General features: G+C 39.7%; 1 protein-coding gene across 9 annotated transcripts; it reads right to left on the bottom strand.

The window, feature by feature from the left end:
• Window positions 1-4418: 4418 nt before the first annotated feature.
• Window positions 4419-55104, bottom strand: R3HDM1 (R3H domain containing 1). Of its 9 annotated transcripts, XM_069021253.1 has the most exons (27): window positions 55017-55104; window positions 53951-54161; window positions 47024-47065; window positions 46489-46578; window positions 41042-41156; window positions 38881-38959; window positions 37296-37355; window positions 37074-37214; window positions 34459-34567; window positions 34276-34371; window positions 32916-32953; window positions 32783-32833; window positions 32410-32636; window positions 29587-29844; window positions 26817-26971; window positions 25331-25432; window positions 21780-22040; window positions 21174-21294; window positions 16375-16529; window positions 15635-15783; window positions 13414-13517; window positions 12632-12799; window positions 9523-9692; window positions 9163-9313; window positions 7806-7885; window positions 6921-7005; window positions 4419-5891 (listed from the first exon to the last, which is right to left on the bottom strand). In XM_069021253.1, the coding sequence occupies exons 2-27, from the start codon at window positions 54119-54121 to the stop codon at window positions 5533-5535; spliced, it is 3537 nt and encodes a 1178-aa protein (XP_068877354.1). In that variant the 5' UTR covers window positions 54122-54161; window positions 55017-55104; the 3' UTR covers window positions 4419-5532. The 9 variants fall into 9 exon arrangements, with proteins under 9 accessions (XP_068877354.1, XP_068877345.1, XP_068877350.1 ...); XM_069021244.1 differs by lacking the exon at window positions 47024-47065; XM_069021249.1 differs by lacking the exons at window positions 12632-12799; window positions 47024-47065.
• Window positions 55105-60250: the final 5146 nt, after the last annotated feature.

Genomic DNA, 60250 nt, shown 5'->3' with positions numbered 1-60250 from the left:
AAATCAGTGGTTCATTAACAAATCAAAGTTATCAATTTAAGCCAAGTAAAAAGTCAACAAATCTGAGCAACTGTGGAATCAAAGTCTGGTGTATTTCCCAGTTGTACAAATCAGTGTGATAGACTATCAGAGCACACTTAGTAATGGTGTTTCTTAGAGTAACTCTTTGGAAAACCAAAGAAGGGCAAAGCTAATTAACCCTACAACTAGGGCAAAAGTTAGGATATTAGAAAAAAGCAGAATGCCTGTGTCTCCCTCAAGTTCAAACTGAGGCCTCTGTAATTCAAGTATGATGTACAATATTGCTTGTAAATATTCTTTTTCAACTGTCAAGTAATTTTGGGAGATCAAATGTAACAGATCCCTTGGTGTTGAAGTCAGTCCATACCCCAGCCAGTGTTGAGCGTGCGTTCCACCTCTGCTCAGCTGTGTCTGAAACATTCCACTGCTGTCAGCACCGTGGATCGTCATCAATCCCCGGGCTAAGTCAGAGTCCCAGTTAACTGGGGCACAGGAACTGAATTAAGAATACACCTCACTGTTAAGCATTATTCACAGCAACACAGTTTATTTTTATAACTTATTCCAGTTTTAAAAGCATATAACTGCCAGCAACACACAAGTTGTCCTCTACAGCTCTTTGGTTTACAGCACCAGGGTTATCTGACATTCAGGTTTCTCTTCCCAAGTGCAGGCACAGTCCATTACAGTTGCATGCATCCCATATAGCGACTCAGCTCATGAGCTTCACCAGTGAGACTGGAAAATGAAAAAATAGCAGCAAACACTGAAGTGTTTGTGTCCTGGACCAAATTTTAATGCTTAATCATTTCTTCAGCAAGATCCACTTTCAACCCAACAAATTTTGACAAACGTCGCAAAACGTCAAGTAGTTGCAAGCAGGATAAAAAATCTGGCAGCGAGGGGCTGCTGAAGTGAGTCAGGGCCAAACTCCAGCCCTGTGAGTCTGAGGACACAAGGCAGATGCTGAAGTAAGAGGAGGCTCATACACGTGGTAAGAACTTAATTGCACACATTTTAAACTACTCAAGTAATTTACACTGAAGGTTTCAGATGTGAATGGTGACTTTGGTCTTAGGTTCCAGAATAAGATAACTTACAGGGACTTAATTTTCAGAATGTTCAAGCCCTTTTAAGGGTTCTGGTCTACACGCAAGAGAGGAAGCTTCCAGAATGAAGTCACATTAACATTGTGCACTTTTAAGTTTATACTTACTGACATCAATAGCCAAAACTACCCAAAACATTTTAACTGTGAATAGGGGTAGGACATTGAGAAGAGGCAGTGCAGCAACCTTCATGAAAACCAAGCTGTAGAAACATTGACGGGATTGAAATAATTCCTTTCATAGTTAGAAATATATAAAAATTCCAGCTACAATAATTTTTCATGACCAGTAATTTAAAAGTGTTTTGGTCAGTTTTCTCCAAAGCTTCATCTAAACATTCTTTGCTTCAGGGCTAAATACAGGAACTTAAAGCCTGCACCAGTTTTCTGTGGAAAAAATATATTACAGAGCTAAAAAGTATTTATAGAAGTCAGTTGTAATTTTGACTCCCTTTCAAGCATCCAAACAAGTTAGTACAAGGTTAACCCAAAACAACAAACAAGTCAAATGTGACATTTTAAGGCACAAATGAGTGTCATAGGATGAGAATATAACTATTCATTCCACTTTGAGAGGGAACTGGATTGCAGTAAGATAGGAAATGGATATAGAGCTGTCGAATAATGCAAAGAAGAAAGTTCTTCCTGTGAAAGGTGTGTTGTGTACCCAAGTACTTCATTGGATTCATCGAGCTACACAGTTCTTCTGGTGCTTTGATAAAACCCCATCTGCAAACAGCTGCCCTCTACCACCCACATCTTGAAATCTCATGTGTCCTACAAAAGGGTTAGGGGTCGTTGCAGGTGGAGACACACAAACACTACAGTTCCTGTACACCACAGCACAGGGTTTCTTTCTTCACAGATGCTCTGCTCCTTTTCATGTCATTTTTCTAAGCGTATGTGTGAGTGAAAGAAAAATATTTCATATTAGAACAGGTCACATTTGCTCAGGGAGGAATCTCAGGGAAGATGCAAGGTGCTTGTTCACGACCAGTCCTGCCTTAGCAAAACACTCCAGCCACAGCCTGGCAGGCATGTGTGGGCTGCAAGGACGTTCTAGGGTGTGCTAGAATGATCCATCCAGTTCCAGCATCAGGCCCATGTGGTTTGGGGAGTCCTCAAAGTATGGGGCTTAAATTTATTTTCTTAAGTTTTAATTATCTTTTTGACTGTGATATCACAAATGATACTAAATGTTCACTGTTCAGGGAGGAGTTTTACAATATAAGTGTGTTAATTAAAAATTAAAATAGTAGCTTTTGGTGGAGTAGGTAATGGCTGCATTTGTTCAGCTTTTCTGCTTATTCGTCCAGTGCTTTTCCGTAGTTCTAAAAGTTAAGAGGTTCTCAGTAAAACAAAAAACCATATTATATTGCTGCAATGTAAGTCCCTACTTCATTCATTTTGCCACTATTTGCTTTAAAAATGGCTTTAATGATAAATGAGAGGAAGCTCAAATACACTGGACTACTAGAAGATTTGTTGAGAACATGAGAATGTATTTTACATACATCTATTTCATGCATAAAGTGCTTATTTGCTTTGTAGACTATGATCCAAATCCATGGAACAAATGCAGTTCCAGGAGTTTTGCACAGTCCCTGGGCTTGTGTGGTTTAAGGAACCAAAAGGGACAGAAGGGTGAAGGCCAGGAAGGTATAAACTGTCTCAGTTAGATGAGTTTGTATCCTGTTTGCTTACTAGAGAAAGTATGAAATAGCACAAACCCAGGAATAAACATGACTGTGAAGTGGAAATATTTTAATACTTTGCCCACTGTAGACAGCAGAAGCCTCTGACAGTGCCAAAGTCCTGTTAATTGTATCTGTGTGGCTCATATTGGCCCATCCAGATAAAAAAATGAACTTGACTGTCCCTGTTTAACACAGAATAAAACAGAAAGGATGGCCAGCCTGGAAATAATCAGATTCTGAATTAGAATACAACTGGCTTACTCTATGTTTTAATTTTTTCTTCTAGGGAAATTTGCGTTCAAGTTTACAACTTACTTGATAAAAATCAAATATTTTCTGGGCCTTGTTCCTAATCCCTGTATCCCTCCCTTCCCATTGTTTGGGCTGCATTCTCCATGCTTGCCTCACAATACCTTTCCTTCTCTGTTTATTATGAGGAAAGTTTATGAAATGCAGCAAGGCATGCAACAGCCTTGGAAAGGGTTCAACTTGATGCAAGATTTAGTGCTTGGGTCACCTGGAACAGATGGAAGCTCTCAGCTGCTGACTACCCTTCTACATCTGGGAAAAATCTTGTTATGGAATGAGTTAACTACCGGAGGCAGCTGCCTTGCTGGGCTGAGATACCTGTCCCTACAGCCTTTTAATCTCTTAGCTACTTTACCAGGATTAAACCATAATCTTCAACTAGCATGGAAATCAGCAAGAGGCAGTAACAGAATGCAGGCAGTAGTCACGTTACCTCTGTGCTGTTCAGAGGAGGAGGGGGAATTGATAAACTGGGGCTTTTACCAGCTTTGGGTTAGGGTGCAGTAAACTGCAGCAGTCCAGCCCAAGGAGGAGCAAGAAATACATCCTCAGTCAAGCACAACTTGCATGACAAGTACCATCCTTTTAGAAAAGCAGACTGGAATAGGTAGATTTGTCTTTTATCTGGGGACTTGAAGCTGAACATCCTCCCCTTTGTTTCAGGGGAGCATCTAAGTTTACCTTTAGTCATGTTCATACGGGTTGCTACAGGATTTCACAGAATCAAGTCCCATAACCCTTATTTATTAGGCTAAGTTATTCCCAGGCAGATCAGTTTCTGAAGTTTTTCACCAAGTACTTACTTCATCACTGTTTGGGTGTTCAGGGATAGAATAATTTGTATAAACAATGAAAATTAATGCTGGTTTAGGCACCTTAATTCTTCACCTTTACCCCCTGTAAAACATTTTCAAACACAACATTTACCTTGAGTTTCCTCTTTCAGAAGTTACAAATGCACAAAATGATAGCCTTATGAAGTGACCAAGTAGTTGCTTGTCTACACAGCAGATCAGTTCCTGAGCTAAAAATAAAAAATCAGGAGCAGTCCCTTACAGCATCTGATTAATTTCTCTTTTTTACTTATATAGGGAAACGTTTAAATATTATGAAGGACAGGATAACATAAATGCCAGTTGAGGAACAGCAGTTGGTTTTTTAAGAGGCTCTAATATTTGTGGGTTTAAGTTCTTTTCTCACATTTGAAAGGATCCCAGCTATTAATATGAGTTCATCCCCATTTCAGAAGACTCCTAGAAGCTTAAACAAGTGCACTGAAAAAGTTTGTGTTTGTAAACATTTATTCTTTTGAACTGAAAAAGGCTTGCATCAGCACACATTGTACAGACTTGCAAATTACACAAGTTGAAAAAAGTTTTGTTTCATTTATGTGCAATGAATCTTTAATGTCCAGTGAGCATCTGCAAATGATGAAAACTTAAACCATTAAAAAGGTTTCCAGCACTTATCAAACACAATTATCTTAGCGTGAAAAGGAAGAGAAAGAGACCCATACTGGTGGGAACACAATTAAAGTGCAAACATTTTGTCACTTGTATGAAGATACATGAAGTTTCTTCACACTTTTGCTAAAAAGAAATATTAAAATGTGATTCAGTGAACACTTAGCCTATTCATATTCCCCTTTTAGTAATTATTAAATTTGCTGGATCAGAAGCAAATTCTTCAAGGGTACAAACTTGTAATTTCTTTTGACATTGTTTGAATGTATTGCAAAAGAAAATGACCACCTAAGGAGTTAGCTACTAAAATGATATTCTTTAAAAAAAAACAGAAAAAGAAGAAAAGTAAGAGAAAGAAAGAAAAAAAGAAGAAAAAGGAAAAAAAAAGAAAAAAAAAGGAAAAAAAGAGAAAAAACCCATAAGGGACAAAGAACAGGTTAACTTGAAGATCTTGGGTAGTTTGCTAGAAAATGAATACAATTCCTTGAGAATGGTTCTCTTTTCCCCTCCACCAATCCTCAGGTTCCTGCCTTGGAATGGACAGCTGTGTGCTGGCTGTGAAAAGGGATTATAAAATACAAATCTGCATATGGATTTTTATGAACATCTGCTGTACAATAGAACTTTGGATCTGATACAAGATTTCAAAAATATAAAACAAAACTACTATAAAAGTAGGGGGCATTTCAGCAGCATTCCTTACAGAAAGCTGCTTGTCGCAAAGATGATTCCTTGCTATTGTCTGGAATTAACTCTGTAAATTTTTTTCTTCATCTTGCTGGATTCACTGGGCTATTTATTCTTCAATGGCAAATGTCATGTGACAAAACATCCCAGGAGTCTCTATGAAGAGAACAGAAACCCCATGACATCAAACCAATCAAGGAGGGAGGACATGGAAGTAGTAAAGGCCGAGTGTCCAGCGGTGTAACTGCTACTGCGAGCTGGCCCTCTCCAGGACGTGGAAGTCGTAGTGCTTCTTGCTGGTTCTCAGGCGGAACTTGCTCACTGAGGTACTGCTCTGTCTCTTGAGCGCGCTCTGCGCGGCCGCCATGGTGGGGAAGGTGGCCAGAACCGTGTAGGTGGACGCCAAGTCCCCGGCCCGGGGTGGCTCTGTGCCCCCACCGCCGTCCCCACCGCCGCAGAGCCGCCGCTGCTGCGTCTGCAGGCACTGGGAATCCCTCAGCCACCGGATCTTGGCACCCACTTTCAACAGTTCCCCAAAGAGTTTCTCTGCTTCCATACGAGTTATGCCTTCTGGCAGTTCAGTAATTTCTAGAACTTTTCCCACAACTGAAAGAAGAAAAACAGTGAATCAAAATTGGTCATTGCACTTAATGATACAACACCCACAGTGGAAAATGACTTATTTCATACTTGTATTTCCATTTGGCTGATACCAAATCTGCTTTGCCTTCCTCATATTCTGGAGAGCCTTTGGTCTCACAGTTAGCACTGCTTACAAATACAATTTGCTTATTTGTACAAGTGTGCAAATAAAAGCAGGAACTACAAAAAGGGTCCTCAGAACAAAGAGGGGAAAATAAGAAAATCATCAACAACTCATTTTACCGCAGTTTTGAGAACTCACTATAGCATCTCACTGGCCTTGCCTGGTAACGCTTCACACATCACCATGCCAAAAAAACTAGTCTGTCTTCTCTCCAAAAAAATCCTCTCCACTAAATCATTAGAAAAAATGGACTTATCTGTAACTTTCTTTGAAGAGCTGACAGTAGATAACACTTGCAGCAAAAATTCCTTCCAGTAAAGGTATGAAGATAGATGCCATCAGATTTTATTTGAATGACATCTTTACCAATTCCAAGGCGCTGATCTGTAGATCTCCTAGTATGTCCCCCAAATCCATGTGCTTATATATAATAGAAAGGGAAAAACTAAAAAAAAAAAAACCAACTCCAAAAAGCACAAACTAATTTGTGGTTTATGTCAAATTTCACTTGTTATGCCAGTAAAAGGAAGCAGGGGTGTGTATAATTAATATTTAATGTAACAATATCATAGAACTTAGGTCCAGTAAACTGACAAACTTGATCTTTCTTTTAGTACTCTCCAATCCTGAACTTCTCTGGTCTTCTCTCCAGCCTTCAAAGCTACACTTCTCCCACTTAACCTCCCTTTCCTCCTCTCTCCAGATCGTGTCTGCCTCTCCCTCCTTATATGTTTCCAGTGTTTGCCATGTCTGTTCCTGTGCAATTACTCTTCACTCTGGCCCTTCTCACCTGTGCTTTTCTTATACATTCCCAGCCCATCACCATAATTCATTTTTCTGGAAGACTGTGTCAGTCCGCAATTCCATACCTGGTTCTCCTGCACCGAGATCTGCTGAAGCAGCCTTCTTTGCTGTTTTTTTTCCCCTGTTCCCATGTCTGTTTCCAGGCTGACACTGGAAAGATTGACATAAAGGGTGTACTTAAATAACAATCCATCTTAAAATTTCTAGTCAGCTCAGTGAAAAGCAGTGCAGAGGAATGTCTGGAAAATAACCTGCACTACCACGGGACAGAGAAAGTTTTCCCATCCAGTTTTAGTTATTGAGTTTTATAATCCTACAGTCAGGCACATTCAATCCTTCACTACAGAAGAAAGAGAGGCAATGATGGGGGGAAAAAAAAAATCACCTTGAATCATCTTGGAAGAACACCCCCCTGCCCTAGTCATCACATCCTCTAGCTGGCATTGGGTAGAACTGAGCAAGGTAGAGGCAGAGGGGGTCTGCGTGTCTCAAAAATTATATGGACAGGAAGACTTTTCAACTTTGCTAACACCAATATTTTGGGTTTGTTTTTCTTACAAGGAACAAACCCACTCTTTGTTCAGAAATTACTGCATGTATTTTGTACTTTTTTAGAAATGGTTACTAGAATAAAAGAAAATCCTTTTAGCAAAGGGTCCCCTTTAGATTTTTGGAATTAGCTATAGTGAATTGCTTAAAATAAAAAAATCCATAATCTACCTTGTGCCTAAAAGCCAAAGTTCAGATAAATGTTTCTCACTTTTTTTTAATACAACAAACAAGAACAATGGGGAATATTGACACAGAATAAAACTTATTGCAAAGCAAGCACCTTCCACTCAATTACTCTGCAAGAGCAGTAACACATTCCCCTATTCAAGATGGTTGTAATGGTAGTCTTGAATTGTTTTTTTTTTCATTGTTGCCGTGAGATTGTTCTCTTTTAATACCTGTTGGCTTGTTACTTGTCCACGTAATAAAGATGGATTGTATTGCAGGGGTTGGCCAAGCAATGGGTATCTGGCATCTCCTTAAAGAGAAAGGTAATTAGAAGGGTTTTTCTTTTACAGGAAATCTTCCTCCAAGTCCCTCTCACACTGAGTATGTTACACAGAAGAGAAAGCAGAATTGCACAAAGCTGAGTGTCTGGCTGGGCTAACAAACTCAGAGCTGCCCTGATTCCATCAGTGTCAGTCAGCCACGTCCTGATCCCAAGGTGAAAAGGTACAAGCTTTTTGGTATTTAGGGATTACACTCAAAGTTTTTCTTCACTGCAGTCTTAGATAAGTCCTTTTGTTTCAAAATGAGCTTAATAAATCTAAAGCTCCTCTCAGCATGCTAATTTAGTCATTTTCGTGGTTATAGCCCTGATTAGAGCCAGGTCCCTCTTCACACTCCTAATATGTTACAAGGATCCACAAAGACAATGCACTAGACAATGCACTTTCAGTGATCACAGCAGACTGAGGGAGCTAAGAGGTGTGCTTCAAACAGGCCACCTGGAATTTTTACATCATCAGAATACAAAGCAATGACAAAGATTATGCAACAGGTAAGACAAAGACAAGAAAGTAAGGTTCTCTTTATCAATAAGAGAGACATACAGAATTTTCTGTAAGTTTAGATTTAAAGTAAATCTTTCTGTAAAACAGACTTGTTAATTCTGAGTTTGGTAATTTTACCAGGATGCTTTTACTCACTGACAAAGGGGGTTTATATAATTTTTTTTAAACATTATCTACTATCCCATCTCAGTGAAAACTCCCCATTTTCTGTCTTTCTGTTGACATGGCAGCAGAGGATTGAAATTCTTCTACAAGGAATTTTTGTGACTTTGGCTGGGTCCTATCTGAAATACTAACTGAGCTACAGTCCTGGCTAGAGGGCTCTATCCCATCATGCTTGTTGTTCTACAGAGGAATGAAGAATACATGCTTAGGCAGTGGTTTGATTCAGTGCATTATCAACTAATGATTTATGGTTAAGACTTGAAGCTAAATTCTAGCAAACATTTTATTAATATTTTCAATGCTGAAATGGGAAACTTAACACTATGAGAAAGTCAATGTGTTATGGAAACTCACACTAATGAGGAGATGAAAAGCCTTTGAAGATATGGGGGACAGTATCAGTGCAGAGTGATAAGGTGAAATTTAAAATGATGCTTGACTAAATAATTTTGGTGATTCTGCTTCAATAGCAATACTACTAAAGTGAGCCACGCTCATCAGAAAGTCCTCATGCAGCTTCTATTATAAAACATTCACATAGAAACCACACACACATTTTAGTTAACTAGAAACATACCTTGTCCAGGGACAAAAGGTCTAGAAAACTGGGACACAATAGAAAGAGGTGTCAGTGTGGGACGGATGTTCTTCATGTTTGACAGCTGGGCTGGTGCTGGTGATTGGGCCGGTGAGGTGACAGGGCTGCCCAGTTGAGGACTATGCTGCAACTGGAATAAATGACATGTTAGGGTTTAAAAAGTACTACTTGAACAGGCTGAACAGCACCCACAGCCTTCAAAGACTTAAATGAAGTTAAAATAGCTCTATTAAGTATCATCAGAGCAAGATTTTTATTCCCCAAAAAGAACTTTTGAAAAAAATACAGAATTTATGCATATTTTAAGTCATCCTGGAGAAGCAAACCAGCACCTCCTACCTGTGCCGCACCGTCTAAAGTGCTGAGTTCCGTGGCCTTGTGCCCGCGGGGGTGATCACAGTAGTACTTGCCGGGTTTCCTCTGCGGAGGTGACGGGTTCCGCGGCGCGGCACTGCCGGGCACGTTGAGCTGCATCATTACCACCCCCCCGGCGGGCGGCGGCGCTGCGGCTGCAACACAGGGAGCCACAGGGCACAGTCAGCACACAGGAAAAGGGGAAGTAACATAAGGATTTTGCTAAAGAAGCTGCTGATTCTAGAAAACTGGAGCAGTATCTTCTGTACAATTACATTTCCACTATCAGCTACATCTGCAATAGTTAACTTGGAGAGGGCTTCCCAGAACAAGAGATAGTGGAACCACTGAAACTCATTGCTGAGAGTATTTCTGAAAGAAATCACTACTTCTTAGTAGGTGACAGTATTCAGCATTCAGTGCAGCTTCTGTCAGAGCCATGTGTTGCAGAATGTGATATTAAGCGAAAATATTTAAAACCAGAAGTTTCCTAGTTAGTTTTACACGATGTACAGCAATGCACTCAAAATATTTCCTCTGATAGGATGACATGTGTCAGAAAGGTCTGGGATCAACCTTTAGTCTAGGCACGCCTACCCTCACTTACAAGTTCTCTCTAGGAATGCTTTTCTGGGCAGATACTGCAAACTGATCCCAACACCCTGTCCCACTTGGGTACTGCAGTAGCCACAGAAACACCAGAGGCAGGGGAGAACACCTGAACGTCCAGGAATGTTCCGCAAGGTTTCATGTCAGGAACTGTGAGGAGAGGCTGCCCAAGAGATAAACCATCTCCCCCCTCTGCCCCAGGTAATTTATATAATGTCCTTTTTATTTGTAAATGGTTGTTTGCAATTTTTTTCTCTGCTCTACCCACTGTTTACAGCATTTCTCAGAAACCACAATTAAAACACACGGTTTAAACATCATTTAATCATCCATCTTTAAAGCAGTATTCTGCAACTTTCTCAATTTACTGCCACATCATAGCATCAGTGAGGAGCAGTCAGATACAGATTATAAAACGCGTTCATCTGGTGTTTTTCATAATGGACTATTGTTGTCACTACCCCTGGGCTCCACAAAAAGAGACTTCTTCAAAAATCAAACCAAACAGTGTAGAATAAGGAACGCACAACATTAAAACTACATTAGCTTTTGTAAAGTGTATTTGGAAATATTTATGATATGGGTAACTGAATTATCAATGTTTTCACATCTATACTTTCTTTTTAATGGCAAGAAGTTTTACCCGTGTGTTACAGATTGACCTGAAGCATAAGATATCTGGCCAGCTTTAGCAGAGGATATAAGTTAAGGAGTCCCTGCAAGAGCCACACTGTGAATATTTCTGTTTTATTGCACAGCAGAATAAAATACAAGTCTGTTTATGACTTCTACATAATCAGAATAATATACAACACAACAGTTTTCCACTGGTAAAGCCATAAACTTATCTAGTCCCTATGTGTAAACCTGAGATATACCAAACACCTATATACCCACTACATTTAACATACAAAAATGGGTTTCATTTTACTATTCTATGCATATATTTATATGCATTATAAATTATAATCATTTACATCTTAGTGGTTTATATACAGTATTTCATTCTGCAACACTCTAGCATACTCTTTTTGACCTAGCTCTGTTCTGTGAGAACGGAACACCCAACAATAAACATATTTGTCTTTTGAAACATTTACAGCACCATCTCTAAAAGAGTGTCAATCTGAAGTGCAATTTAAACTGCAAAAGAAAACTTTATACATTCAGAAAACCTTGTTTTTTCTTTTGCTTCTAGTACCCCAGCATTTCAGTAAATGAAAATAAATGGAGTTATTTTCCTAAACAAGCATCCTGACAAAATGAAGTGTCATACAGTGCATAAGTCAGTTTGCAGACACTTTATGACCTGACAAATCCCGTGAGAGGGGACATGCAGAAATCCTTCAAAGCCTCCCCAGATTTACAGTCTGGTCCCCCGTAACACAATTCTGCTACTTGTCTGTGCACCTGCTCATTGGCCCTACCTCAGAGGCCTTGATTCAGCATCTCAATGCCTTTACTTATTGAAAGCACAGGTTTTGATTTGTTCTCTCAGAATTTGCTCCCCTTCCTCATAGTGGGCTTTCTCCTTCCTGAAATTTCCTTAAACCACAGTTTACAGGTCTGAACCAGGCCATGAAAACTGCACAAAACCAGCACTTTCAGCATAGACTGGGAAGGCAGAAAAACAAACTAGTGTGAGGCCCACTTTATACATTCTGAAATTACAATCTTCCAGAATTAAAGACAAACTTGAAGCAAAATGGAAACAAAACCAAACCTGCCCACAAACTGCTAATCCAGCTATCTTGCCACTTAACTGCATGCTATCTATTTACTAATAAACAGGTTCTAAAAATGCTTTAGAGATAAATGTTTGTAAGAACACCACATATGTAGCAGAATGTAGGTCACTGACCTAGGGTTGTTTAATCTAGTGCTTGCTTGCAAAATACTGAGATAGCAGAGTTTGAGATTATCCCTTTTTTACCAACCAAGCCTCTAATGTATCAAATTCCCTACTGGTAAAATAAAGACAGTGCCACTGTGGTCACAGGATTGTTCTGTAATCTCTCGTTTGGAGGCTAACTCTAGTGCTCTTATTTTCCTGACCAGTCCATCAATTTTATGGTAAGACCTTCAGAGTTTTAAGTGTTTGGATATAAACATTTATAAAGGTTTCATGGATTGACAAGCTCTATGTCAACACTGCTTTCAAACACATTGAAGCTTCTATTTACACACCTTTTAAAAATTACACAAGTATTTTGTAGATCAAAACATTCTGAACCTAAGTGTTTCTGCTGAGTAACATTTACCTGCTGAAGGTGGCCTCCAGGCCACCCCCATGCAGCCATTGTTTCAAATAAGTTCCACATTATCATTTTAAAAGATACAATAATAGCAATGCAGATGAAGAATTTAAAAATCAGAGATGGCACTCAAGTTGCAGTTGTTCTAGCAGTTAGCCATGAAACCAATCTGAAAATTTACAGTAAGTTCTAGACAGAATGGCTTAGATGAAAATCCCAATAAAATATACCTTTTTTTGGCTGCATGATGGAAAGACCAGTGGGTGAACTTTTACATGATGAGGGTGGAGACACTATGCTGTAGTGCACAATGGAAGCAGCCTGCTGTGGCTTTGACTTGGATGAAGGTGGCAATAATGTAGGAGGTGATGGCTTCTGACTTGAATGGTTGCTATAAACTATGAAAGTAAAAGCAGTAAATAAGGCTGCCATAAAAACAAAAACACCTCACACAGCTTTGAAGTACTTTCGACTTACCAGCAGGTCAAAAAGCTACCCCAGAACGCTGAGTTTCCAAACTCCCCTCAAGACTTCTTAAGAAAATCACTGCTCCTACTCTGTTAACTGATATCTAGACCAGTTCTTGAGTAGAAGAGCCAAGTAGGCTGCTTCCAATATGTACCTCACTCCTTCTGTCAAATAGAAACCCAAATTTCAAAGTTTTCAGACCTATCTGGCTATTCAGGAAAGGATAGAAGTGATTCTGCTGCCAACAGCCAACGTATGGTTCCCATGTCTGTCTCAACTCACCAGTAGACATGCAAGGCATTATGATGTATGTTATTGGATTTTAAGAAAGTAACTTGAGATATTTCAAAGATAAAAATACTTGACATTTCAAATTAAACTGCCTCAGGGTTAAAAACGGAAAATAAATTCACAAATGGAACAAAAGAGGAAATAGAATACAGCAGTTAATTCTAAATCAAACCCTTAATAGCAAATATCCAATCACCCAGCATAATAATTGGTACACATTTTTTAAGCTTATCAATAGAAGCTTTATTCCAACCTGCACACTGCTGTCCTTGAAGCTGCTGAGAGTTGCATGGCGATGATGTTCTAGGAAACTGTATCTGCTCTGATCCAGGAGGCTGCAGATATCCTACAGATGAACTGTAATAACAAAAAAAGAACATGACTAACAGGCATTTATGCTACACTCATTTAATCACGACTTCTGCATTTGCTGTCTACATGTACTGCAAATCACTGAGCTTTTGTTAATTTTAAATCAGTAATATTCCCACCTACCCCTGAATTCACTCATTCTTCGGAAGACTGAAGTTTCACACCTCTTCCTTAGCAAAAACACATGCCCTGCCTACACTGAGAAGCTGTACTAATTCACCTCTTTTGATATACTATTTTTGTGTCCATAGCTCTATATCAGCATAAAGATATGCAGAATAATAATAATAAAAAGACAATTTGTTGTCTTGCTCACTTAAGCAGGATTGGATCTCAGCTAAGTGATCCCCACAGCCCCTGCCATGAGATTTGGGATGCAGACCCTCAGCTGGGGGCTGGTCCTGGGCAGCTGGTTCAGCACAGCAAAGCACACAGCTCTGCTCCAGGGTCCACTGACACAGCCCAGAGAGGAGAGGGCTTTTCCAGCGGGGGGTGGGAAAAGGAACATGACTCCAGGGGACAAACAACCATTCAGTTGTTTGCAAACTGTAGGAAAAGGATGACTTTAGAAGTTTATTTATGCCAGGTAGTTTTTCAGGGTAATCGGGGGAAAAACAGGTAACACACATAGATTCTATTATACCACTAATGCTCAGCCAGAACATCAGGTTGGTGGACCATAATCAGAACAGTGCTTATAGAATCCTGTACTAACAGATAAACAATCTGAGAAAAAATCAATTCCTTCAAATAGTGGAAAAAAAAGTAGGTTTAATCCTCTTGGACCTACTATTTTTACCTATGTTGTCAAAACTTTGTTCCATCCTTTGTCCCATAGTTCACTTATATAATTTTAAGATTCCCTTCCATTAAAGCAGACAAAATCAAGTGAAAACTAACACAAATGCTCTCACACAGCTTCTGATCTGCCTACTGATTCTAGTTTTCAGCAGTGACCTGTAGGTTTGACACTTTCAGCTCCTGCAGAACAGCATTCTGCTTTCCTTGTTCAAGTGCTGCAGCATAACTATTCTGATGAAAGCAAGATGCTGTCATTAGTTGCTAGTTTGATCTGAATTCATAATAAATGAGAGGGACATTCTAAATTACACAAAAGATCAAGCAATCAAACATAATTCAAAAGAAGTCTGGGATTATGCCTACCTGTGACTTCACTGAATCTCAAATATAATAACTACAGAAAAGGATTAAAAAACCAGCAGATACAAAGAACAAGAATTCAGATTTAAGCAAGTGAAGCCATGTGGCGATGACAAATACTACTGAAGTCTCTGCACTCTCAAAAGGATGAACAAGCTTCATACTGTTGCTGCTTGTTTAAAAGCTTCCAGGTATTTTTAAATGCTGCTCATTTCTAAGTTCAAAAAACTAGGGAAAGAATAATTTGTAGCAAGCATTAATCCTAATGAATTCTCCTAGGTACTTGCCTATCTGTTCTCAAATAGACTGCTTTGGGGACACAGATGTATATTCAGGGAGGGCTGTACATGCAGACCAATTTGCTGCTACCAAGGTAGGTGAAAAAAAAGAAAAGAAAAAAGGTTATTTATCAAACAAAAACCAAGTTTCTATACTTGTTTCATAGCCAGCTTGGTGCCAGCAGGCCTCATCTACAACACAAAGCAAGCTAAGCTTTTTCCATACAAAGTTCCAAAAAAGAAGTCACTCTTTTTCTGGGATTCAAATTATTTTTCCTCTACACATTATTAATGTAATATCTTTGACAAAACCAGTGAATATAGATAGTCATCTTAAATATTACTGCAGAAAGACTGAGTTGCTGAACACACTGGTGTTTCATGGGTAAGAAAAGGAATGCAGAAAATTTAAGAGGTGGAACTGCGGTAAAGTATTGCTGAAAGTGCTGTGGAGACAACGTTTTCCAGTCCAACAAGTATGTCCCAGTTAAAGCAGTACGGGTTGTTTCACTTAATTGCATATGAGCAAAAATAAAGAGAGTGCCTGTAAGTCTGCCTTTAAAACAATAGCTTTAATATCTGCATTACTAAAAGCAGATCCTGTCAGTTCTTACAAAGCTACTAAGCCCAGCTGCTAAGAAATCAAGTATCACTTAAACTCACCTTAGATTATTCTGTTGACCTGATGGAATGACACTGTAGTAGACTGGCATTCCTGTGGTGGGCAGTCCTTGACTGGACTGACTGGGAATTATGACAGGCTGCTGATATGTCTGCTGGGGCACTGCTTGGGAACCTTGAGGCACCGAAACCTGCAATGGGCAGCACAGTAAGATTTTCTCCTGCAGACAATATTTCTTTCTGACTCTTGACCATCACCCAGTTGATACAGGACTTAAAAAAAAACCAGCAGGAACTGAAAGATCCCTTGGAGTTCTCAAAATCCAGAAGAATAGTGGTAACAGTGGTTAAAATAACAATATTAAAAAAATTATTTAAATCTTCTTCCCCCAAAATGGAGATGTTGGCTCCAAGGGACTCCATGAATCAACAAGATATTTTCTCTACAATAGAAAGTGGGGTGGTGGGAAGGAAATGTTCTGAGCTTTTCTTCCCCACCCTCTGAATTGGGGACGGAAACCTTACGAACTTTTCTTCCCCGCCCTCTGAAACGCAACTGACCCAGCACTTGGCTTTCAACAGGACTAGAACTTGTGCACTTGTGACAGACTTTCTTCTCACTTCAGTTGTGGGTTTGTATTGTTTAATTTCTATCCCCAAAGTGACTTTGACACCTGCTTGCAGCTTTCTACCATTTCTACCACAAAGCAATGGACTTCAAGAAAACCCCAACACTCAAACCCACAGAAGAGTCATTGGAAAGTTTTGAATACATTACCCACCTGATAAGATGGCACTGAGGGATATGGAACAATCACACCTTGAATTTGATTCCCAATGTTGTTGTGTTGGCCACTGACTAGATTTTGATTCTGAGACTGCTGAACTCCAACTAAACCCTGGTAGTTTTGCTGCTGGTTGGGCAAAATCTGGTAACCTGAAATTATACATTTAAATCTTACTTTGAAATAATGAACACATTTTAAGCATAGTTGCCTATGTGAAAATATGTATGTAGCATTTTCCAATAGCTTGTTTAATCTGGCAACTTCACAACAGTTGAACTTATCATGCATATTAAAAGAAGCCAACATTAAAATTAATAGATTTATTCATCTAGATTCAGCATGAAATACTATCCATACTGTTTGCAATGCTTCTCTCACATGCACTATTCATTTACACTCTGGGTTACATGCATTAACACCTTGATTTGACAGGTGAAAGCTGAAAGCACTTGAACAAAGCATGCTAGACAGGATCAAACCCAATTCATTGTCTGGTATTGTGAACAAGGCCATTCCAGGTACTTTAGTTTGGAAAATCTACATATGCAAAATTCAGCTTGTACCTGAGGTGCCCCAGGGGTCAGAGCATCATGACTGCAATTCAAAACTAAATCGGACTTCAGGAAAATTTGCATAAGGCATGTGTGCAAATCTTCCAAAGGGGCAATTTCTACTGAAATCTGTAATGCTAAAACCAACTGGGGACTGAGAAAAATCTTCCAAGTTCAAGCCATGTTGGTACATAGTGGAAGACATTTTATAGTCAAAATTATCTTAAGGATACAAAGAAAGATTTTCACGTTCACCCCTCTACAGTGTGTCTAAAACAATTTGTTATTGCTTAAACTGGTATCCTCTCCTATCTTTCAAAAATGGCCTAAAAAACCCCACGCCACCCCAAAACCCCAACCAAACCATCCAAAGCATGAGTGCCAAACAGGAAATCTGTGCATTTATAAAGTCCAACCTAAACCCCCCTTTTCCTCGTTTTTCAAAAAGCATATAGCAGGTAACTGCTATCATGATCCAAACACATGCAGAACACAAGTTCTTTTTGTCATGTTCTGTCATACAAGTGTGCACTACTTACCATGTCAGCAAAACCCCATCACAGTCAGTGTTTCTGAGACAAAGCCAGTTATCCCTCCAGAATAACAAAACTGGGCTTGTCAAGATGCACTGACGGCAAGAAGAGTCTGTGTTTGAGTTGGACACATTCACAGCCCACTGACCTTGACATTCCCCATGCTCCCTACCTTGGCATGGAACTATAATAGAGCAAATTTAGCTGCAAAACTCACTTGGGTTTTCTTTAAACTCTGCTAAAAAAAGGCTTGGTCTATTCTGAAAGTAATTCAGTTAACATAAAACACCTTTTTGTGAGCAGCACCCACCGATGTTCATTGATTTCATCCATGCGGGGTACAATGAACATTGTGCACTAACAGCCTCAGCAGGCTCTCTATAGAAATTGCAACAATGAACACTAAAAGAAGACTGTTAATATAATCAAATATTGCTTCAGAAAATTAAAGGGAAGAAGGTTCAGTTTGTTAAAACCAAGACAGCTATTCATTAGAAACACACAACACTATAAATATTTTCAGAGGACTAGACAAAACTTCAGAACAATACATGGTTGAAGTAGGATTAGTACTTAGAATTTTTAATAACTTAAGTTTGAACTGTGCACAAAATGCCCTTCATATCTGTAATAAACAAAATGCTTCAACATACTTTGTTACAAAATGATCTGTGGCCCCTAAAAAGCAGCAGAATGAGAAGTTGTGGTGTTGACAGACCCAATCAGTGCACTGCAGTCTGAACCCCTCATGTCCCAGAAATTGTAATAGACCTGTGAGTAGTTCTGCAGCCTTTTCTGGCACTTCCAAAGACAGACACAATCAATTCTGCAAGCAGAAGGAACTGGAACAATACAAATTGGCTGCCACGAAGGTTCCCCAGAGCGTTCCAAAGAATGCTCTATTTTTAGCTGCAATTTCACCTCTGCATGGAGTGGGCTGACAGAAATGCAACACTCAGCACAAACCCCACACCTGCCACAGCAGATTGTCCCATTACACAGAAATACTCAAACTGGAGGTAAAAAAAGGAGCAGGTTTCTTAATATTTCCATAATTCAAAAGAAATCACAGTTAATATAAGAAAGTTAACTTACAGAATATAGAAATATATTTTCTGAATAATGCATTAGGAGTGAGAAACTGTTTATTCAAGAACAGAAAAGCAAGCACAACCACTTGGTTAACAAGCTGGGAGTTGATGAGCTTGGTTATAACTATTAAACTACAGCTACTGTTATAACTGGAATAGTTTTATTCCCTGCTGTGAAGCAGAAGGCAGTTGATGTTCCTACAGGAACTGTAGTTCAGGTAAGATTTTTAAACAACCTGTAGTTAGGCCTCATGGTAACTGGGCTCACATTATCATGGCAATCAGAAATGCCTTTTTCTTAAGGAGAGTTTTCTTCTCCCAACATCTTTTGGGCAACGAAAGCATTTTTATTAAAAGTGAACCCCCCAAGTATTTCACCTGAAACCCCTTTAAAAAGGAAGCCAGGAAGCAGCTGAAAAAGAGACCGGTTCACTGTGAGAAATGTAAACCTCTCAGACAGTGTTACGGCCCCGAATCCAACAGCTCATCAATAGTCAGGCCACTCCTCAACATTAGACCAGAAGTGGCTCCAGTTGCCATGCTCTCAGAAGCTGTCATCTTTTATCTGAATTTGTGTTTGCAAAGTTATTTCATAGTTAGTAACCACTTTCTGAAATGAATAAACCCCACGGCTTTTATGTAATGCAAGATTTGTAACTCTCATTTTTGCCCAGGCACTTTGCTGTATGAGCCAAGTAACGTGGTGCCTTTGGCTCAAAACCACACGTTGCTAATAAGCATCAACCATTTCAGGTATAGCTTTGTGTCAAATTAATGCAAATATCAGTGGTTTAAAGTAAATTAAAAGAGAGAGAATTTTCAAATACACCATCTTATGAGGTGTTTCCAGAACAGATAACATGACATGGAACCATCTATTTCTAAAAGGCTGATTCAAATTTGCCTATAAAGCATTAAATGAGCCAGCAAGAGCCAGAGAGCAGTTTGGAGATTTTCAGTTAAACACTAATTATGCAGTTTCTGATAAGATCCTTCTTTCTCCATTAGTGCTGGTAAACACCAAGTAACCAAACACTGAATAGAATTATTGTCTGGACTATCCCCATACTACATAAACCTGATCCCTTGATGTCAGAGTGCAGGTACAAAACACGTGATCAAAGCAGTAAAGCAGCTTTCTGCACAGCTTGCTTATTTTATTTCTTTCAGGACAGAGAGGGAGTTTATCTGCTGACACTTTTCACCCACAGGCAGTGAAATTCAATTAAAATATAAAGAGCTAAAAACATACAAGAAAGGGACTTACCTTATAGCAACCAGTTCATCCCTTTGCATCTTATCACCCATGCTTTCCAATTCAGACTGGTTTGTTTGGGTACAAATGTACAGTGAGCTCTCTGAGTTAGGGAGTTTGTGTGCTATTCACACAGGGTGTCCCTGCAGTGGGAAGTAATCCCCCTTGAGCCTCAGACTTTTTGCTATTAAGTAGTCTAGGTATTAAAAATTCTGAGGAAGGAAAGCAGGTTGTGTAATACAGTTGGGTAACACATCTCTAACACCAGTGGATAACACAAGTTGCAAAACCAAGAAATTGCTTTTCCTTTGAAAAAAATCTTTGTGAACTGCACCCTGAATAACTCCAAGTGTTGCTACTACGGGAGCACTTCCTAGAAGTGCAGAAGAGGAGCTATCCCTCTGACATTCTACTTCATAGGACATAAATAAATCCAGTTAATATTTGTAAAAGCTAATCTTTCATCCTGTTTCTGTAGAGCAACACATATTTGGGGCAGGGGGAGGAATTAAAAAAGACCTTCCTGAAGGAAACTCAGAAGGATGTTATATATTCAACTAAGAGCTGGTATAAAAGCCTGGTCTTTAAGGATCTCTGCCTCCAAACATCACTAGTTACTTCTGAAAGTTTTGACCATGAGTCAAGACATTACTGAGAAGTAAATTTGTTTCAGGAATACAAATCTTATTGAAGAAGTCATAACAATATTTAGACAGATTGTCAGAATAATGGTAGCTACAGTTAAAATTTGTAAGGGAAAAAAGACAACAAGAAAGGAAGGAGATGGAAATGAAGCTTGCTAACATTCATAGAAGGGTAACTCAGACAGTTGAAAAGTCTTTACTAAAATAGTTAACCACGTAAGTCTCATTACATATTCCATCCAATACCCTGATCTCTTTAATCATAGGACAGAAAGACAGAGTAAAACAGTATCACCAATATCTTCTGCACAGCACTCTTTTCATGCCACAGCATCTAAGATTAGTATCTTCAGCTTAGAACTTTCAGTTCAGGTACATCTCTGCAATGTTACATCATTTAAAGGTACTAATTCATCTTACTTTGCAAGTTACTCAAGTTATTAGTTACTAAGTTACAATTTTTTAAAAATTATTAACTTTAAAATTTTAAAAATCCTGTAATTAAAGTTACAGCATGAGCTACTCAAAAGAATGGCTCGAATGCCAAGTTTCATGCACAAGTGACTCAAATTTTTCCACCTTAAGTTAGTCACACTTTGTATTCTACATCTGAACTTGTATTTGATTTGAAATTTTACAGCAAAGTAAGTTTAAAAGGAAAAACCAGGAGAAAAACCACATGAAGTGTTCTAATGAAATGCTGGAAGAGTTGAACAAACCTGTCTGCTGGCCAGGCTGTGGCAGGGCCTGGTTCTGCTGCGTGCTGTAATGGACAGAAACAGGGCGGTACTGTTGGCTGGAGTGCGGGTACTGGTTGGGGGTACAGTAACAAGGTGGCATCTGAAAAGGAACAATCAGAGGTTCACTACCTGCATGCAGCTCTAGAGAAGGCAGACATCTAAATGCAAAATGCATAAAACAAAGATCCAAAACTTGTTAAAAGGTGCAATGGATGTTAAATAGTTCAGCAATTCAAAAATCACTTATACTACATAAATACCCTCTTTAACAGCCACTTTCTCTACTTTCCTTGTAAAAGGAACACTCCAATTTCCACCAAGAGGCATTTGAGAGACAAGAAAACTATGCAGAACATGAGTTTTACCAGCTGCAAGTAAATAGGAAAACCTGTGTGATTGTTGCTCCTCAAGTAAACAGAAGTCATTCATTACAAAACACATACCCCAGAAAAACCCCAACCCCTCAACAAAAGCACAGAGCTGCAGTTCTGCAGGGAGCCCCAGACCATATGAAAAGGTGCCGAGTAGAAGAGCAGGGTCAGTTTCTCACTGCAGCTTTCGGGAGGCTGGAAGGAGCCGTGGTACCTGTGGCACGGGCTGCTGCACGTATCCCTGCTGCGGGAGCACGGGCTGCGCCACGGGGTGGCCGGGGCCCGAGTAGGCCGGGGCCGGCGCGGGCTGTGCCGAGGGCGCTGCGGCGGGCGCGGCCGTGAGGATGTAGCCGGGCTGCTGCGGCGCCGGCAGCACCACGCTGGGCTGGAACAGCGCCGGGGCAGGCTCGGCGCCTTCGGCCGGGGGCTGCCGCGCGAGGCTCAGGTGGCTGAACTGCGATCCCAGGCTGTCTTGCTGCAGTCGTGGGAAAAACAGGAAAAAAATACATTTGCAAATGCACATTCAAGGAAAAATAAATAAAATAGCCAAATACGTCAGTAAGTTTCAGACAGCATGTCTCGCATTACTGTGCATTAGCAACGGCAGCCAAAGAACAACGGCAAAGAAGATGGAACGGTAGCAAATTATCTTCAGGGCTGACAGCAGGGGAGAACATCCCATGTTCAGACTTCACTATTTTCACTGCAAATATTTTGCCTTTTGGATTACATCTGCTTTTGTCTACTTATTGTGAGAATTCATTTGTCAAAAAGAAAGTTCAGGATTTGTGTCACTAAAATTTTCTGATTGGACTCCAAAACTTGAGTGAAAACATCTAACCCCAGTTAAAATAGCAGGATGCATTAGTATTGCTGAAGTAAAGTTTTGGTTTTGAGAGCTTAACATAACAAGGTTCCAATCCTGAGTTACAAGGTACATTCCTCTAACTTAGCTATTATTCTACATGCAAAGATTAATTATCTTTTCATCTGAAATCAAGTAACAACAGAGAGAAATGTGTTCCAGTGGTTACCCTCTATCTGTGTTTTATTAACATCTAAAAGGATGCCACTGATTGCACTGAGCACTGCAGGAGTCCTGTGGAATCTGAAACTTCTGTTACTGTAACCCCAAGCTCCTTCTCTTTACAAGCAATTCAGCATCAAATTAGCAACATCCTGGAAATTAGAAGTGATCACTAACTAGTATTGCTTTTTTTTTTTTTTTTTGCTAAATAGGAAGATTTGGTTCATATTTCAAAAGTGGACTCTCCAAAAATGCAGGAACATTAAAATTATTTCAAGACCACTTGATTTTCTCTTAGATCATCCTGAAGATAGAAATTAATCAAGAAAAAGTAAGTGCAAGCTCCATCTTTTACTGATTAGCTACATTCACATTTTGATATATTTTTTTAGTTTCCAAGCTAAAGATATTATTAATTACTGCCGGAAATATGAATTTGCACCTAAAACTTTATTTAGAATAAATACCTTTAGTATGTATTTAGTACATCTTTAAAAGCCTTATTTTCATTAGACAATAATCTGACTTTGGTATTTCATTCCTTAATGGTGCCTATTAAACACAACTATAATGCTTTTCTACTTTGGATTTTACATTCAGCTTTTCCAAATCCTGAGTTTAGAGAGGAGATCCTGCATGTGAGTTTATCTTAGCTCTAAATGTGTCTGAAGGATAAACCCAAGCCATACCACACTGATTTCTGTTACATTACCAGCGTAAGTAAATTCTGATCTGGTCAGTTTGTCCTGCAGTGACATGTATGGTACAAGCAGGATTAAACCCTGGAACATGGCATTCCCAATAAATGGAGAAAGCACACTCTCCTGATGCCAACTACAGAGGTGTTACACTTGGATTGCAATCCAAGACCATCAATCCTTTTCATTATGTTACATAAGCTACCATCAGCAGGAATAAATTTTTGAAACTGCCAGGGCACTTAGTATTTGAACCCATTTCCTGAATGTAAAATGCTTTGAAATTACTACAAACCTGGAAGGAGTTTCCTTCTCTGCTTTAGCGCCTTCTCAAACTCTCAACTTCAGAAATGACATCCCTATTGACTTCAGCTAAAACCGTATTTATTATAAGACATTTCTGGTTAATGTTGAAAATTAGCTATTGAACACTGGTGAGTTAACCTTGGCTGGCTCCTAAGTGCCCACCAAGCCACTCCATCCCTCCTCTAATCCTTAGCAATACAGGGGGAAAAAATATGATGAAAGGCTTATGGGTCAAGAAAAGGTCAGGAAGATCATTCACCAATTACCATTACAGGCAAAACAGATGCAACTTGGGGAAGATTAAATTTATTTATACCAATTAATAACAGAGTAGGATAGTGAGAAATAAAAACAAAACTAAAACCAGCTTCCCTCAACCCCACTGCTTCTTCCCAGACTCAACTTCACTCCCAAATCTTCTACCTCCTCCTCCAAGTATCACAAGGGATGGAGAATGGGGCTTGTGATTGGTTCCTGGTCATGTCTCTACTGCTTCTTCCTCCTCACTCTTCTGCTCCAGCGTGCGGTCCCACCCACGGGATACCGTCCTTCACAAACCTCTTCAGTGTGGGTTCTACCCAGAGGCTGAAGTCCTTCAGGAGTGGAGTGCCCTAGTGTGGGTCCTACCAGAAAACCTGCTCCTGAAGGGCTCCTCTCCAGGAGCTACAGCTCCTGCCAGGAGCCCACTCCTAAAGGCTCCAGCTTCCTTCAGAGCACCTCTGCCTGCTCTGCTGTGGGATGCTCCAAGGGCTGCAGGGTGGATATCTACTCCACCATGGTCCTTCATGGGCTTCAAGGGGAGAATCTGCTTCACAAGAGTCTCCTCCCCAGGCTGCAGGCTCTGCTCCAGCTCCTGGAGCTCCTCCTTGCTTTCCTCCCTCTGGCCTCGATTTCTGCAGTTGTTTCTCCCTCCTGTCCCTCACACCCTTTTCCAAGCACACTCAGAGGTGCCACCAGTGTGAAGGACTGACTCAGCTTGGGCTATGCAGTGTCAGCCCTGGAGCTGCCTGAAGTTGTCTCCGTCCAATGTGGGGGCAGCTCCCAATCTCTTCTGCCAGGAGCCATCCCTGCAGCTCCCTGCTCCAAAATCTTGCCACATAAACTCAACACAAGCATGCACTCAGCAGAGTATCAGAGCAGACTTTGACCTGGACTCTAGTTCAGATTCTCCCTTGGATAACAATTCTCATTTACTAAGTTTCAGTTTCACTTTGTGTGGCTTTTCTTTTTTTTTTTTCCTGGTTTTTGATAGACTAAGATATTTCATTTCCAGCTTCTACTTATTAAACAATGGATACTAGAGAAATGAGAGTGTTGAAAGTTCTAGCAAAGAGGCTACAAAAAGGTAATCTCAGAAAATCAGAGCAGCCGATCCATCAGAATGTATTAAGGTTCAGCAGAAGAGCGAGCAGACAAGGAAACAATACGAAACAATGGAAAGAGGTTAATCCAGAGACACAAAGATACTGACTGGCTAACAAAACAGCACTGAAAAACTTCCTTTACAAAGGGAAATAATGTATCTCTAAATATAAAGATATATAGATACAGCCTTAATTGCATATATTCCTGCTGAACTTAAAATGTTCCTGTCTCGGGCACTTGGGTGATGTGTCACTGTGATTGAGAGCCAGCCACTACCCTGCTATCACACAGCACTTAAACAGCCAAGCAAAGGTCAGCAGGCACCAGACATGAGCCTATGCAGGGAGCAGAGAAGAGAAGGTGTAATACCACAGAGTATTGCTGTGCAGAGGAGGCTGGCAGGAGCGGGGGTGGGTACGACACTGCAGAGTACTGGACAGGCTGGGAGGAAGGCTGCAGAGCCCGCAGAGGCTGCAGAAATAACAGGGTTATGAACAAGGTTAACACCAGAGTAAGAGAAGTGAAAACAAGTCTTTTGTAACAGAAACAAGCAACTCCAGAAGAGCAACTCACTCCACTCTCAGAAACAGAATGGATACTTCTTTTTTCCTAAGCTTAAGACTGCATAGAATGAAAACAGAAGAACACTGAGTATCTCAGTCTCCCAAAAGACTTTGCTTTATTTGTAATACACTATATTAGCTATGTCACCAAATTGCTTCTATTTAACATTTACTGTTTCCTTTAGAGAGACTAAAAACTCCACATGCATTTTAAACACAAGCTCTTTCAAAGCATCTAAAGGCAGAATGAATTTACTACTAACCATAGATTCAAACATACTACTTTCATTTATTCAACAGTACTAAAATATTTTCTCTAGATAGCTATCATTGCTCATAATATTTCAGGCAGGTTTAATTCCAGCATCCATTGAGAAGGTAATCAGAGAATTAGTACAGAACTCGTGAAGAAAACTGCAAATATTACATACACACTTCTGTGAACTAGAAAGAGTACAAATGAGACCTTTTCCAAAACAGACCAGCTCTACTGTGGTATACCCAGCTATCTGAACAGGTTTAAACAGGGAAAACAAACAAAGGTAAAGGTTTAGGTGAAGTTCTATAAGTAACTTTTCGATAAAATTTAAGAACCATCTGAAAATACCACAGGAGACTACAGCCAGTACCTTGGTGCCTGAAGTAGCTGCTGTGGAGAGGGAGAACCCTCCCTTCTCCTGCCCATACATTTTGCTTTTCTTCTCCTTCTAGGGCTGGGGCAGTCTTTAATCTGGCCTATTTTACTAAACTCTTGTACAAGACAAGGATAAAACACATCCTGTACTCGTGTGTGTGGTTTTCTGAACAGAACAGGCCAAAGTGCTACTAATGAGATGTTCATGCTGTACCAGTCCTAAGCTACTCCTTCTGTGCCATGACTCCTGCTTGTGCTGTACAGCCCAGGAATTCATCTGGCTGAGAAACAACCCTAAGACAAGAAACTCAAGGTTCCAGTTGGATTAACTCTCTTCCCAGCTGCCGACTATATTGCCCTTAGTGCCCACGTAACTCCACAGTGCAATTAGGGATGAAAGCAGAACCTCTTGTTCTTGGAAACAGAATATTTTCATACTAAAATTCCTCAGTATTTTTAAGAAAAGGCTGCCTGCCATGCTCAGGTTTGAGCAGAGCTGATAGTTCTGAGGACTGGGAGGGAAAAAGCCCAGTTACCCTTATCTGTGTGACTGTTCTTCACATGCACTGCAGCAGAATAAATAACCCCGTGCCCCTGATCTCAGAGCTGAGTGAGAGCCCAGCCCCAGTGTCCCTGGGCATGTGTTTGACAAGTGCACCTGTGAGAGGACGGGGTTTGCTCCGGGCTGGTGCTGGGCTGGGCTGGGCAGGGCTGGCTGAGGTGCAGCTCCAGGCACTTGGGTCCTAACAGGCTGCTGAGGCAGGGGAGGATTGTACACAACCGGAGTGCCATCGGGATTGAGGAACGGCTGACCTGCCCAGGGGAAAGAGAACAAACACAACCAGTTGCACCATCTAAGCTGGGAGAAAACAGACAAATATATTTATAGCAGGCAAAATGAATAAAATAATAGAATAGAAAAATAAGTGGTCATACTATTTTATATGACAGATTCATGCCAAATGCTCACAACTACATTTATAACAGCAATGACTACATGCAGCAAAAACCCAAACCATTTAAGCTAAACAAAGATACCCCAATCTTTACTTAGTGAACACAGATAAATATTACTTATATCCTACTCATCTTGAAACTTGATTTTTAATCAAGTACATCTAATATGACAGGAGTAATAAAGGAAAACCCTACTAAAAATACTGTTTTAAGGATCTTTTAAAAATTAAATCTCCTTTAATCAATTTGAACACCAATCAGAACACAGGAGAGCTTAAAGGCAAATATTTTTTGAAAATTATATAAAGGAATAGCTGCCCTGGTATTCCCATGACTGCCAATGAGATTACTGATAAAGGACTCTCTTCCCCTATATTCTTAGATTAATTGGCTTTTAGCTTTCAAAATAAATAACATAGAATTATTCTCCTATTTAATAATTTGCAACCTCAATATTACAGCAATGGGCCAGTGAAAAAGAATTGAAAAATAAACTCCATAAAAGTAAACTATAAAAAACCAGTGATTTCTTTTTGTGCCTGGGTTGGAAAAAAACCCAGACAAATGGAAGGAACAGGAGCCCGGCTGGCAAGGACCTGGGCCTACCTGCTTAGTGACATGTGTCCTGCACTGGCTTATTCTGATGCTTAAAGGGCTCAATACTAATGTAAATTTTTCTCTCCTCTGATTTAAAGATATTCTTGTCCTTTCCAGAAAGGTATAAACTGAGCCTAAAGCCTTTGTACCCTGTCAAAGCAGACTAATGCTCCTCCAGACCTCTTGGTCCCATCATATTTAAATAAAACTGCCCAACATAAAGAGGGTAACAGTTACTGAAGAAAGGACCGAGAAATTCATGGCAGACACAGAGGGAGCATGAACAGACTTGCAAAAATAAGCTGCAGCAGCTGGACTGCAGCTCATCAGGTGGTACTCAACTGAGCTTAACAGATTTCTCTTTAACACTCAAGAATTGGGAATGTTCACATGAACAGGGAGTCAGATTTTCTTATTTCCTTCTACCACTTCCTGCTAATCACCAGAGCTTCACTTGTTTCTTGGAGTGTCTGGATAAGAACTGTCTCTTCCTAATTCCCATCTTCAGCCAGTGAGAAGAATGGCTCTGCTGCCCCAAGGGCACAGAATCCTCTGTCAGAAACTTTGAGGAACCAATCTCTGCTTTTGGAACTCTGGCTGGCATTGGAACAATAAAGCCAGAGGAACAATTACAGAATGCAATGATTTGAGTACATCGGGAATCGAAGTTTATCTGCACCTAAATGTTCCTTGTTTTCAGAGTGTTCTTCATTTTCTATTCGAAGCTTGTAAGACATTAACATAATTATAAAAGACTATTAATGAACTTAGCTCTAAGATGACAAATACATTCTCCTCCAAATCCAATGGCTATCTATGAAAATTAGGTCCTACAGCAACTCATTTGTAACCAAATTTTTAGCAATTGATTCATATTAAGGAAAAAGAGGAATTTATCTATTTCAATGTTACACCTTCAAGTTAAAGAAATTATTTACTACATGATCATTTTAACAACCCCAATGAGAAACAGTTTGCTTAAAACATCACGTGTAGTTATATTCAAACATAATCAAGTCCATCTACAGAATGATGGTAAATATATCCTGAAGTATTTTCTTTTCTACCATGAAAACAAATCATTATACTAAAATTAAAACATATAATTTCTTAAAATTATGATGTTTTACATAAAAGGTAAATTAAAATTTTCAGGATTTCTTAATTTCTACAAGATGCAGATTTGCCCAGAGAATGCTAACTCATTATTTAATCCAGACAGGCTATTACAGATCTCCTTGCATCTACATTATGAAGTATCAATTTCCTAACTACTTACTAAAAAATATCAGTATTGGCCAATTACACCAACACTGATTTAATCCTGTTTTAAAGTGGCAAGGAGAAGTTAAGAAACAGCATTTCATCCTGTGCTTCTTTCTTTCACTTGTGTTAACTCAGCCTTGAGCATAGAGATGAGAGTATGTTGCATCAAAAAAAATGAAGGATGATAAATTCTTTCAAGTCAATAGAAATCCTTTCTCAGGCTCTCTCCCCTCATTGAAACTGTTTTATAGTAGCACTGGAAAAGACTTTTTCCTCTCCTGAAAAAAGCTGAAACAACTAATTAAAGTTATTCTGTGTTCTGGATACTAAATCATATGATTTTCATATTTTGTGCAAGTCACTCATGAAAATTTTACATGTAAGTTAAAACTCTTCTAGAGAAAATCATGTGAGTTTACTCATTCCTTTGATCCTCCAGTCATGCTTCCTTGTTAAATTAAGTGCACTGAACAAACACAACCACATTAAAAAATAAAGAGAAAAATAAAGGACAAAGGACAATAGTGACACGAAGTCTTATGCAAACACTCGTGCATTTTTTTCCAAGCTCCCCAGTGTAACAGAGATACCCCCAAGCATGTACCAACCTGTTTGAGGGTTGACCAGCACACTGCCAGGCGGGATGCCCGCTGCTTCCAAGGGAAGCAGAAAGAAGCTACTGCTAGCAGCAGGTGCCACTTGCCCGCTCATGCCACCATCAAAGGAAAGAGAGTTAGTAGAGCTGACAGTTGGATACACGGCAGGCGTGCCAGGAGAGGGCTGGCTTAGAGCTGGCACTGGAAGAGGCTGCTGGCTGTGAGAGAGAGAACCCGTGGAGGACCCTACACTACTAGAAGACTCTGAACCTAGGAAAGGAGTAACGAGAAACTGGTTTTACCTGGAGACAGTAACATCATGCTCACTTTAAAATACACACCTGTAAGTGCTCACCCTGATAGCTCAGCATTAAGCCCACCATTCAACAGCAGCCTTGTCAATGGACTCCCCCTCCATCTCCCCTGGAATACCATTACAAGGTCCCTTCTGTGAACCAAGGGTCAATTCAGCACTGCTTTGCACTGCAAAGTGAGGCTTTCATATCTAGCTCTGGTTTTCTGGTCAGAAAATGAGTGTTTGTACCTCCAGAATGCATGGAGGTGATTGCTCACTACTCCAAAATGCTGGATTGGATGCACTGAGGCAGTGAACACCCAGCCCTAGTTCCTGCAGCTGTGCAGGTGAAGGCAGTGCAGGGAATGCACTGCAGGGCCCTGGTGTCCCTGTGGATTTGCCAGCTAAAGCCTCATGCTCTGCACACACAGCCTGCATGCAAGCAAGGACCAGTTTCTTTGCACTACTGGGGGTCAGATCTTCTCTGACTCACCTGTTGGACAATTTGCATTACACTACAACTTGCAACACTATTTCTTTCCTCCTCTGACAATTTGCAGGCTGAAATCGAGACTACAGCTAGAAAAACTGAGGGTAATATGGTAGCTTTAGCTCGGCTTTATGCAACAATTCAAATTTCAAAGGAGTATGGAATAGCCAATTGAAAGCAATAATCATTTTATAGATATGAATTACTATAAACATTGCAATGCAGTGGAGAACCAGACCCTGAGCTTCCTGAAAGCCAAGGCATGCAGCTAAAAGAAATATTCCAATATTCTCCAGTATGGAGAGGTCTGTGGAACTGCTGTTCCCAGGTCACTCTACATCTGGAGCTTTAGATATACAGTTTACCAAAGACTTAATAAGAAGTATATGATACTTGCAGTACTTGGAAACAGAATACAGTTGTTTAAATTTAAAAACTCCTCATTAGCAGCCTCAATACAATCTAGAAGAAAAAGCAAGATGCAAGAAGCACTCTGATGGAATTTATCTACTGCTTTGCAGTCCTCCATAAAAGTTGCTAATTGTAACCCTTGTGCTTATGAAGAGAGCACAGCTTGAGGCATTGGCCTTTTTTATTGAATGAAGTGAAATCAAAGCTATTAATTGTAAACTGGGTGAGACAGCACATCCCAGCTCTGTAAAACCATCATTGCCTGAGCAGAGTTACTTGGATTCGTTTCCAAGTGTATTCACTTCTAGATTATGCAGAGAAGTGAGGCTGAAGCCATTATAACCAGAGCCAATTGCATCCCTGAACAAAGTGAACAAACCCAAGCTCAACATGTGCCAAATCACCACAACCTGGAACTGCATGAAGCAACAACCATCAAGGTGGGCATTTCAAACCTGGAATGTTAACTCTCAGAATGCCAAAATAAGGTTTCCAGCAAAAATTTTAATAATCCATTTATGTTCTTGAAATTTAGCCAACAAAGACTTCTAAGAATGTATTTTATTGTCAGGTTGCAGTTTCTTTTCAAGCTGTGCCAAATAGCATCACTACACTGCTAAATGGAGTAACTCTGTATGATGGCACAATTTTACAGCAGAAGTACCTTGAAATGGTTTTGGTTTTTTTAGACAAGTATACAATGGACAGATAGAATTTGTTACTGTTTTTCTGCATTAAGATATAGCAGCGTGGCCATATATCTAAAAGGTAGTGGTGGTTTAAGGAAAAGCAAAAAATTAAAATAGATACTCATTAGAAACCAGTTTTATAAATAAGATCAAAGCCAATATTAATAAGGCAAGCAATTATATTCTGCTTTTTTACAGTTCTACTTCAAATTCTGCAGCAGCCTACTGGTAACCCACCCACGTATTACAAACGTCAAAATTCTCCACAGATTAGCAACTGGATCAAATAATGTTGGTGTTTAAATACAAATATTTACTAAATTTCATTTTTGACCCACAGAAGATTCATTCCCATATCTTCTGAGACTTTGTTTTCACATTAATTACAAATTAACACACCTTTGAAACCCAGACTCTTACAAGCTTTTTCCCCAGCATTTTTGAGTCTTAAACAGTACACTTCATTCCACTGACCTCATTTCTCAGCAATCTAAAAATTAAGCATTTTAGCCATATTCATTTAACAAAAGAATGAGAACACAATATAATAGACCAATTCATAGACTTTAGTGCTGTTTATCTGAGCTAGTAGGATAGCAGTGCACAGTTTCCTAAGACCATGCAATGCAGCTTTACCCCACTAGAACTGAAGAGCTGAACTCAAAGTATTTTATACAAAAATATTTCTGGTAAAAAACGTTTCAAACCCTTTGTATGAGATGAAATGCATTAAACTTCAAGCCAGCTACAACACACTTGAAAATTCTCCTTCTAAAGCCAGAAGTGCTCACCTCATTTATTACATTATGGATCTAGGGCTGGGTCCGTAGGTGTTCCATGTGTGCAGCCCCCGTATCCCGAAGGAATGGGATGCACGGAGCCTCCCCACCCAGAACACCTGCAGTGCACACCCAGCTCAGCCTCCAGTGCCTGCCCTGAGGCTGCTGTACCTGTCTTGGACAGCCTGCCCGTGCTCTTGCTGCTGCCAGAGCTGTCCCCGCGGGTCAGCACCGAGATGCCGCTGAAGCTGCTGGCCTTGGTGACCGCGGGCTTCAGGTTGCGCAGGGAGCTGTCGGAGTCGGTGCTGCTCCAGGGCCGCGGCTCGCAGTACCTCAGCTCCGTCTCAGTGCTGCTCTGGTGGCTGTTGGCCGATCTCCCCGATGCCTCCTTATTGATTCTGCAAGTTACAAACTGAACTTTTAGCACAAGCAGCACTTGCAAAATAAGGGAAAAGGAAAAAAAAGAAAACAAAAAACAGAAGGAAAGGGTAAATGCATGCAGAATACTTTGGGTTTTGTTTGTTTAAAAGAAAGCATCAAATACCTAAGTATCTGTCGTCTTTGTTGTGTACTATTAGTTTCTTCCTCCTGGATTCTGTTGACATTTTAATAAGATAGCTTAATATTTATTAAGAAAATAGGAAGACAAAACAGAGTTAAACAGCAAATTTTCTTACCTTTTATCAGTGAAATAATTCTCTTGGGAACACAGGGACTGAGGGGCAAAGAAGTGCAGAAATTAATATGAATGGTATCTAGAACCCGTACTACAAAACACATACCAATCTGGAGCCTTGTGCATTAGACACAGACTTTTACAGCACCCTCTTTATGTTACACTGCCTGAGAAACTTTTTTGGTCTTGGTGAACAATAACCATAAGGAAACAAGACTATATAAAAAGGCCCTTGTGCAGGAAATCAAAGTCAGCATCAGGATAGTTACAATGCTGGTCAGTTGGTTTCTATCAGACTTTTTCTGAAGTTACAATTCTTCCCTTGGGCCTTCTGTCACTTGCAGCTGGTGTGTGATTCCCAGAGCTGTCACAGCACCTGAGCTGCCTTGTCTTCTGCTGGGAAGGGTGGAGGGGAAGAGGCCACTGCTGCTGCAGTAACTGCTCACTGCTTTGGGTACCAGTCTGGGTATGCTACAGAGCACACAGAACAGAACCAAAAAGGCTGCTCCTGACTCAGATTATGTTGTCCTTGACTGTAATTACCAACAGCTGGCACAAAGCTTCTAAGGTACCATTTACATGGTAAATTAAGATGCAAAAGGAAAATGTAATTTTATATCCAAAAGTCCATTCTTCTTGTTTGTAACTAAGGTGAACAAAAAAATTAAATTAGCCTCTCAAGAGCTCATTACTCTCTTCAGAATGAGAATTTGGTTTTGGATGTGCAAGAGCTACAGATAAACGTCAGAAGTGGATTATTAAAGGTAACACATATTTTTTAAGAAATATTTGCTTTGTTTTACTCAATATAATCACTACTTGCAATTGAATTGTAGCCTACAATGTTGTTCTGCATGGTATCTCCAGTCAGGAGATTAGACCGTGAGATTCCTGACTGGAATTTCACATATGGGACCTCAAATCATTTTACTGTGACCACTCAGAAGATGTGCTTGCTATAGATACAAGTGAGAAAAGAGTTTTTTGTTTTTTTAATTTGCTTGGGTTTTTTCTCCTTTCAGTTGTTGCTCTGAGCAACAACTGAAATAATTGCAGTACCAAAACTCTGTAACTTAAATTGCAGTGGGGAGCAAAACAATGCAAAGGGGGGAAATGCATTGCACTAGATAATGCTAGAGAACACTCCTAAATAATTCTTGGGTTGTTTGAGTTTCACACAGCAGCAATTAGAGAAAACAGAAGATTTCTCAGTAACTGCAGCATCATTTAAAACTCACTCAGGCCACACTCTCTTATCTGCTTAGTGTCATTCAGAAGCAAAGTTTCCTGGAAAGCCACCTGTGCATGTATGTGTGTGAAGGATTCATAGAAAACAGTGACAGATTGCTTTTGATACATACATCTTGTGCAAATATCCTTTCTCTAGCTCTCTGATATTCTTCTTCACGTTCTTCTATGGATTTACTTCTTCTGTCATCTTTTAATCGTATTCTCATCTAAATTAAGTGGTACAGTGTCAATTTACACAGGAAAGCAGTAAGAATGCACAGTCAAATACAGCACTTGGAAAGAATAAGCTTTACCTGGTTGTCATCTTTGTCTAAACTAGAGTTATCTCTCTTAAGGATGTACCGCTTCTGGAAGTCATCGCTCTTCTCATCCTTTATATGCTCACAAAACTTTTGGTCAGGTCTGAGAAAAGTCATTACAAAGAAAACATTTATGGTTTTGCAAACATATGCTGTACACACAGTGGAACAAACTGAAGTATACTCAAGATTAATTTTAAATATACTTAATATTCTAACTGAAAGAATAATTTTGACTGTCCAGGCAATGGAAAAGATGAGGTGCACAGGGGTGCACCTCAGGACAAGTCCTGTCCTGAGGCATAACAAACCTGCTTGTAAAAACTTCTTCCTTCAAAGGAACTGAAGCTGCAACTTTTGCTGCAACTCCCAGTTAAGGTAGGGGCAAGCCACGTGCCCTTGGGGAATCAGAAGTGCTCTGGAATCCCAACTGGTGCCATGCAATGGATATTGGGCATGCATGGAAGTGAAGACAGGTGTTTGCTGCTAGAGCCGCAATACCTCAGAGTTCATTTCAAGGAAAAACAGAGGAAAGAAGATAGAGGAGAAAGCACTGAAACTTAGAAACTTCTAAAACGAAATTAAGTAGAAATAAGTAAGAGAAGAACAGTATAATGCAGGCAAGCGTTTCACACAGTCATAGGGAGAGAGTGAAGCAACAAATTACAAATATTGTAATTGTTACAAGTATTTTATCTACTTTCTGAAAGAAAAAGTGGTATTTTGCAAATCCTTGTTATTAAAGAGAGATACCAAGTATCTGAATAATAGAACTACTGCTATCATAAGCGAAAAGCTCAGACAATCAGGAAATATTTGTCTAATAGAGGACAGAATAAATGTATGCTCTTCTCTATTTCTGTTATTTATCATTATCCAGGACTCCTGGATGGAGTCAGGGGAGCTTTTCCTATGAAACAGCCAGCCCTGCCTATTGGGTACTGGATGCCCAAACATAATTAGCAGGCATTTCAGAGAACCTTTAGACTGTCTTACCTCTTTCTTTTAAAGGTCTCTGAATTTACTGCCCTGCAATCACCAACTCCCACTCCACTGAGATGTGCCAGTGTGCACTGGGTGGTTGATGTCAGTAACATCCCTGCTCGGCGAGGGAGCCGCGAACCTGCCTATGAGGAAAAGGTAAGTTTGGCTTTATTCCACATGGAGCAGATCTCCAAGGTTTTCTTTCTAAATTCTTATTTTATATCCAAGGCGATTTAAAATAAGAATATTGAAAACATCAAGAATCTTTATGTCTGCAGGTTAGATGAAATGCCTGCTAATTAGTAACTACACCTATAGGGGCTTCCAGAGGCCACAAGCTATTTAAATATGGTCTAAAAAGATTTTAAAAGCATAAATATTTAATCATCTTTTATTAGTTCTTATTCCACAGTAGAAGTGCTAGACTGAAGCTTCAGCCTAGAGATGCTGGTAGATGCAAAGGCAACAGATTTGAAATGTTTGGCTTTCTAGGTCAATTTAGACATAGATTGTACAGCCAAAGCAAAACCACATATATATAAAATGTCAGTATTCAACATATATTTCGGCTCTACATATTTTTCTAAAAACTTTTGAGGAGAAACTGTTTACTTAAGTGGAATTTCAGTGTGGCATATCATTTCAATTCTACTGACTCTAAAATAGGGTGGATAATTGGATTTTTTTTCTGCCAAAGCTCTAAAGACTGTACCTAGAGACTGAGATTAGGATGCAGGCACTGTAAACTCCTGCTTTCATGTTCAAAACCAACAAAAAACAGTGTCAGGCAAATGCTTTAAGTTAAAACTAGAAACTAGGTGGCATAAATACGTCAACACATTAGACCTTCGTCTTTTTGAGAGAGAATGAGGAGACAGAGCAAGTGCAGAGGACAGAGAGAACAGCTGGGTCCCTTGAATGAAAACCTCATTTCTGCACAGCTTTCAGAGTTGCTGTGGCCCCAGTGCTACCTCCTCTGCAATATGGATTTTCCTGGGGGTTTCTTCAAGAACTTCCCAGCCCTCACAGTAAAGCAGCACACCATGGCTTGTTAACCTGGTTGACATTTCCACTGATGTTTGTCTTCCCTGCTACCTTTATATGTAAGGCCATGAGAGATCTGTAAGCAACATTATTCCAACAGAAGAACTCCAACAGCTGAATTTTCCCAGTAGAATTTTACAATAAAAAAGCCAAAGTTGTGCAAGTCCCCTCCCTTTACCAAATCAGAAATGACCCTGTTCTAAGATAAGGGCTGGCTCTGCTTTCCAAAAGAAACAAAGAATGTACTTTGTACACTTTACTGGTGTAAATCTTTAAACAAATAAACAGTTGCTATAAATTTGTATTTCACAGAAACAAAGTTAGCAATGCATCTCTGCCAGAAAAGCAACAAAAATTCTTAACTTAGAGGTAACATCCTTTTTTCCCCAAAAGAATTCAAACATGAAACAGATCACATTATTACACAGCAGAACATGAACAGTAAAGAGCTCTCAACTACCTCTCCTTGATGCCTGTTCCCAGTGAGGAAACAGACCTCACCTGCTACAGCATCACTGCCTCACACATCCCAGGCATTAGAGCTATGCATCAAAAGGGGTTTTCAAGGCTTTGACACTTACATTCTTGTATTGCTAGTTTTATTTACTATGACTGACTTCCCACTCTGGTCCACGTTGTGCTCTAATCCAAAGTAAGCAGCTACCCTGTGCAACAGCATTCTATGGTAAGATGTCATTGGGGGAAACTTTTTTCTTGGTACTCTGGAAGAAAGGAATAGTAGCTTTATTAAATAAACAGGAACACTCTTGAATTCTTTTTTCCTATGAGAGTACAGTACTTACTCATTATTACCAATGAAATCTAAAATTTCCTGTTCTAATTTCAGCAGCATCATTCTGTCCCTGAAAATAAAAACACAGCAACTCACATATGAGACACTCCAATAACTGCGGTTGTATTCATCTTAAGAATACACAGATCAGAGCTGTGATCAAGGGATGATGGCAGACTGGAAATAGGACCACCAGGTGTCAAATGCAGTATTTTTAGGACAAAGTATTCTTTTTTTCCTATATTGTATTGAACCTTCCTAGTGAAGCATGCTGTTCTGCTCTCACATATCAGAGTACACAGATCCTCCATGAAGTCTCTGCCCAAGAGGCTCAGCAGGAAGTGCAGTCAAGGAGAAGACAGGTTCCAGGAGGAGAAGCAGTGCTGAGGTTGTTCCTTGTTGGTTGGTGTGGGTAGAGGGGATGTGCAGAGGCCTCAGCTGGCCCTTGGATTGTGAAGGACATCAGGGGATCACTGAGAAAGTGATGGGGCACATCACCAACAACCAAGGGCTTAAAGCTGGCACATGTGGCAACATGCTGACACATCAGAAATACCAAAAGCTAAAACTCAAGGTGGTAGAAAGGAACACTGCTCTTGAAACTACTTGCACTGGTTCTAATAAACTGTTAAGTTGCAATGAAATGCACTGATGCTCAGTTCATAATCTGTGCACATTGATTAACTAAGCTTCCCAGGCACTGTGCATGGAAACCCATGGAGATCTTCACCTACAATTCCTTACTTCCACTGCGATGCTTCATGACTTCAAATAGGAACCACCTAAGAGTCTCACAGAGGTCTGTGCTTTCTAATTTTACTCTATAGGACTATGGCTTTGGCCATATTGTGGCTCATTTCACGTTTTTTTCCCAATAAAATGGAATACAAATAAATTATCACATTGGAAGTCCTAACTAGGATATGAATGAATAACAAATAGCAGTGAAACAGCTTTTGTAGCAGAGCACAATTGCACCAAGTTAATTTCTTGCCTTGTACTACAGCCACAAACCCAGCACAGAACCCGTGAGGGCAAGAACAAACAAGGCAGACAGGGACACACTGCAAACCTCAGAGCAACAGAACCAGGTCAGCTCTGTTGCTAACCAGTGATGGACTTGGATTAGGTCAGATTTGGTTTCTGAGATGCAGAATGAAAATCTCTAGCTACAGTTCTATGGTACAGCTAAAAAAATGCCTTTATCTATAAATTCAGTGCAAAACAGATTAGAGTCAGAGAAGACAGTTTGGTCTGTAACAAGCAGGTGCTAAGACAGTACAAGGTTTAGAGACAATGTATTGGAGTCCCTTCAGGGAGAGACTGCACACAGACTGAACACATTATTTGCATATTAAACATTAAAAGCATTTAAATCATTTCAATGTCCTGAACCTCTGCTCAAAAAGCAAACCAATTACAGGGGTGTTTTAGACAGTCTGTGCAACAGAATCTCACCCTGAATAACTGAGATGGAGGGTTAGACATTTAAGAGGGGGAAAAAATAAAACCACAAACAAAAAAATAGGTAGTGTGACACCTCAGGCAACAAGAGAAAGAAAAACGTAAAGAAAGCTGACATTATTGATTCTTACCTGGGATTGTTTTTTAATGTATTTACTAAAAATTCATGAAGATCTATACCAGTGGAATCTGTATACTCCTGGCTGGAATCTACGGGTGAGGGAGAAGAGCGCAAAATTACATTCTGAAGAGGCTTTTTTCCAATTATTGCTAAACATACTCTATATAGATCAATACTATATAACAATTAAGTACATTATTGCCAAAATTGAATGCTTCCAGTTTCCAGGCAAAAGGCCCACAAGTCAAAACCACAGAAAACACCACCCGCTATCCCCTAATTCAAGAGTAATACAGAAGCAGAGGTTTCAGTAACACCACCAATCTATAACAACTGGCTGTATGTTGTGAAGCAGTTTATCACCTTGAGAGACCTGATTTCCATCAGCCTGCCACATTTTCTCACTATCATACACCGCAGTGTTGTGTACACATCTGTGGAGCAGCAGCCTATCTACTGAACTACTGCATGTTGCCCAAAGAAATTTTGTAATTCAGAATGTAACAGTTTAACCTTCACCAGGTGGTGCTTTGTATTACTAAAAATCCTTTTTCTGTTGGGCTTTGTTTTCACAGCATCATGTTTAGATGTTTTCAAAAAGAAGTCTCAACCTTCCCCCTCCTTTCCTGTTTCAGTGAAAGCATTCAGTTACATACTATCCTCTAAAATCTGTCCCTGAAAGAAATTATTTAACCCCAAATCTTCCCTTGCATGAGCACCTTCTAGTTCCAGGCACTAGAATTCAAACCAACAGATATTGGCACAGTATTTTTGGAATTGATTTCTTCCAAGAACTACTTATGTGTTAACCTAGTCTTAACTGAGTTAGGCACAACTCAAACTTATGCCCAGGTCCCAGCTCTTCCAGCTGCCTAGAGTGTAAATGAAACCAAGTAAGTCTGAGCATTTATGGTTTGGAATTCTTTTGATTCTGAGGAGGAAAAGGCAAAAAAAAGGCTATGCCTGGTAAAAACATCAAGATTCAATAATTATTTACTTCAATTTTTCTAATTTGCAAGTGAGCAATGATTTAGTTATAATTACTAGAACTGATGGTAAGATTCCATAATTTTCTATTTTGGCACATCCTATATTGGGAAGTAATTAACCTTTAGAGGAGACAGTGGTTGAATTCAGAACAGCCACCTCCACCACAGGCATTCTGTCACTTAGCTCTCAACTCCCCATCATTACCTGCTGGGTACTTGGGGGTGGTGTTTAAGGCATCATTTCAAAGACTGAGATTTATAAATGCAGGTAAAGCTCACCATCCCAGTGCTTTTTATTTCACAAATACCTGGCTGCCAGCTGGGACAAGCTGCACTGAAATTCCACATGAGGAATGCCTTATGGAATTGTGGGACATGAGATGGACAAGTGCCACTTGTCTCAAAAAGAGTTCCAGCTCTAAAGGTATTTCCTATACTCTGTCTCATCCAAGATATTTAGGTAAACATTCTGGATATTTAAAGCAAGAGCTGTCAAATGATTTGACAACTTAAATGCATAAAGTCTTCTACCTGTAGGACCATTATGCAGCATGGACAAAATTATGTCATTGATTTCAGATTAAAATCCAAATCTTTTCAGCACATAGACTGTAACTTCAATCCAGAATGCCAGAATATTTAAGTGAAAACATAATACTTGTCCTTTTTATTTATGTAGTTCTACCCTTACTCCAAAACTTTATAGAAAAAAATCTAGATAATATCAAAAGTAAAATAAACAAAGGAGAACATTGACTCCTGTTGAATGAGGATCAGAAAAAGTACAAAGGAAACTGTGCCACTCTCACTTCAGTTTCACAAGTCCTGTAACAACAAAGCCTAGGAATAGGATAGGAGCTTCCACTAACTTGTGAAGTCAACTTAAAGAACCCTTGGACACAACTGAGACAACACAGCTGTTTTTATGCTGCTCTGTACAGCCAGACAGGAGAGAAAGGAAAAGCATTTGCTGGAGTGTTTGATGCAGTCTCAAAAGCTGTCTTTCCTTTGGAACCAATTCCTTCTCCAGCTCAAAGGTGTCTCATCTATTTACTTCATTTGCAAAAAAAATTTTAAAAAATAAAGCAATGTTTATGCAACAAAGACCTGGAAGCAGAACTGTATTTTCATATGTTCTTCATCTATACAGTGTATTGAAAAGCACAGGGAGAGATAGCAAACCTCTTGATAACATTTTTCTGGACAGTTTATCACTGGATTTTTCCTTTTCTGATTCATCTTTTGCAGGTTTTTCTTCTTTTTCAAAAGACTGTGACAACTGGATCTGAATTTTCTCCTGTCAAAAAGCAAAAATTAGTCACCACACAAATTATTTCAAACAATACCTGCAGAAGTGTTCTGTACTATATTACCTGCAAAATATTGAAGTAAAAAAAAAATTGTCTACATATTCTGATTCTACATGTGCTCCATGTGACCACACAACAAAATTATTTACCAATAAATCAGAAAGTACAGAGAAGGCATAGAAAGGACCACACACATTTTAGAATTCACACACACTTCCAGGCCCTGAATGCTATTGCAAAATGAGTTCAAAGTATCTTACTCCATACACATAAGAAAATATTCCGGTTTTTCAGATGTATAAATTTTATACTGTCTCTATATTTTTAAGTCATGTCTTATCCACAATACTTTTTTCCTCCCCATTCTTCACAGTTCTTTTACTATAAAAGCTTGTTTCAAGTTTTGATTTGGTTCATACCAAGAAAAAATAAAACAAACAAAAAATTTGATTCTAAGACAGACCAGCATTTCTAGATCCACAAAAAAAGGGAAACATTTACAGTACAATATATCAAGGCAAAGTTTGCAAACCTGTCATCAAGGCTTAGTTTCATAACTTCCTGTGTATTTTAATAGAGTAGCTTTGTGTGCAATCATCTCAAAATTCATGGTTTCATACCAGTAGGTGAACTATTATAAAACCTGTTTCTCAAATACAGCAAAAAAGTTTCCCTCTGAAATTAGTGACATAATGGTCCGCTAAATACCCTGAACAGTGCAAGACTGCAGTTTGTTTTTCATGGCTCTTCACTCTTTCAGGAGGTTGTCAGTGAAGGACCAACACATTTCAGACAGCCAGACCTGAGGAGTTTGGGAGCAATAGAGTCACCGTGCCTGAAGGACTTCCACAGGAGCAGTGGCCAAGTCCTGTCAGAGCCAGACTCCCCTGCACCTTTTAACTCCCTCAAATGTCAATTCTGCTCCCCCAGATGCCAGCTGAGTCCATGCTGTCACCTCTACATTCCCAAGAACATCTAATCCTTCCCAGTCCAGAGAACTGCCCCTCAAGCACTCTTGCCTATCCCTCTTCTGCCCTGCACCTTAATCCTTTCCCACACAAGTCCTCACTCTTCCCTCAAGCCCATTCTCACCCACATCCAGGCCCCTGCTCTAAGCTCTGCTCTTGTGTCATTGCACAGCCTTGATCTCACCCGTGGAATGCAGCCAGAGTTAAATTTAGCCAGGATCCACCAGGCTGGAGCCTGTTCACGTGCCCAGCCCGCAGCCACTCTTGCCTGTGCTGGCACAACAGGAGCCCTGCACCACCCAGGCTGTGCTCCAAGAGTGGTTCCCATCTGCAGCTTTGGGGCAACAGCCTTTTCAAATGAGGGGAAAAAACCCCAAGAGTTTTACCAGCTCTCCCTTTCACTATGACTTTTCCCCACACTAAATGTTCCAATTAAACTTCCTAATTCATGAACACCCACTTAACAGCATCTCAGTTGTGAATGAAGACTTCTCAGCTTTGGACAGTGGCTATAACCACATCTGATGAACACCATCCCCAGTCACCAGCAAGGAACTGTCTCATCTGATTCTTTCCTAGTCTTGAGAATTCACTTGGCTACAAACCTTAAGGAGTCCAGAACCAGTCTTTGCATTCCTTACCTCATAAACCTGGGTATAATTCAAATGAGCAATTTATTTGTCATTATAAAATGCACTATACTTACCATTCACCAAGTAGCTGTGTAACCTTTATTCAAGAAAGAAATGTTTTTTCTTATTAAGAAATTATTCCTGACTTGGATTCACCAATGTGTTATCCTCCACGTTACAATACCAACAACGAAAACAAAACTATCAGTAAATTAAGGAAAATTTCATCATCTGATGTTTATTCACTAGAAAAGTGACTGCCAACTTCTAAACTCATTCCAAGTAATGCATACAGCAATAGTTTAGTCAAAGGATCTCAGCAAGTAATCATTTTCATACTTCCTTCCCCAATGAGAGCTAAAAAAAGGAATCACCATCTGAACAGGCAGTTCTGCTACTACCACCAGCTCTACTTCAAAGTGTGATACACCAGAACTGGGTACCAAAGGGCACTTTCTTGTGATTTCATGCTATAAAAACTGTAGCATCTAATTAAATATGACCTACTTGACTGGAAAGCTGCCGAAAAATCCTTTAACTTCTCTTCCCCTATAAAACTCTCTTAATCCCACCCTGTTTGCAGCAGGTCTCTGCTGGCATTTGGACTGAACAGACTCCTTGCCCTAACTCAGATCACCCATCCCAAGCCCTCACTGTAGAAGAGGAAATTATCATCAAATTTTGATTAAACAAGGAAAAGCCAAACAAACACCCCAAACCATCAAAACCTGATAAATCCCGCCACCTTAACACATTTGGGAAAAAGGTAAGAATATTTCTGAAAGCCCTACAGCCTGAGGCTGGGCTTTTTACCAGGAAAACCAACATAAGTCAATAGATACTAACATTACAGCCCTTTGTCTTCTCCCCCCACTTCCTCTCCATCGGGTTATTTTACTTTGCTTAGAAAGATCAATGTTTTGAAGGTTTATTTACTTGTTACCCATGATAACAACTGTCATTCATATGAAAACAACTCTTCCTTAAAAAGGGCTGAACTGGATCACCCTTTACTAGTGCTTGTACTTTGTATTGGAGCATAAGAGTCAGAACAACCTGATGTTTACACAACTGATGGCAAGAGAATATAGAATTAGTGTTACAAAGATAAAAGATCAAACATACCACAGTTAGGTTCTTCCTCTCACAATAAATTTGTAAGCTTGTATTTCACAGCACCTTTTAGTAAAGGGTTGCCAGTGCTTTTTAACAAGGATTAAAAATATGCAAGGCTCTTATCTAGGTTTCTCAGGAAGAACCAGCATCCTGTTTCATGTTGTAATTGAAAATAGAAACACATATCAGAAAATAAATTGATCTGCTTGAGACAATTTCTTTGGTCTGTCACCCTCTTCCATCAAAGCCTTCTGAGGAGAAACAGCCAGTGGTGCCAGGAGTGCCTTGGCTAAGTGCCTCCTACACCAACCTGTGTCAGGAATTTTACCCTGCTGGAGCTGCTGGTGTGAAGGGGGACTGATGAACAGTCACAGACAAGACCATGGAGTTATCCCCAAACTCACACCAGTCACTAGTTGAGCACATGTATTTTTCATCCTCTCAAGGCTAACACTTCCTAATAATCAAACATTGGGATTCTTCAAATATCAGCAGCAACATTATCCTGAATTTAATTCTTACTGTGTCTTAAAATCCATATTAAGTATTAACACAAAACTGGAAGCCACATTTTAGTTGCAATCAGGGGTACAACAGAGCAGTGACTATTCCAGGGAGGGGAAGCATCAGAGGTGATTCCCCTGCTGCCAGAGACACCTGTGCAAGGCAGGCTCTTCCTTCTCTGAGCCACTGGAGCTCCCACACATGCCAAGCACAATTAATGCTTAAGAGTGTGGGGTTGGAGGCAGCCAGCAGCTGGCTGGCACTGATGAAGAACTCTTCCATGCTTTCCCTAAGATTGTTTGGAAAAGAAGGCCAAATGGGTGAAGAAACTGCCTGTGTGAGTTGTTACAGAGGGTCATGGGGGACCTGTGCCCCACAGGATGTGCACTCCAGCACCAGAACTTGTAAGAGATTCCCACTTCTAACTCTCCAATACATTTCTCCACCCTCCAGGGAAGAACTAAATTTGTTCTTGCAGTCATTTCTCTGCACAGCTATTGGGATTCATAAGCCATTTCTTCTACATTACTGCTTCTACAGAAAATTCACAGCTAGGTCTAATTTTGTCCTTAAGGCAATCTGCTTTATGGTATTCCTTTTGTACAAACTTACATTATCACACAATTCAGTTCATTCTGCAGAACCATCCTTGACATCCCTTCTACTGCTGCAGGGATTCCTTTCAAGAGCCACCTGGCAGCACACAGCTAAGGACAGATTCCCAGAGGACTTGGCCACAAATGCCACCTGAGGAGAACATTTCTCATAAATGTCTGACTTTAAACCATTCAACACATGGTCTTGTGTAGTGCTGGAGGTTGGAAAATCCTCATGCCTCTTATGTTGGAAATACACCATATGGATGAACGGGCCACCAGATCAGGCTTCTGTCTTCCTGTAATTGGCCACAGTGACTGAGAAAGTTAAACCCCACTGCTTCAGACTGCACAGCTCAGCTTGACCAGATCTCTCAGTCTATTTTGTTATCTTATGGGAAACATTACAAAAGGACTGTAAATCATTGTAAACATCAATAGCTCTTCTGTTGGCTTTTAATCTTTTTACTCTGAAACCTATTCCAGAATAGGACTTAGATTTTCATTAAAGTAGTAGGGCCAGTTTCTGAATTCCTCTAGTAAACACTTCAACTTCTGGTGTATTAGTGAAAGCCTACAAAAATACTATTTTCTTATTTTTCCAAAGGAATAAAAAAAATACCAAACCTAGGTACTCTGTGTTTCAATCTCAAAAAATTTTAATTAGCTTGACAAAAACCTACATGAGCTCTCAACGTCCATCCTTCCCCAGAACTGAATTACCACCCCTCCAGCAAAACCCCCTCACAGCCTGCTTTCTACTGCTTCCTTCTTAACCATAGTGAGAGTTTTCATGAAAGCACAGTTTAGAAGCTTTTCAATAACAGCAAAGGCCTATTTGTGTTCTGATAGGCATGAAAAAACCCAGCATTTTGATGGCCCTCACTCATACACAGAACTAAAGCCAGCAGTAGGGTTTTGCTCTGAAAATACAGACTGGTATGGAGGTAAAATCAGGAAACTTGGATTTTGTTTAAATTCTCTAAAGTAATTTTACATATTTTGTTCAGCATGTAGGAACTTCTTTAAGTGTGTTGTATCATTTTAATAGATTAATTCAGACATACCTCAGGCAGATATTACAGACCTACCAGCAATTTGGACTAATATGCAGGAATTCAGTTACAACACCAGAAATCACAACTGTTTCCATTTCCAAAATATATCAAGCCAATAAATTATGCTCCATACTAATCACAATGTTTCTGTCTTACTGATGGCAGACAGCACTTAAGAAGTTTAAGAGTCCTTCAAGTGCACTGTAGGACTAAAAAGTTTAAAAAACTGACAAAGCCCCTCTTTCTGTCCACAGATATCAACTAGTAGAGCTCAGAAAAACAAAGCAGCAAATTCTGCCTCTGATATTATCACCTCTATTATATCTGTACTTAAAAAGAAAATTAAAACCACATAGTGTCCACATATTTAAAGAATACCCAATAGATTTTCTTTTGAACAAGTTACTTGAAATTGTTCCAGAAACTTCAGTAAGGTGATTTTTACCTGGAGGTCCTGTGATATTTCAGCTGTGGGAGGTGGTGGATATTCTTCACATACAGCAAGGCTCCGAACTAACTTTAACTTTGTGTTTGACTAAAGGAAAGTATGTAAAATTAAAAACTATGGCTTATAAAAGATTATATAAATATACCATAAGCCTTTATTTTTTCATTCATTATATGAAAAACAAAATGGCTGAAAACTGCATTTTTAAAGTTTTCAACAGAATAAATAATTCCCTTTAGGATGAAAATACCCAAGCAATTGCAGATTTTGAAGGCACTACCAGCACAATAGAGCACATCTAATGAAAAGTAAATAAAATGTTGGGAAATAGTTTCTCTCCATAACAATAAAAAGCCACCAAAAATATAAAGGCAAATCACAAAAGCAGACAACTAGGCAAGACAAAAATCCAACAGAATAAAACAAAGCTACAATGCCAAAAAATAAAACTAAAGGCACTTTCCACAAAGTAACGAAGCTGCACCAAGCATGAAGGGCTCCCTTCGCATGCCAGCACACCGGGCTACCGTACCTTGGACCTTTTGGCTGTCTGTCCAAAGGACTGCGCTGGCCGCTGGCGTCAGGCACAACAGAGAAGGGTTACATTAAACTCAGTGGCACAAGTTTGTTAATGCAAAAGTCTGTACAAGAGAAAGCTTTGACAGTTAGCACTGGCACGGGCAGATCTGTGAAAGGAACAGCAGGTGCTTTTGGCTGACGGACTGGGCGCTCTCCCACTTTCGTCAGGCTTGTCCTTGATTTCCCTTCTTCATTTATCAACAATAGATATTAGAGCACTTTAACAGGAACCAAGTATTATCCTTGTTCAGTGGGATCCAAGCAGTTTACTCTCACAGCCAGTTCCTACACTTTCAATTCTTGTTTCCTAATTTCCTTGGCAACATGACATGGTTTTTATGAATTTTCTTCCTATTCCTGAAACCTACCTGGAAAAATGATATTAAAAAAAGAAAAGCATTGCCTCTACCAAGGGAAGAGATAACCAATTATGACCTATCATAAGCAGCTTAAAACATATGGGGTTTTTTTCTTTCATTTTGGGACCTCTAAAAGTATATTTCAAAATGGGCTACTGATCTTTTTTTTTCCTTTCATTTAGTAACTTATTATGCAATAATTTGCCTTTTCCTCCCCAAAGCCCTTCTTCTGTTAATTTGTTCCTTAAAAAAATAAAAATTACCAGGCTTTTACTACAGTATGCATAGCTGAAAGGTACATTTGAATCAACAAAAGCATTTAATGATTTTGTTAACTGCATAGTTAAAACTAACTAAACCCCCAGTGCCAGTAGCACAAGAATAGAAACATTTAGAGTGGCATCACATAATTTAAGTACTGGTTTCCCTGGAGAACTAAAACTGATGAATAGACAAGCTTTTAACAGAACTGGTTTTAGTGAGCACAAGCCCAGTATTTGTAAGGAGAAATTAACATCATTACTGTAATTTCAAATGTTGTTTAATGGACAATATTTCCTCCTTTCAAAAGGAAAATAAAGAGAAACTCCATTGGAAAACTCCATGAATGCAGCTCTCCTTGCCTTAGCTCACAGGAGATGTCTATCAAGTGCCTGAACTTCTTAGCAGGACATACAACATTGCTAAAAAGAACACCTCACCTACAGCAAAGAGCTCTGCCACGTAAGGGCAGAACTGCTTTTTCTCTCATTTTCCTCAAGTCCCACATGTCTATTTTGGATGTTGCACCAGCTTAGCTGAGGAGCAGCAGAAGGGGAGCTCATTTAAGCTCATTTCACTATGTAACAGCATTTAAAATAGCTGCGCTGAAAACTAACTGAACTCATCAGCAGCTTTTTAAAGGAAACTTGCTGAGATTTTGAGCAGCAAAGACAGTTCAAATGCTTCCATACCTGGAACCACACAGAGACTTTGTGCCTGCAAGATGTGTTTTCCTTTCCATCATCTCCTCCGAAAGCATTCCTTGCATGCTGAAAGCTGGCACTGCATATCCCTGAAAAAGCTTCTGTTACACCAAGCTACTAGATGTCAAAAACTGGATGATTTCCCAAGCTCCTATCAATTACTCCAGCCTCAATTAGCTTAGGTGTGTTCAAAACAAACAGTGCACATTTCAAGTCAAATCAGGACTGCCAGTGGTCCTCAGTTCACTGTCAAGAGGCAAAATAATCTATACTTGGCAATTGCCTATCTTTTGCAAAATTTTGGAAGCTTTGAAGCCACTATATAAGCCAAAAGAATATGTGGAAACAAACACCCCAGATCCAGCATTTCATAGGGCACAAGGGGGAATTCAACCCAGTTATACAGGATATCGAGCTCTCTAATGAGGTAAGTCACACACATTTCAGTTATTTTTAAGAGTGACTTGGAAAAAGAAGAGAAGAAATTGTTGCTGGGACTAAACCAACACCAACAATATTGGGGAGAACTGGGGGGGCATTGTAGAAGGGAGGCTTTCCCTTACAGATACTTACAAGTATCACCCCACCCATCATATTCAAACTTTTCATCTAGAAACAACTGCCCTGTACAACACTCCTGGGATAGGTGTGGATTCCTGGCTTTCCTGTATGACTTTAGAGATGTCAAAACACGAAATCCGAGCCCCCAAACCCCAGCTGTGACTGTGAGCAGTAAGCACCACACAGGGGTCAGGTGAGAAGCTCTGGAACAAAGCTGGTACGGCTGGACTGCAGGCACAGCTCAGCTGAGGATGCCCTGGAAATCCAAACCCCAAAGTCCTCTGGTACCACCAGCAACTGCACTCTGAGAGCTGGAAGATGGGTGGGTACAATCCAGTGATTGCTTTCTTGGACAAAACCACACTGACAGAGAATGACACCACTTCTACTGGAATTCCAGGAAGTAGGTAGCCAATGCCCATTGGAGCTGTTAATGCACATTTTCTCTCTTTTCAGGCCCATCAATTTTATCTCTGTCCTAATTTCTCTGCATATACTAAGTTTTGCTCCTACAGAGCATCTTTATGTTCCCCATTTGTGAAAAAGAATTTCTAGCTAGTTTAGAATATGCAATCCTTGGTGAGTGCAAATTAGGCAATTTCTTTATATTTGCAGTTCTCAAAGACTTTTACTGCCTTGAGAAAACACTGTGTTAATGAAAGCCCTATTTATAGTCATTATGGGCATGATTTCAAGACAGTGTTTAAAAGCAAGTATTCCAAAGAATTGCATATTGAAAATAATGATTAGGTTCTTGCCTTTGATAAAACCCCACAAACACAACTTTTAAGACCAACTGCTATGCTACATTTCCAACTGCAAAATAAAAAGGAAAGTACGATAGCATTTATCAAAAACATATAAATATCCAGGTTTGCAGTAGGAGTATTTGCCTACTTTATTTTTTCCTAAGTACCTCACCAGATCATGTATACTAAATGCAAAGTAAAGATCTGGAGCTGTTACATGCCTTCCTCTGTCATCACTGTGCTGTCTAAACAAGCTGGATAAAAACAGGTCAGGCACAAGATGGCAAACTCAGACGTGTGAAAGGTTTTGTGAGAAGGGGCTCTATTTCTGAAGAACCATTTGGGCATTTCTGAGGATAGGCACAACATGACAAACCTGAACAAAGAGTGTTCTAAGGACATTCGGTTTTTTACCTTTCTGCAAAATTAGGTCTCAATTTTAAATCCAGTCAAGTGTTACAGTCCCAAGAACCATGGATAGCTTTGGAATGCTGAGGGGAAGAACAGTGTGGCCCATGGTTACTTGCTGTCCTGCAATAGTGAGCAGTGACAACAATTTTCCATGACACAGTAGAGGATGACTGATGGAAAAATAGTTTCACCCTTGGACATGGAGGCAGCTCAACAGTCAGAGAATCTGCCTGGTTATTTATCTATTCAAAAGTATTACATCACATATTTTGGAGACAAAGACAGGTAAATCCTGACAAGACCAAAACAGCTGGGGAGGAGGCAAAAAAAGGCTTCAGAGAACTTTACCTGAGAAACACGGGAGAGAAGCCCAAGGCTTGTGCTAGTATGGGAGGAAGATACTTGTAGAAAGAGAGATGTCAAGTTGCTAACTAAAAAAATATCTAATTCCCCCAAAGGACAAGGGTATCTGCTTAATTAGCATAAAACAAAATCAGAATGATACTCACTTAACACAATGTTTGCCTTGCCCTTATCATACAGTAGATGCATACAACTCTGCACTCATGCCATGAGTTTTTTTCTGGGTTTTAAAAGAGAAATCTTCCTAATAATAAGCATAAGTTACTATCTGCAGGATAAATCCAGGATTTTTAATTTGTCGCCAATATTTCCTGCTGCTTTGTCATTAGAGTGGATGACACTGCCTGTCTCACCACCCAGAGACAGAGGCAACACAGAGCCTGTATTCAAGCTAATTCTGAATTCATTTGTTGTCACCTGGCCTAGATAAGATGAACAGGTAGGAGACAACAGTGACTGGTGAGCCAAAACCTTTTTGATCACAAAACCCACCATAGTGCTGACGTGCACATGACTTCTGTAAAGTACTTCTCATAACAGTGCCTCTTGTCTCCAGTGCCATTTAAATGACACTTGAACCTCACTGCAAATATGCCAATTTAGAAATTATCTCTGTATCAATTACACTACTTATGCACCGCTTAAAGAAATTGGGAGTGCTGGCCATATACTCTGATTAGGTATTTTCCTCTTTCACATTGTACCTCCAACAGCAGAGCGAGCAGCAAATCAGTTAATAATGCACAACCTCAATATAATCAATATTGATATTATATCAATATAATCTGGAATTTACAACCACAGTTACATTTCAAAATATAATAATCAGTTTCTGAACTGTGCAGTTCCAGAAACATACCTGAATTCAACCCATATCAAGTTTAGACAGAGGAAAAATCATAGCCTGTTTCTTCCTTGGCTGTAAAGGAGTCAAAAATGAAGTGATAACTGTACTCAGGAATGTGACTATAGTTTGTCAGTAGGTACCAAACCTATTCTGCTCGTAGGAAGGAAAGCCAAACACAGCTCCCATGCAACCCCCACACCCAACCCATCCTCTGATGCACTCAATTAGTAAGCAGAAGTACACAACAAATTCCAGTAAGTTTCTCATAATCTTTTCTAACATTTCTCAGCAATTTCTTTCTTCTTTTTCCCACCACCACAATAACATTTAACCTGTACTTAATGACAAGTACTGTGTCCACTGAAATTTCATCAAACTGTTTAACCATCCATTAGTTAAAAACTTGCTGACTGCTACTGTTCCACAAGGGTTTTCTAGTATGGACAACCCCAAACTTTTGTTTTGTATTTTAGCATAAAACATGCTTTAAATGAGAAATTCTCAAATACAAGACACACATATTTGCAGTGGCAGCCTCCACAGTACAAGTGACATTAACTTCTGCTGATTTCAGTTGTTGCAAGGTGCTTGCTCACAGTAGCCAGGTTCCACTTGGTAACTGACTGTCTTCCTGCCACTTCAGAAATCTGCATCCTCAGCCTCAGTTTTTAATTAAACTGCTCATGTAACAGCAATGTTCTGATTCTGATGGAGACTCCTGGACACCACACTAAATGCACTGACAGCAAAGCTGTTTCCATCCAACAGCCTTCACCACGCAGTGTCCAGTTCATTTTGTGGATATGAGATAATTATTTCAGAGAGCAGCTCTTGCTCCTGAACAAGCACCCAACCAAGCAATCAACCCCCTGCCAAACCCACAGCCTCTGGCAGCACTGGCAGGTTCATTCCTCTGCACTCTGACAAGACAGCAGCAGTTGTTTGCAGGAAGGCTTATTTCTTATTTGCCACTTGAGTCCCACAGAAGTTTCCTACACTAAAATTCGTTAAATGAGAAAATGTGAATGAGATTTTTCCAAATTACTGAACTGTATGAAAATAATGAAACCTTAGATTAAGTTTTAAGCTCGCTACTAGAATATTCCATTAATTAAAGAAAATACCAGCTCAGCTGTAATATCTCCCAGCTTTCTAGTAGCAGTTATTTCTCGTGCTACAGGAGAAGTATTTCATTTCAAGGATTTATTTTTTCCATAAAATTATCTTTTTACACTGATGCCAGCCTTAATAAAGCCAGCAGATATTAAAGTGTAAAACTATTGTTATTGCAGTGGTCTACAAGATTTATCTGGAGGCAATTTAACATAGCAGATAAAGCTTACTTCACTCAGTGGAATATTGAATTGTTAGTCTTGAACAAAACTACTCCCCAAAGAACCTTCTACTCAAATCTCAATAACAAGAATCTAATAAGCTACTGTCCTGTTTTCGCAACACACAAGAGAATCCCTCAGATCCCAATCAGGATTTCTATAAAAAATTGTTTAGTATTAACCCACAGACACAAAATACCTATAGACAACTATAGCTTTTGCCAAACACAAACTTCTGTGTTTCATTTTAGAAATCTGGCCTGTTTTGTAGGTTGTGTCAGAAGTTTTCAGTTGTTTTCCTGAACTCCTCACCTCATGTGAGCTGCTTACAGTCCTCAGTGACCAGGTGGGCAGCCTGAGCCAGGAGCGAGCTCTCTTGTCCCACACCTCAGAGGTACTAAATCTGCTGCCACAAATTCCTAACCTTTCCTTATCAGTGCATTCTCCATTGACACAAGGTATTTTCACACTATTTGTTTTGCCTCCTTCTCACTTGAAATGTGATGCCACAACTTATATGTACTTCTCCCACCTGCAAAGGCCACCCATTTATTTACATGCCTCAGCTTTCCTACCTAAAAGTCACGTACCAAAGCTGTGAAGCAGTGAAGATCAGAAAGGTGCAGGGAGTCCCTGCTGCCCACCAAGGCAGGATGATGCTCACCAGCTCATTGTGCCACTCCTGTGGGGTTTCTGCAGGTGGCTGGGGCAGCACCCAGACCTGCTGTCCTCAGGAGCTCAGGATTACTCTGACTCCTGGGGATTTGGATTACCTACACCTGATTACTTCAGACTTATGCTGAACAGCTCTGCTGGAAAATCGAGACCTGAGCCACCTGTAAAGTGCTACAGCTCAAGAGCCAGGCTGAGCTGCAGCACCTTGTTCAAAGCAGCAACACTCAGCACACACAGCCCAGCTCCAAACTCTGTCAGGATTCAGCAACAGCAAAAGCCAGTCTGAGTTTGTTCCTTGTTCTGCTACAATGAAAGACTTCACATATGCATTTGGGGAAACACAAACACGGGCTAATTGTCTGGTTCCCAGCAAAACCACTCATCTACTTCAAAGAATTAAAAATGACTGAGTCATATTTACATGAGTATAAACAGAGAAGTGGGGCAAAGGAGGAGAGAGGAAGCAATAATCATCATGCTTGCCTCCCTAACACCAGCCAAGTTTTCCTCACTGCACCAGAGAAACATATAAGAGGATCAAGAGAATGGAGAACAACAAGACACAGACTTATTTAACATGATATACTAGTGAAAAACAAAGTGGAAAGCTTCTTACCGGCATATTGTTTTTGTTATCAGGACAATTTTCATCCTTTTCCACTTGAATCTGTTCCCGACTTCCTGATTTTTTAAGGTTTTCAACTGGGTCTGTATCTTTAAATTCAGCTTCTGAACCCTTCATTGCATCAGTTTCATCTTTTACAGTAAGAATATCAGACATCCTCATTAGAAAAGGTTATTTTAAAATTCTACAAGAAATATGGAACCTTTAGGACAAAAAAAAAGTAGATTATTGAGTAATTTAAAATTAGTTTAAAAACCCACCCATACCTAAACAGCTACCCAAAATAAACATGATTTTGCTACAAAAAGGATCCCCCCCCACCCTCTGCTATGACACTTCTTCCTATCTTGTATTAGAGGGAGTGATTTCTTTTTAACCACTTTTATCAGTGGCCTGTAACAGCAGACATCTAGACAAACAAGAATTAAGAGCTACACTGTTGGATAACATGCACAGATTTTTCCCTTCCCCATTTTGAAAATGAACACCTGAACATTCAGATACTCCAAATCAAACTAGGCTCCAACAGAAACAAGGGAAGATTTTCTCAAAGGAAATTACATATAGATTTATTTTAAAAGGGTTGAAAGTAAATAGATGAATCATAATGCACCAAGTGTGCAAACATTCATAAATTTCATGAACATTTTAAGTTTCCTTGTTGACAGGTAATAACTGGACAAGTTCTGAATGCAAGAATTATCTTACTTACAAACTGTAGCAAAACTAGTCTTAAATAAAATCAAGCATTCTCTCAAAAGCAACAAAAAAAGAAACAAAGAAACAATTTGGTAATTAGGATAATAACTATGATCAGCAATTACAATTTATAATAATAACAACTTAAAATACTATATAAAGATAACTAATGATTAAACTCCAAATTTTCCATGGGAAATTAACACAACTCTTTGTCATTACTCAGCTACAGTGCAAGTTGTAAAACCAAGGATTTTCCATTTCCTACCAGAAATAAAGATCTGAATGCCTAAAGTCCTTCATAAGAAACAAATAATCCAATAATGTTATGGAAAAGCTTAGTATTTCGATTTAGTACCTGATATGTCCTAGAGTTTGGGGATTGTGGTCTCCCACAAAAATAAAATAGAATAATCCGAAGATCCTTTTCACAGTTGTCAGCCAAGATGTCAGTTGTGATGAACCATCTGGAATCTGGCAGGAGGAGTCCCATGTCCTTATCCCCAGTGTAGAGTCCTGGACAGAACTATTTTGTCTTGAATCAGCAAGAACATCCCTTTCGAATGCCTGAAAAATCAACAAAGGAAATGCATTATACTTTTATTTGCTGTGGGAGGGGAGATGGAACATGACATCTAAAAGCTTAAATAGTCATTTTTAAGAAAAAAAACCAAAAAGAAAGAAGAAACCAGCATTTGTCATATCCATCCTGCTTGCATTATCAACCATCAGTAACAGTTTCATTGTACTTCCAAGACATTTCTGCATTACAAAGTTAACAAGTAGTCATAATAAACATTTTGTTGGCATTCCTGGAGAAACTCTGTTTCTATAAACAAGCAGGTATCTTCCCAAGGAGTCTGAAACATGCAGCCCAGCAGGTGTGGAGGAGTAACAGGCCATGAAGGCTCACAAATCCCTGTCAGCAGAACACGTTTTTCTCTTTGTTGGAGTTAATCATCTATGAGCACAATCCATAAGCCATATTTTGGGCAACTGGAATTACAGAAGACAGCTTTACTTTATTCAACAAAATAACTGCCCTGGAATGAGGATTTACACATTTCTGCAAAACTGATGATTTTCCATCTTTCCTCTTGTTCAGATTTGAGAAATAAGTAGCAGCAGCACCCCCAAGGAAGCATTTGAAGCCAAAGCCAGAGCTCTAAGAGCAAAGCCAGTGTAGGCCTGAGAACACCTTGCAGTGCCCAGCTCCTCCCACGCCTCCAGCTCCCTTGCAGGGGAGATTAAAGCCTGGCTACAGCCACTTCTCCAGAGCTGAAGAAAAACAGTTTGTAAGAGATGAGATACTACAGACATATGCAGTACTAAAATTTGCTGCAAAGTATGGAAAAGAAAGATAAAAGATGGTCTGTGATTCAGGCCTGTAAGAGACCCTATTTACTGAATCTAATGGAGGGGAAAGGATTACAGATGAAAGAACAAATTGGAAATAAAAAGATGCAAAAATGCAGCAAAGGATATCCAGCATTGTTTGGTTGTTGAGGTGGTTTTTCCAGATAATCCAAATGCTGATATAAGATTTATTAAGAAGTTCAGAACCTTTATTGTAAACAAAACTTGAATAGAGATGCTGTTTCACTTTGTTGACTGACGTGATTTGTACAGTATTTAAATAAATGTTAAAAAATATTACGGGCTGAAAACAGCAAAAAACAAAACCCAAAACATTTATGTCTCGTTGGAAATATAATACTGCAAAGTAAGTGTAATTTAATTGCTACTCCCTCCACAAGGCACAAACATAGTAATTGTAATCAACATCTCCAAGTTTTTCTTTAATTCTATCAAATACATCAACAGCTCCTGTCCCTTTGCAACACCATTTTAAAAAACAAGTATTGGCATACTCAGTTACTAAAACTCCTTCTGCAAACATACTTGCTTGCCTAGGTCAATCCAGGAAACTGATGCACTAAGAAAAGTCCTTATATTTCCTCTGACAAACTAAGAAAAAAAAATTAGTTTATAACTTGTTCTGAACAGATTTTCCCCTGCAGATAGATTTAAAGCCTGCAGATTTGGTGCTATGTATCCTACAGTCAAAGAGACAGAACTGAGGAAAAGCTGTGGAGTTCCAATTCACATGAAAAAATATCTCAATTTTGGGTTCATAGAATGGAGCTATTTTGAGTCAACTGGAATCACCATATGTGCATCCATGAGTAAATGCCAAACTCTGTGCTTCACATTAGCAGCAAAACACACAGAATAGAAAATTGAATCTTTGCTTACCTGATTATTTTTTAATAACAGCAGCCATAGATTCATTGAGATTGGTAATGCAACCTTGTGTTTGTGATCCACAGCTGTGAGTTCAAGTACTTGGATAACATTCTGTCCCTGAAGTTTCCTCTAATTCAGCAAATTTTCATAGCTGAGATAATCTGGTTCTAGTTTCTAAACTTGCACAGATTGGATTAAAAAAGATATAAAGAATTTTATGTGAGGGAGCAAATCACAGCCCATCCTTATGAATCCCACCTCTTTCACCTCGCCATATAGCTGGAAGTTAATTTCTTGTGTCCCATGTAGGACAGGAAAAAGGAGGAAAAAAAAAAAAAAAAAGCAGGAAGGCAGTCCTTAGGAGCTGCTCTGTTCTTTGGAGAGAAAATAGGGTCTGGTATGCAAACTGATTAATTGACACCAAATCCCAACACTGCCTATAGACTGGATTGCAATATAGACCAACATAGTGTTTGCAGATTTTAAAAGGAGGGACATAATGAGGTTCTGCCCTAAAATTATCCACAGTTGAAAGGACTGAATATTAGGGGCAGAGCATTAGCTGGGTTTGTAATTAAAAGTTCAAACAGCTCACAAAACATCTCAAAAGAAAACGTACCAACTTTAGTATCTTTTATAGGTGAAAAAAACAAACACCTACTTTAGTAGACAGGAAGTAAAAGGATTTGCATGTAAGAGTGGAGGACAAAATGTCATACCTATGTTCTTCACCCTCAGACTGCTGTCCCCATCTAAACACTCAGTATTGACATGTATGTTCTTCTCCATCATATTAGCAACATTATACCCCAATAATCATCCTCAAGTCCAGTAATCCTCGTTCTGACAAGTGGTCACCACTTTGTCTATGCAACTATTCTCCCTTTTCAGAGGGAAAAGTGTTATTATCAGCTGTGAGATGGATGTCCAATACCACACAGGCATGAGCTTTTCAGTCAGCAGATCATAAAACTAGTCAATGCTGTGCTCTTACTGCTTTTTTTTTGCACAGCCTAAAGGATAAGTCATAAAAACCCCCAACTTATTAAACAAAGTCATTCCTGAGTTTTATGAAGGCAGCCTCCTGAATCTTGATACATGAAAAACCACTGGGTCCCTCGTTTTGGGTTCTGACTTGAAAATCACCATATGTAAATCCACTAAATTGACTTGTAATGAGTAGAGATATTTCTGGGAATAGGATCTACTCAACTTAATCCAATTTCTCTAATAGGCATCAAGAGTTTCAGCTCCTTCTTGCTGGCAGTGTAGATGGAGATAGGAAGCTTTACTCTGCCCATGACAGAAGAAATCAATTTTTTTCTTTTAAAAAGGTAAAAGACAGAATGTGGGGTTTTTTTGTTAATTAGTGATATCATTGTTGTCAGAAGACTCCAGGAATGGCAGTCAAAATAACTTGTATCAATCAAATTCAGGGCAGGAAATTGGATTAGAAGGGTGGGGGTGAAAAAATCTTCATTCAACAAACGAAGTGGACACACTATCAGTGGAAAGGTAAAATGAAAATTTATTTCTTAAACAAGCTTCTGTTGACTGATATGTCAACAGAATTCCTGCAACCCACAAACACTGGCCTCTTCTCACAACTTCCACAGCAGCTTTGTGCAGCAACTCCCTCCCCAGCTCAAGTAGAAGAACCAATGGATGAATCCTACAAAGTCTGTGGGAGAAGTTTTGCCTTGCCCTTGGCATAACAGTGGTACATATCTTTCTTGGATGTGGAATTGCTTTATTTTTTTTTTTGAGAAAAGTCAGGACTTTTCCTAGAAAAACTGGATATTCAAAGACTCATACAAGAGACTTGCCACAACAAGAGCTTTTTCCAGCTGTTTTTCACCTCAATTGTATAAACAAATCTATATGAACATCATAACCTCAGAGTTCCTGTGACTATAACAAACACCAACTCTCCCCACCAACTGAAAACACCTAAAGTTATAAATGTTTCTTTGTTAGGATGAAACAGGAAAATGTTTATACCTTAAAGCAGAAAGGTACCAATCAAAATGATCTTAATAAAAACTATGGGTATAACTAAAAAAATTACTGCATCCATCTACTGCTTAATCCCTGAGGACCACTACCTACACACAGCTCTTGGTAATAACTAATTTTGGCAAGTCAGACTGATGTCTCAGACACCCAAATCAAGGGAGAACTCACTGCTGCCATAAAGTGGAGCTCTCGCTTCTTCCTTCTGCTCCCTACAGCCTCTGCCCCAAGGTCTCCAGGTGTGGTCCCACCTCCACCTCTCCACCAGCTCTGGTGTTTGCCAACTTTTCCATGGTGTGATTCCTTGAGAAGCAACCCTGAACCATGAAGCTCTTTGGCTGGGGCAGGTTCTGTTGGGCTGAGGAGCTATGGGGGTGCATAGGAGATTTATGTGAGCACTGGGCAGCAGGAACAGAGCCCCAGGAGGAACAGCAGCAGCTGTACAGCTCTTCCTGCAGGGGTCACTTACAGCTCTGCCCCAGGAGTTCCAATAAAGACACTTAAACAGCACCAGCCCAACTCAAATAAAGCTACGAGAAGGTGCATGATATTATCTAGTAACTGAGAGCCTGTAGATGAATCCTGAGACAAAAGGTGGACAACCTGACCAACATGTATATTTGGAACAAATTAGTCCTTCCTGGGAAACTTCTGTTGAGACAGAGGTGGGAAAAGGACTGAAGGAAAGTGCCTGAGGTGATAAAGGACAGGAAAGGAGAAAAAACAAACAAAAGCAACCCCACACAACCTTGAAAATCCTGACTTGGAGAGCAAGGGAGGATTCCAGAGGGAGCAACAATTCTCCTGCCCACAAACAGACCAGGCTGTGCTCACGGATGATCCAGGCTGTGCTCATGGATGATCCACGAGCCATAAGCCAGGGGCTGCAACCAAAATTTTGCTCTCCCTCATAACTAGAGCCTCAGTGGCCCAGGCTGTTAAAATCTACCACACAGCATCTGTAAAAATATAGCAACTGATATTAAGATTCCCATTAATTTAACAGAAAATTCAAAGCAGCTTTGTCCAGTTACCAGAAATATAAACTGAAATTATGCAGAGGCAGCTGTTCCCTTTTTCCAGAAAAGCCAACACACACCTGCTTTCTGCATGTTATCTTATGTCTAAAGTTTGAGACCCATAAAATAACCAACTAGGGAGCAAAGAGTCCTGGCCTGCCTACTGAACTATGATATTGTGCAGGTCTGATCTTAATTACAACAACTATTAGAAACAAACAAATGAGAAATTGGTCCACTTTTGAAGCACAAATCAATATGATTCCCTAGTCTTGTTTACTGGTTAATTCTACACAAGTGAATCCATGCTGCA

The sequence above is a fragment of the Aphelocoma coerulescens genome, chromosome 7, assembly GCF_041296385.1.
Source record: "Aphelocoma coerulescens isolate FSJ_1873_10779 chromosome 7, UR_Acoe_1.0, whole genome shotgun sequence".
Classification (NCBI taxonomy): Eukaryota; Metazoa; Chordata; class Aves; order Passeriformes; family Corvidae; genus Aphelocoma; species Aphelocoma coerulescens.
Note: the sequence above shows the minus strand (reverse complement) of the source record. Positions and strands in the feature narration are given on the sequence as shown.

What these genes read in the sequence shown, in the direction of transcription:
- R3HDM1 (XM_069021253.1), bottom strand. Translation starts at nt 54,121, where the DNA reads ATGAGGATGTCTGATATTCTTACTGTAAAAGATGAAACTGATGCAATG. An exon ending in TAGACAAAGATGACAACCAG is followed by an intron (nt 34,372 to 34,458) that starts GTAAAGCTTATT and finishes CACTTAATTTAG; the next exon opens with ATGAGAATACGATTAAAAGA. An exon ending in GACAAGTAACAAGCCAACAG is followed by an intron (nt 7,006 to 7,805) that starts GTATTAAAAGAG and finishes CAATCTTTCCAG; the next exon opens with TGTCAGCCTGGAAACAGACA.